This window comes from Cryptomeria japonica, chromosome 6 (assembly GCF_030272615.1).
Source record: "Cryptomeria japonica chromosome 6, Sugi_1.0, whole genome shotgun sequence".
In the NCBI taxonomy this organism is placed as follows: domain Eukaryota; kingdom Viridiplantae; phylum Streptophyta; class Pinopsida; order Cupressales; family Cupressaceae; genus Cryptomeria; species Cryptomeria japonica.
Genome location: NC_081410.1, coordinates 415,885,699 through 415,957,787, shown reverse-complemented (window position 1 = coordinate 415,957,787; position 72,089 = coordinate 415,885,699). Strand labels below are relative to the sequence as shown.

General features: G+C 35.2%; 1 protein-coding gene across 1 annotated transcript; it reads left to right on the top strand.

Annotated features, from left to right (window-relative positions):
- The first annotated feature begins 30,748 nt into the window (after window positions 1-30,748).
- On the top strand, window positions 30,749-65,148 carry LOC131039064 (FHA domain-containing protein FHA2). Its single transcript, XM_057971712.2, has 3 exons — window positions 30,749-31,613; window positions 48,194-48,348; window positions 64,681-65,148. The coding sequence occupies exons 1-3, from the start codon at window positions 31,037-31,039 to the stop codon at window positions 64,888-64,890; spliced, it is 942 nt and encodes a 313-aa protein (XP_057827695.2). The 5' UTR covers window positions 30,749-31,036; the 3' UTR covers window positions 64,891-65,148.
- Window positions 65,149-72,089: the final 6,941 nt, after the last annotated feature.

Here is a 72,089-nt window from a genome sequence, read left to right as displayed (position 1 = left end):
GTGCATCTAAGGGGAAAGGTGTTCGGAGGAAGAAGCAAAAGACTCAAAGAGAATATGTGGTAGTTTCTCTGGTGTAATCTGAGACTGAATCAGATACAGGCATTCCCAAGGCACCGAAGAAAGGAGAATTTGCTAGAGTTATCTGGAAATCCCAATCCGTGGTGAGAAGAAAAGGGAAAAGGAGAAGAAGGCTAAATCAGACCCTACCAAGAGGCCTACAAGAGGAAGGTGGGTTAAGACTCAACTGGAGTTTGGTGATCAAAAAGGTAAATCTGAATCTATTCTCTCATTGATAACAGATCAGTTAATAGATGAAATAATAGTAGATGGCAATTTGAAAAATGTTGAAGTTTTTTATGTAAATTTTGATGATGGTGGCAAGAGAAAAGTAGAGGAAGAAGTTGTACTTTATTTACATAATTTTAGTCAAACATTGATTAAATTAGAAAATTCCATTCCAAAGGACTTGTATAATTTAATAGATGCTAGAAGAATCTATGCAAGCAAAATTGACAAAGAAATGAAGGAAAGAGAGCTTGCAAATGTATGTACCTGTATTACTCATAGTGAAGTTAATAGGTTAATTGAAGAAGCAAATTAAAAAAAAATAGAAGTAAAAACCAGATCAATAGATTAATGATTGGGAATGTAGAGGAGGTGAGGAAAGAGACAAGAAATATGGAGAAAAAATATTTAGAATGATCCTCTAAACAAAGATGCACTTAAGCCATCTCAGTCATAAACTCCTCTGGCAGATGATGTAAATAAGGAGGAGGATACTCAAGATGTTGCGGAGCAACAAGTTTTGGATATTATCAAAGTTGAACCTACTAAAGAAAATGATAAATCAGTAGAGGCAGAGGATGGTACACCAAGTGGTGACATCGGTGCAAAGGAGGCACCTAAAGAAGTCAAATCTAGATCGGTTGAGACTAAGAAGGAGGAGGAAGAGAAATGGGAAGAATTGGATAGAGGAAAGGGTAAGGCAATAGAGACTCCAATACTTGTGGCAATTGACACAACCAAAATTCAAAGCCAAGGGAGTTTTCCGCAGTTCAATATTATTTTTGATAAACCCTTCAATCAGATGTCTCCAGCAAAAAGGATGATTGTTGTTGCTTCTCTTCAGGCACAAGCGAGTCAAGATCTGGTGAAATCGGAGAATGAAGACAAAAAGCTAATTTTGATGTCTATAGATGTTTTGCAGAAGGTGGTTTCCAATGTATAGTTAGATTCTAATAACAACCCCTTTGGTAAATTATTGCAGTTGATTAACAGTGTAAATACCGATTTTGATTCTTTGGAAAAGACAACTACTCATAAATTTTTGGATAGGTTTAAGGAAGTTAGAAAACAAACTTTCCTAAAAATGATTGAAGATGGAAAGGCAACACTAAATAAGAGATTGCAAACTATTTCTGACACATTGTTAGAAGTCGATAGATTGTATAAATCTTGTCTTATTTTGCCTAAGTTCACTATTGATATTGATAATCAGATAGGAGTCAGCTAGGACAAGCTTGCTAGTATTTCTCAATATTTTGACCCCAATGTAACATTGACCAGAAATATTGAAGGATAAATTATAGCCTTAAATGATTAGATCTCAAGCCTTCAAGCAAATAAGGAGAAATTATTAAGGAAAGTGGGTGAACTCTAGAACCTAATTGCCATCTGGTTAGATACTATGCTAAGTAATAAGGTGAACTATATGAAGGAAATGGCTCAGCCTGTACCATCATATTTGAGAGAATTAGAAATTCATGCTACTGTATTTAATGCATTTATCACAGTTTTGGATAACTTGAAGACTGGGTGGGATACTCACCTAGGATTTTTTAAGACTACTTATGCTGAAATATTTAAGTATTTGTAAAATATATATCATATGTATATCAATTTTGGGTAGCACCCCATCTTTGGCATTGTTCTCAAAGGGGAAGAGATAAGGTGAAAAATGTACAAACTGATTGTATGTATGGAGTGTACAGTCCAATGTAATGCAGATTTTTGGATTGTTGATATAAGGGTGAGCTTCAGAATTCTTTATTCTTTTATTCTTTCATCTGGTATATAGGTTTCACAGGCTTCAACACTTAGCCATTTTTCATAGGTGTTTCCATCAATGCCAAAGAGGGAGATTGTTAGTGATTGACACTCATTTGGTGATTTCAAGTGACTTCTGGTAGTTGCTTATTTGTTTAGAATTATCATTGATGGCAACTCTTCTTGATGATTTGATTCGACAGTCGTGATTCATCTTATCTGGAAGAAGGAGGTAACCGGTAGGCAGTTAACCGATAAAATAGGGTATTTCTGTAATGTTTTGATTCAGAATAATTTTTTATGATTGTGGTAATTTTGGTGGCTGAATCCGTGTTCTTGGTGAATGGGAAGATCTTTAGGAAATGTGTGAAAACACTTTTTTGGTCCGGTGCTATGTTGTGTTCTAGATTGAAGCTGACTTGGATCTACACGTTATACTTATTGAAGTTGACTTAAAGGAGATTACTTTTGTGTTCAGACTGGATATATAAGATTGAATTGGCGATTGATTTTGATCATGTTAGTGGTGTGGTGATCAGTTTTGGTGTGATTGAGCACAGTTTCATGTGCCCATTCAATCTGGTAGCTGACTGAGACAAAGACAAAGTATTTACAGAGCAAAGACAGTCAGAGATTCAATGCTTAACCAAAACTCATTTTTGCATTATTAGATGCTACTTGAGAGTTCATTTCATTATATTTCATCATTATTATCAAATTGTAAGTTAGTAAGACTTCCTTGAAGGTTGTAGCCTTTCAGGCAATTGTAACTAAGTAGTGAGCTCTAGACAGTGAGCCTGAATTCAAGTGCATTCCCCATCTATGTAATATTTATGCACTCCTGGACATAGTATATGAATATTGTGGTTTCCAGGCCCACTGTGGTTTTTCCCTTTCTGGGTTTCCACATAAAAAAATTGGTGTTGTGGATTTGTGTTTTCCTTGTTGCATATGCATGTTTCTTTCTGCTATGCATTGCTAACCAGTGGATAAAGAATAAGTTTGTGGATTTAGAATCTGGTAGATCACTGATTCACCCCCCCCCCCCCCCCCCCCCCGCTTAGTGATCGTTGACTCTAACAGATCAAAGCTTGTTCTTTTTCCTTCATAGGATTTTTATCCTTGACTTTGATTTTTGCAGAGTCCAATAACTTTTGATTTTGATTTGGATTGAAGGACTTTTCTTTATTTTTGACTTTCAGACTTTTCTTTTCAAAGCTTGATTTTTGATCCCCAATGAGTAAGGGCTTTTATAATTCTTGTTGATCCAAGCCTAGGAGTGGAGTGGAAATGGAAGGAGTGGTTGAAATGGTAAAGCTATTTAAGTTCCTAAGAGGGCTGGCGATATATTTGATAGATTATTTGTTGGAACCACTCTTAGGACTATTGATATCAAGAGCTTCTTGCACCACTAGAGGATATTTGCATTCAGACTTAGTAGCCACAACATTAGGTGGTTCACACCCAATTCCTTGATATTTTAAATTGTTTGTAGGTTGTTCCTATTGACTAAATGTCTTAGGAGATGGTGGGAGTTGATCAACATGAAATATATACTCACCACATCCCATGTCTTTAACCTTGAATTTTTCTTTGACCTCTGCTTGCTTTGATATAGAATCTTTCAAGGATTGTGGATCTACATATGTTGATGATGGGGTTGCTTCTTTATTGGTTGGTATTATTGTTTCTATTTTTGGCTGCAGGTTATTGCAATATATGAGCGGATTTGGATCACCATTAATGGTCACTTCAACTCTGTTGTGTGGGAACTTGACACATTGATGATATGTTGAAGGAACAACTCTCATTTTATGAATCCATGGATGTCCCAAGAGTATATTATATGTGAGCTCTAAATCAAGGACTTGACAAACCATATCCTTCATAACTGGCCCAAATCTAAGAGGTAAGGTGATCGTGCCCTTGGATGAGCGCTCTTTGTCATCATATGCTTTAGTGGTGATTGTGTGTGTAGAATTCATAGCCTTTTTAGAAAATCCCAATTGCTTAATAGTGTTCAATGTATAAATATTCAGACCTGCTCCTCCATCTATCAAGACTCATTTTATTTGGTTTTTATGGAGAAAGGCTTCAATCTGTAGAGGTGCATTATGAGGTTGGGTTATGGATGCATCATTAGCTTCTGTGAATGTGAGGGTATGCGGAACGGAAAGGTATCCCACCATGGCTTGAAACTGGTCCACGTTCAAATCGGTGGGTATGGAATTTTCTCTCAATATTTGATCAAGGATAGCCTTATGTGAAGGGGATATGCGTAAAAGCTCAAGGATGGAAATGAGGGTGGGTGTTTTCCCTAGCTGATCTACAAGGTCATACTCATTCTTGGTAGATGATGAGGTTATGGTCTTAGATGGAATGCCTTGTAAGGTGACTTTACCTCGACGGGTTGTGACATTACATTCAGAGGTTTCATTTTTGGAAGATGAGGAAGATGGTCCAATGCCTTTTAAAACAACCTTACTCATTTGGGTAGAAGCTTCGGGAGTTTTGTCTTTTATAATGAGAGTAGAAAGTTGATTGTCCATTGAAATGTGATTAATGGTAGAATCATAATCGTAGGGCGTCTTGGTATAATTGGCTTGATTATCTGTAGTTTTGGCTTTTCCTTTGTCATGTTTTGGAAATGGCTCCTTGAACATTGCATGTTCTTCATTGGAGGTATGTCCATCAAATTTTGCCACCTCGATCAATGAGATCCTGTATGATATTCTTCAATATGTGACAATTGCTAGTTAAATGCCCTTTACTCTTGTGATATTCACAATATTCATCATCATTCCACCGATTTGGTTTTACTTTTGGCTCATATGGTGGATTATTTGGTAGTGTTATGAGCTTGTTTGCCACTAACTTCTTAAATGTTGTTTCAATTGGTTCTCCCAACGAAGTGTACTTTCTTCGGGGTTTTGATTGCCTTTGATTGTTTGTATTAGAAGAATTTTCACTGGGGAAAGTAATTTTAGGTTTCACAACATTTGCATTAACTACCCTGTCATTGATTGTGTTCTTATTCTTGTTCCAAAAGCATGGTTTGTCTTTCCCATTTGATTCCTCTTTGTTCTCTTTGAATATCTTAATGACACCTTGTTTGATAAGGACTTTTTTTGTTGCCATTCCTTTCTCAATGACCTCTTTGAAGGTAGACAAACGAGATTTTCTTAGCTCATATCCAATATCCTTGTTGATGTTTTGAGTGAACATTTCTACCATTTGTTTTTGTGCTATATCACAAGAGCGTCGACTAGCAAGACCTCTCCATCACTGTAAAAATGAAGAGAAATATTCCCCATTTTTCTGCCTAGTATTGCATAAGGTAGCCACTAACACATTTGTTTCAATGTTGTATGAGAAGTGTTGTATAAAAGCCTCTGCTAAATCACCCCATGACTTAATTCTAGGTAGAAGTTGGGAAAACCAGTCCATTGCTTGTTCACCTAAGCTTTGTGGAAACCATCTCATCAAATATATTTCTTCTCCTGCTACCTCAATGCAAGTTGTGAAAAACTATCTTATGTGTGCCTTAGGATCCCCTTTGCCTTTGTACTTATCAAATTTTGGTTTCACAAAATGTGGAGGGAATGGAGGCATTGGAATGCTTCTATCAAATGGGTAAGGACATATGTCCTCTATTGTATATTGTTGCTTTGGTGTACTCATGTTCGCCATTTGCTTTTGTAAATCCTTTATCTTTTGTTGCAAGTCATTCTTGGGTGGTGTCTTTTCTCTTTGAGCTACTCCCATGCCTAAGCCACCAAGTGGAGGAGGAGGGATATAATGCATATATGGATGGTATTGATCATATATGTGTTCATATGGATGAGGAACATAGTTGTAGCTTGTATATGGACCACATGGTATGGTGTTGTAATGAGGAGCACTAGGTCTAGGTTGATACATGTCATGACCATAAGGATAGGAGGTATCATAAGAGTGATCTTGAGTATTGCCCCCAAATTTAGCATAGGGTCTCCTCATGTCACGATTTTGAATATTTGCTTGGGTGTAATTGTATGCATTGGTATGATCATGGGTATTATCATGGTCATGTATAGTGGTAGTTCTTCTCCATGAGAAAGGTCGACTATGGGGTTGTTCATGAGAGGTTATATCATACCTGGCATGAGAATGAGTGTATGTGTTTGGAATTTCAGGTTTTTTAAATAGGGAGTAAGTTGGCTCAAGCACGAGACACTTTCTCCTATTACCACCATTATTAGGCCTCCTATGCCTTGTATTAACTTGATTTGTTTGATTTGGATCATCCTCCAAAATTTGTGATATATCAAAATCATGGGGTAATCTTGTTCCACTTTGTGCCATGACTTGGAAGAAATATTGTCTATCCCTTTTCATTATTTCTTGAACTAATTTATTAAAATGGGGATCCATGATAGTTTTCTCAACTTCTATAGAATCCATAGATGCATTGTCATTGTCATTATCATTTCCATTTTTGTTCTCGTTGTTGTCATTGTCATGGTCTGCTATATTACTGCGATTGTCAAATGGATTGTAAAATTCATCTCCATCAAACTCATAAGTACTCATGTTTAAAGACCTTAAAGCTTCTTCGACTTCCCTTCTAGACCTTTGTGAATGGGTTTCAACCATAGACTAAAGCCTTGACCAAAATGAAAGGTAGTATGAAAATGCAAAGACTATGGAAGACCAAGAGGTGTATGAAGTGTAGATGAATCCAGGGTAAACTTTCAATGTCCAAGAGTGTAAGACCAAAGTATGTATGTTTGAGAGTAAGGTGTGCCTTCCAAAGAGATGATGGGTCTCTTGATGATGTAAGTTGACCTTGACTCAAGAAGACCAAATGAGACCCTAAGATGATAGATATTGATACGGGAATCACCTAGTGTTGTGTTGTAGTATGTTTGCAAAGTTTGATGAGGACAAGCAAATTAACCTTTTGACTCAACTTTGGAAAATATGTATGAGGGAAATGAAAGTGAAGGAAAATGATTGACTATATGTGACCAAGACAGGTTGACTGAAGAATGAAGCCCTATAGGAAGCAGGCTTAGAAGCTCTTTGAATTTGAAAACTTAAGTCCTTTTTCTCTTAACAAATCTTTTGCAATTTCTTAGTTTTGAACACAAATGCAGTTTAAGTAAACCCAAACATGATTTTGAAAATGATTGGCAATTATGTCCAATTGTGAAGTTGAATGTGACCAAATCTCAATATTTTGACTCTTTTTGTGGCAAGAGGACACAATAACAATGAAGACCCGATGTGTGAAGGTGTTTTTGTCCAAAAATGATAAAGTGTTTCAATTTCAAGTGTGATTGTAAAATTTCCTTGTTCATTTTGCATACACTTGGAAGGCACAACAGACACAATGTTTCTTTGTTTTGCTTGAGAATGTTTAAGTGTTTTGATCATGTAAGCACAAATCCTAGGGCTGGTTGGGACAATAGTTGTCGAATCTCACTTGGGGGGTTACCTCTAGCTACATAATTAAGAGAAGATACTTAGATGCTTGACCCCACTGGCTCCACCCTTGGCACTCACTTCTCCAGGGCAACCAAGCATCAGTCCCCATGAAAACTCCCTATGGCAAAATTTGTATCTCTACTAAGAACTGTAAGAATGTGAGCCACTTCAGAGGTTCAACCTCCTGCACCAACAACTAGGAGGTTTTTTGGCTTCTAACACAAAATGGTGTTTATTAAGGGCATCTGTTCGGGTGGCTATAATCAGCAGTGTGTTACACTCCATTAAATGGAAGGCCTCCTAGCCTATAGAGGTTGCACTCTATAGGGTTTATGGGGAGTCATAACATCGTTATAACAACATGTAACACTCGTTGCTTGCAACTTTCATCACAAACACTTTTATTTATAGTGGCTTGGAAGAGCTTGGCTTTATCCTGTTACCACTTGGGTCGTTCCCTCTCACTTGGCCTTATGGGATACTCGAGGAGGCAGGACCTCTAAAAGGTAAAACAAAAAGAGCCTATCAAGACACAAAAGGCACTTGTTAATTTTCAAGCACTAATTGAAGTGTTTTGCTAAACTAAAGAAGACAAAGCAAGCAATTTCAAAATCAAATCTTTGCCAAGGGTCCTGCACCAAACTTGTTAGTAGTTGTGAAATAATACCCCTCCTGCAAGCACACAAGTTAGGTAAATTTTTAAAAATCCCAAATGACTTTGTGAAATAGGGGCCTTCAACAATACGTCTTTTTTGACAAATCCAAAGATCTAATTTTCCACAAGATCCTTTGCATAAAAAATAATTCATAAAGAACAGACTACTTATAGAATTTCAAGACATTTCCAAAAATGTAAGAAAATCCAAAAAAAATGCTAATTTGCTCCCAAAATTAATTTTTTAATGAAAAAACATAAAAAATTAAAAATTGATCCAAAAAATATGAATTCTGTACTAGAAACTCTTGATACCATTCCCAACCTGCAAAAAAAAATTCTTGCAAAAATTCCAAGAAGTTTGTGAGATATGATCAAAACATTGCAAAACCCTAAGTTTTAAAGATCTAATTTTTCATGAATTATTTTGCATCAAAATTAAAATCACAAAGAACATATCCCCTATAGAATTCTGAGAACTTTTCAGAAATGTAAGAAAAATATGAAAAGTTTGCTAATTTTCTCCCAAAATTAATTTTTTTTATGAAAAATCATAAAAAAATTTAAATATTCTCTAAAAAATCTTTATTTTGCACTGAACACTCATGATATTGTCCCCAACCTGCAAAAAAAAATTGACGTAAAAATTCCAAGCTATTTGTGAGATCTGATCAAAATATTGCAAAACCCTAATTTTAAAGATTTGATTTTTCACAAATTATTTTGCACCCAAATTGAAATCACAAAAATAGACCCCTTGTATAATTCTGAGACCTTTCCATAAATTTAAGAAAATCTAAAAAATTCGCTAATTTGCTCCCCAAATTAATTTTTTTATGAAAAATCATTAAAAAAATCATATAAAATTCAAATATGATTTGAAAAATCTAAATTTTGGACTAAACCCTCCTTATATTGTCCCCAACCTACAAAAACAATTTGGTGCAAAAATTCCAATTCGTTTGTGAGATATGATCAAATCTCTCCAAAACCTTAATCTTGTGTCCAAAACCCTAACTGCACAAGGTTATTCTCCGAATTGTTTTAGAAAACAACAATATAGGATTAGAAAAACCTGCAAGAAAAAACATAGATCTAACAAAAATCCATGTCCCACCGGGAGTGCCAAAATGTATATGGTCAAAAGTGATGATGATAAACTATTGTAAAACCATAAAGATTCAACCACAAACAATCTAGGTCCTACAATGAAACATTCACCAATACCAATACAGATACCTAATATCATGCAAATAAACAACAACAAAACAAGATATACCATTCACATGTCAAGTAGGGTTTCAATCTCCATTGTCCCATATCTCCATTGATCTTGTTTGATATATTTGCTCTCAGATTTTATGTGTGCACAAGAGCTCAACAAAGAACTAATTGTGGTTGATAGCTTGATCGCAAAAAGGCTTGATTGATGCAATCATTAGGTGATTAGATGATTATGGTTGATAATGAAGGAGAATATGTTAAGTACAGATGCTAATAGCAAAGCTCTAAGTCAACAAATAATAAGATGAGAGGGGGGGGGTGAATCATACAAACTTAATCTTCAATGTATTCAACAGATTCAACCTCGGTAGCATATACTACAGAAAACTATAAAACATTTAAACTCATGAATATATAACATCACAACACATATAACACCAGATTTAACATGGAAACCCAAATAGGGAAAAACCACTGTGAGATTTTAGACCCACTAAGAAATATACTCTTCTAGAGTATGCTCGGTTAAAAGCAAATCCTGTTAAAGATTACAAACACATTGCTAGATGTCACCCGGTTAAGGGATTTCCCTCATATCTGTTAGGATCTTGCACTTTGTTAGAAGTGACCTTGTCAAAGGATTTCAAACACTCATTTAGAATGTTACCTTGCTAGAGGATTTACAAATAATACTATTAAGTCCACTCGGTTAAGAGATTTTATGTCACTTACAACATAAACAACAGTAATAAAATATATCTGCAACTTCACATCTAAAATGCTAAAGCAGATCCTATTTGCTCAAAGCAATCTTGTCATAAAACTTATCTTGTCCCTTCTTGGGCTTGCTGGGCTTCTCAATCTGTTCTTCAATTAGATCTCCAAGCTTTTGTGCTTGGTAACCATTACTGTAGCATCAATGTGCTTACACTTGCCTGCATCCATTGTTCATCAATAATTCCTTATTTATAAACAATTCTAACCGCTTAATCTCCTTGATCACATTTCCCATGATCAATCTTAGCCATTAGATCTTCAAACTTGACCAGGTTCAATGCATCCTTCGATCTGAAAATGTTTTACCTTGCCTTGGGACTTGCATTCCTTTCTTGGAACTTGCACAAGGTTATTACAGTTCAATCTGAACTGTAGATCTTCTTGTCGATCTTCCATTGCCATAGATCCTTAACAAACTTCATGCACAACATACCAATCATTTAATCAACTCCAACTCATCATTGTCCTTCATTAAATAATGCTTGTATTCATCCAATGCGATCTGTTATAACTCGATTGTTACTCAGTTAACACTGAACTTCACTCGGTAGACATTCTGCCTTCTTTAACTGATATCCATAACCTTAGGGTTTACCGACTAGGTACTTTGCTCGGTGACATAGTACAGTATTAAACATCATATTTAGGATATCAAAACAATCAAAACAACATGATCTCATCAATGTCTAACTCGGTAATAGTTGCACATTGAATAACTCATTTCTCCCCTTTATTCTCACATTCTTTCTGTGTCACTTTACTGACTTCCTAATACTCATCAAAACATACTTCTCAAGATATGGCAACATCATACTGAATTAGAAAATCAATTTCTTGACATCAATGACAAAATAATATTATTAAGATAGTAATCATCCTTCTTCAGTTATATCAATAATCTTCAACAACCTTCTCAATATCCTTATTGAAATGCTAACAATCTTTCTTTCTACTGAAATGCCAACAGAATATCCTCTTATATAGAAGACGCTTTAAGAAATGGAGGGATAAGATTTAGAGGTGTAAAGATAAATGGTCGGCTAGGATTAAAGGGTAGGTAGAGGAAATAATTAAATGATAAAGGGGGTAGGTAAGAGAAGAATTAAGAGATGAGTGAAACGTGTCATGCGTAGAAAAGGCTAATGAATTAATTAAATAAATAAAGATTTATTTAATTAATAGAGGAAGTGGGATCGATTAAATAAATAAAATATTTATTTAATTTAGGAAAAGGACAATTTAAATAAATAAAAGTATTTATTTAAATGAGGAAAGACTTAGAAGAGGATTAATGAATTAATAAATAAATAAGAATTTATTTAATTAATAGAAGACAGGATAAAATAATTAAATAAATAAAATTATTTATTTAATTAGACAGGACAATTTTAGGTGTCTACAATATCTACTCAAAATCCTCTTTCCATTGGGAGGTACTCGTTGACAACCTTTGCCAAGGCCAAAGCTATGGAAATAGAGCTTCAGGAGGTCAAATTGAAGAAGTTCAAAATTGAAATGATTTTGATTACAAGGGTTTGAAGGAGAAAATGAAGAGAGCTTTCACTCATGTGCATCATGTTGAAGATATTTGGATTGACCTTCATTCAAAAGAAGATACCAGGAGGATGTATTATAGCCAACTCACATTGGAGAAAATTATCAATCTAGATTTGGTTGATATCCCTGAAGGTATGGAAGATGATTAAGAGGTAGTTGATCCAATCAATTAACAACAAAAGATTGTAGAAACTTATCTTCCTCCCACTCACTGGTCCCAAAAGGAATGTATATCTATCAAAGAAAGGTTTCAACCCATCTCGACAAATAAAAATGCTTGGTTGAAAAGTAAAGGAATCAAATTGAAGAAGTTCAAAATTGTGTTAGAGGATGATACAACAAGAGTAGTTGGTCGAAAACCCGAATTGAGAACAAAGAATAAGAAAGATGTTTCTTCTTCCAAGGGGACCATAATCAAGATAAATATTAGGAGGGCCAAGAGTAAGTCTCAAGAAGGAATACCTGTTAAAAGAAAAGAGCAGATTGATGAATAAGGTGATGATCAAGGCGAGAAGGACCGAGAAGAAGGAATACAATAATCTCCTATTGTCTTGGATTCAGAAACTCCCTTTGTTAATGTTTCTCAGGTATCCACTCTTGTTAGTATTCATGAATTATCTTTGAACACCAATGTTGATTAGTTCTCTGCAATAATGTTAACCCTAGTAGCTCCCATGGTTCCTTCCAGGAATATCACTACCCTAGCCACTAAGTTTGTCCTAGATGCTCCACAAGATAATCAAGACAATATTTTTTATTCCTTCACCTCCTATCCAAACTTTTCAGACGTGCCTAATTCCACCATTATTAACTTTGACAAGTTTATGTCTAGGTTCGTGTCCCATATAGTGACCAAGAATATTCCTCCTGCAATACAAACTGATGCCCCATCTATAGTGTCAATTATAGTACAAACATTATTTGTCCCTTCACAAGTTGTAGTTGAAGCTACTCAACTCGATGCTTCTGATCTTCCTACATGGTTGAGAATAATCACTCCTAAATCGAAGAAATAAGAAATATCTCCAAATGATTTTGACTTCAAGAAGCTTGTTCCTACAAAGCCTAAAACCACCAAGAGGGCTAAGATTGCTTCAAGAGTGATGGTGGGTAAGGAAAAGATGAAGTATGTTGAGGTAGCAAAGCCTATTTTAGATAAGCTCGACGAGGAGATGAAACTTTTAGATTACATAATTACAAGGGTTGAACTTGGAAAATAGACACATGATAGTACCAAGCATGACACACAAGAATCTACAACGTCATTGATTTAAAGATATGATGAGCTCAAAGAGAAGAAAGAATAGTTGAAACAATAGAATGAGCAACCCATTTCAGTACACTTGAAGATCACCAAGACCACTGAAATAGTTGACTTGGTATCATCTTCCATTGTTGAAGAATCTATCAAGAAGGCTAAGAAGGCCAGAGAGAAAGCAACTGCAATAGATTCTTGGGTAGACAGGTTGTTGCGACAAGGTACTAAATTGGTGAGGACAATTCTTCGAATGCTAAAGGATTTGGAAGAATTCAAGTTTGGATTGAAGCATGCTCTTGAGGTTTTGTCCTAGGATTTGTAATCTTAGCAAACAAACCTAAAAACTTCACTCAAGTTTACAGACTACCAGTTGTAAGCACTATGTGAATATGGTATTTTGTCTTCTAAAAGGCAATACATTGAATTCAAGGAGCTTATGACCAATAGAGTTGAGGTTACAAAATATTTGATGCATGATTTAGAATCATCCTTGAAATCATGTGTTGAAGATGAGCAAGAAATACTTGCCCAATTTGAGAAGGTCTCTTGTGGATTAGTAAATGAAGATAAGAAGTTGTTGCTAGAAGACACAATGCTTTCATAATTCAGTTCATTAATTCATGTGAAAATGGAAACTAATGATTTCACCTTAACTTCCATTGGTAAGGTGACAAATCTTCAAGCATTCCTAAGCAAAATGCAAGGTGTTTTGAAGAGGTATCGAGCTTCTTTCACCAGTTATTTAGATTCTATTTCTAGAATCACAGTAGTAGCCAGTCACACTTCTGGGTTGAGTGATGAAGTACAAGATCCATTGCACAAGTTTGCAGAATTCATGGCCTATGATGAAGATCAAGAAGAAGTACCCAAAAACATTCAGTCATTTTTTATATGTTTTCTAGGAAGTAATTTTGTAATTTTGTTTAGACATATCACATGTAAAGTCAGAATATGTAATTACATGTGATCATATTCCAAATCGAAATAGTTTTAAGACTTATGATGTTGAATAAGTCAAAGTTAGTTAGAATTTTCTCAACTTTTTCTCAAAGCCCTTCACCTATATATAGGAGGGAGCTCAAGGTAAATATTTATCTTTTACACATGCAAGAAAACTCTGTCAAAATTATGCAAGCAATATAGACTTTGATTTATACATTGCAATTTTGTATCTTTGTTTAATAAGAGAGCTATTGAGTTTCAATATTTGAGTTGAATCTTGTTCTATGTAGCCATTGTGTTCTTATGTCGAAGTGGTGATATTATCTTGAGCTAATCAAAGTATATGTGAAAACATTATTGTGATGTGAAGAGGGTTTTGAATATGATTTCTTGCAAAATTTGAGCTGCAAACTTCAAATTTGAATATAGTTAATATTTGTGTTGGAAAGAACTCATCATCTTTAATTCTTCCTGTAGTTTTAACTGGAAATTACATTATACAGAGAGTCTTTGAGTTGTCATTTGTTGCACTTTCATTGTTTTATCTAATAACAATTTGAGGTCTTTGAGCCATATTTTTGTTATATTTTATAAAGGTTAGATTGGGTTACAAAATTCATTACAAAATATTGATAGGATTATATTACGTGTTAAAGTCTTTGATTTTTAAATTAATGCATTCTCATCCCGGAAGCAACGGAAGCCTTTGAGATTTCATAGAAACTTTGCTTCTTTTTCCCTAAATTTCATTGGTACACTTCTTAGTTGAATTTTAATAACTAAGTGGTTTATTGATTATTATTGCTCTTAGTGGAAATATCCCTTCTGAATATAAGAGAAGACGATAAACATATTTCTTGAAAGAAGAGGAAAAGGTGGTGTAATATCTAAGAATTAGATTAGTGCAAATAGTTATAGAATTTGTTGGTAAACTATTTACAGTGATAAGAAGGCAACCTCCCCTCTATGAGGAGAGATATTATCTCGCATTGCATTCCTTAACAGTTTACAAAATTTTCAACCAATAGAACCAAGATCTTGGTTCCACTTTAGCATGTAGTGCAACCTTCTCTCTTGCTAACTTCTTGTTATTTTCCTCTCCTTTTGAAATTTCAAAACTATCCCTATTCTTCTCCTCTATGGCCAAGAATATAGATTCTTCATTCGAGTCATCACCATATTCATCCTCAGATGAATGTGTCTCCATATAACATAGGCTCCTTTTCCCTTTATCTCTACCATCAATCATCTTTTTAAATTCATGTCTTTTATATCTACTTTTTTTTTCATCATCATCAGATTTTTTTTAATCATTTTTATACATATATTTAGAAGCATAATGACCAATTCTACCACAATTAAAGCATTTCAAAGGTAACTCACCTTTGTACTTTCAAGTTCCTATCTTCAATCTTCTTACATAGTTTGCTTCAATCTCATCCAGATTCTCACTTGCTTCCTATTCATCTTCCACTAGCTTTGAAATATTAAATGTGGCCTCTTTCTTTTGTCTTTTTATTTTCTTCATCTCTCCAATTTTAAAAGTAGGTAATATCCCACTAAGTTGATCAATTGAGTAATTATTCAGATCATGACATTCTTCAATTACATTCTTAGGTTTGTAGGGTTTAGTCAGTGTCAACAAGATCTTTCTTATTACATTACCTTCCTCTAATGTTCCACCAACACCTTTGATACCTTTTGTAATATCATTCACTCTATGTATGTAGTTCTCAACACCTTCATTATCAACCATCCTTAAAAAACCATGTTTATGTTCCATATTCATTAACCTGGCTTGCTTTGTCTTAGGATTACCCTCATGTGCATAACATAATTTGTTCAAAATTTCCTTAGCTTCCTTCAATCGCTTGACCTTACCAAATAATGCATCAATTGAGCTACTAAATAGTATTGTCCTAGCTTTTGCATTAGTCTCATGGTTCTTTACTTCATCTGAATTCTGTGGTCCATTCTATGGAGGTGTATATTTAATCTTGAAAATATCCTAGATTCCATTATGCAAAGTTTCTAAATAGGATTCCATCTTATCCTTCCAATAAGAGAAGTTTTTTCCATCAAACAAAAATCCTTTAAGATGAAGTTCCTACATCATTCCAGATCTACCTTAAGTGATTAAGCTTTCCAACGAATAACTTTGCTTTGATACCAATTGTTGAACCCAAGGTAGGACTAAGAGGGGGGTGAATTAGTCTAAAATTTTAAAATAGATTAATTATAAACAATAGTTAACTACACTACAACAACATTGAAAGCACAACAACCAAAAATACATGAACACCATATTTATATGGAAAACCAAGACAGAGAAAAACCACAATGAGAATCAAACTCACAATATGATAAATTTGATTACAAAGTTTTAGGATTATTTATGAGGAGAAATATGCACATGGTGTACTTGCAAAACTAAGCCACACTACCTTAGGTCAAGATACAAGGACTTGCACAACTGACACACACTACTTCAGGGAAAGATACAAAATGTTGCTAAAAGACCCACTGTCATTCAACAATAGAAGAAATAGTAGAATTAAAATGAGAAGGATCTCTTGATCGTAAAATTATCCTTGAACATCTGTATCAAGTGACCAACATCATGGCAGACATTTCCGATAACAATTATCATCTTAGTACAGTATCTCACAGAATATATTACCTTAAAAGCTCTTCACAAACTGACTTTCACACATCTAAAATCTCAAATATAATTGCACGTCATTCAAATTTTATTCTCATAAATTCACACACTATCCCATACTCAACTCATAGATCCATACTCCTTAAATATAAGACAGATCATCAAAAACCTAGCTGAGGGTTGACCACAATCAAAATAAACATTATTACACAAAATAAGCCACTCAAACCAAAAATACTCAAGGCGGTCCACTCTAGGAGAAAGAAAGGACCTAAATACATCACAACACATTATTCCAAGACAAATCCAACAATCCACACATGCTAACACATCCTCCAAAGACACTATCAAACATAATGTGTAGATGGGCAATAAAGCTTAACAAACAATCGACCAAAAGATATCTTTCGATGCAAAATACACCATGTGGATCTCCACACACAAAGGTGAGACCCATAACAACATTCTAACTCATTCTCCAATGCATATCCAAACCAAAGAACACAATCCAAACAATATAACTCAACCAGACACATCAAACCATAACATAACTAAATATTCCAAAAATAAATCAACATAACTCTCTTGCGGAACATAAACACCTTTAAAGAAACAAACTAAGAATACTACATGAGACACATAATCACATCCACTAAACCACAACACAAACTAAAACATATCTAGATGCCACTGAAGACTTTCTGGACTAGTTTGACAAACACCCTTATTGTCAAAGGACAGTAACAACTCAATTCTGCAATCAAAACTCTTTCCTACATTTTCACAACCAATACCAAAATATATCAAACTCAACTGCAACACCAAACACAAAAAATAACATATTTGGACCATAATCAATCCAGACAACCAAGTTTGACATCAATGAAAACCACAAATCAATGACAAGCTCATATTTCCAACAAAACTAAACTTGCAGTGTGAAAATCAACTCCATCCTTATCATATTGCATGGTTTAAAAGGAGAAATGAAGTTGTTAATAAGAGGTGTTTGGTCAAGTTCTCTATAGGAAAGACTTATAAAGATGAGGTATGGTGTGATGTCATTCCAATGGATGCATACCATGTGTTGTTGGGAAGACCAAAGCAATATGATCAGAAGGCATTGCATGATGGCAAAAAGAATACATATATTATACTTTTTGAAGGATGGTTCTACTTGGTGACCTTATTGCCTCTCGAGGATAAACCAGAAATTAAAAGTTTGATGTCTACAAGAGAACCAACCAAAGAAATAAAGTTTGCATGTTTTTGCTATGCCCTGATGATGTGGAGAGAAGAAGATGAAGAAATACTAGAAGGAGTTCCTTTAGAGGATGTTCAAGATTTGAAATATCATGGTGCAACTAGAAATAAATATGAGGATGGTGTAGTAGTAGTGGAGGAGAATGAGGTAAAATTTAATTTTTCCAATTTTATTAAAGATGAAATGCATGTGGAAGAAGAGACAAAAGGAAAAATAGTGGATAACAAGGCAATTTGAATTTTGCAAGGTCAACATAATATATATTTGGTACAATGGGAAGGATTATCACCAACGAATAGCACCTGAATTATAGAGTGAGAGTTGAAGAATTTGGATCAAGGCAAGTGACAATAGTTTGAGGATAACAACTTGCATGAGCTACATTCTTTTCAACAAGAGGTGAACTATGAAGGGACTTCAAAAAGAGAATTTTCTATTTTTTCCTAGATTTTTAGAAAGTTGATTTTTCAATTATTTTAGATTTTAGAAACTTGTTGTTTTAGTTATTTTTGAACATATGACTGTTATTAGTTTTGAAAGTTGGCAATTTCTATCAAAGTTATGATTAGTAGATATTTAGAATTTTTCATGATTTTTCAAATAAGTTTGGAAATTACCAAAAAAAAGGGAAAAGTTCTGGAAGTTGTCAAAAATTGCCAAAAAGGGTAATTTTGGATTACTTGATATTGTAATTTTTTTGGGTTGTAGAAATATATTGCAGGAGAAGAATAGTAAAGGAAAAATTGATCCATTTTGGTGTCTCTTTGTGTCTTTATTAATGATGTCATTTATGCTTAGAATCGGCTACATCAATTAGTATGCTTATCCACCTTAGTACTTTCTCAGATAGAAATTTTTTCCTTTTTTCTCCATACACCTCAAGTTTGTATGTCTATCCACTTCTACATCTCTCTTTTAGCAGTACTACTATCCTTGTTTGAACTCAAACCCTTTCTCTTAGGGGTTTGAGGCTCATGAGACATTTCTCCATTACAAATATCCTTAGCAAGCTCTACCTTTGAGTTGTTGTCATGATCCATCATGTCCTTCTCCACCAAATAATGAGTGGGAGAGACCTCTTTCCACCAATATGCCTTTTTATTAAAATTTCTGCTTGGCACAGACATCGGCAACATGTCCTATTTGAAAGCATCTTTGACATAAAAACAAGATCCCTTCATAATACAAAGGTTGAATCCAACATCCTTTAGTCGATTTCAATGAGACTTCCTCTGGTAATTATCTAGTCAAATCTATTTCCGCCAAAATATGGGCATACGTAGTGTGTAAGAAATTTGAAGATTCCTCATTAATTGCCAGGAATCTACCCAAAGAACTACCTACAACAACAAAGCAAGAATCAAACCAATATTACAAAGGGAGATTAGGGAGTATTTTCCAAATTCAAATATTATCAAAAGATTCAGTGGTAGGGTTGAAATTCAAGTGCCATTATTTTAGCATCAATTGGTACTTATTCTCCTAGCTCCACTAGTAGTCACATAAAATCTTGTCTCTATCCTGAAAATTCTAAAAAACAACCATGAAGAACTCAAGTGCGCACTAGGATAGATTTGCACATCCCCATTCATAAAGGGCCCTAGATTTATAAAAACTATTTATTTAAATCATTAAGGCTTGGCCAAAATTCTTTGAATCTCCTTATCAAACCCAATTCTACAAAATGACTCTCATTTCCAACCATTTCATTCTCCATCTCCTCGTGTAAATTATCACTATAAAACTAACATTTTGGTTTGGCATAAAAAAATCACCATCCTTAGGATCACAATCTTTACTACATCCTTTTTCCCTATAAAACCCTTGTCTCTTCACATATTTCGCTTGCACTTTTTCTCTCTCTCCCCTTGTGCTAGTTTGACCTAGCCTTCATGTGGCCCCTAAAACATTCCACTTTGGCACTCAAACTTCCCCATTGCATGCCCTTTTCCAGTTGCATACAAGAATCTCGCCTATGCATTATCCCCGTGAAGGATTCACTCCTTTCCCATCATTAGATGGTAGAGAAACAAAAAACCCCCAAGTCCAAACTTCACATTCTTACCAAATGAAAGAGTGGTAGCAAAAGAAAGTCGCCCAACCTGGGCAGAAGATGAAAATCCAATCTAATGACGCCCATGATACAAATATGCACCCAGGAATCTTAGGTTCTCAGGAAACCTTGTAGCCAAAGTAAACCAAAATGGCTCCATTTGAGAAAGTGGTATATCTATAAGACCTCTACAATTAGATTTACTATTCTACATATCACCACCATTCTTATTTGAATGGTAGTTTAAGATAAAATTAAATATGTAATGTCCCATTTTAGGATAACTTAGTATCATGGAACAATTACTTCAATTTCTTATACTTACTATAGATTACAATTGTAGACATATAAAATTAATATTTAATTAATTCTCTTGCATCACATAATTAATTTAACTAATCATGTTATCCCTTTAGTATCCCTAAATTAATTAAATTATATTTAATAAATTACCCCCTTTCATCCATATAATTAATTTACTAATTAATTATATCTATCTCATTTCCTCTAAAGTTTGATTTATTTCAATAAATCAAACTCAACTTTAGGGAATATTCCAAACCTCCTCCTAATCCCAATTAATTAAATTTTTTTAATATGGTGATTCCTACAAACCCACCTTTTAACCCCCTTAATTAAGCTAATTAACCTAAGCCCGGTCACTATTAACATTTATCCTATTTTTAAAAGTTACACACCTACCTAAGTCCACATGTGGCTCCCCTCATAAATGACTTGCATGCACAAGTCATTTCACCTATCCTCCTCACCTTTGACCAAGGGGTGCTCACACATGTGTAAGAATTCTCTTCCCCATGGAACCACCCTACACCTTTCCCTTTTATTCTACATGTCATAACCCCCCTTTCCATAGCCCTTACACTTTGCTAAAAGTATTTCCACTTGTTAGCCTCATGGTCTTCCCAAGATTTGCTCACACATGTGTGGGAAAATCTTATCCTCTTCCCCATGACAAGTGTTCTTCCCAAGATGTGCTCACACATGTGTGAGCACACCTTTCCCTCTTCCCTATGCCAAGTGTTCTTCCCAGGGATTGACATTTGGTCCACATGTCAAAAGGCTAAGTACCTTATCCACTTCATCTCCTCTCTTTCAATATGAGCCCTTCATCATACTTCCAATCTTGACCGTCCATTTCAGATCTCTAAAGCCTATAAATTGGAGCCTTCATTCATCACAAATCATCCACTTTTCATCCCATCCTTATGTTGGCCATTTATTCATAAATCCATCCCATTAGCAAATTTATGTTTTCATTGTGAAAGAATAATCATCTCCATAGCACATTCATTGTGTTCACATCTTCATCCACCCATCCTTATTTTGTTATGCAAATGTGAGAAATCCACATTTCACCCTCCATCCAATCTCCCACTCTTCATTCGTCAATCTTGGAGCAACAAGATCGTGGATACGAGGAGGACAAGGAAGAATAAAGTTACATGGGAGTGTCATAAGGGAAGTGTATTTCATGTATTTGCCTATTTTTCGTATATGCTAACCCTCTTCCTTGGTATGCTTTAAAATGGTTTGGTTTATATTGATTACTAACTTTCCATTTTGATGGTAATACAACAATATTTGATTTTGATTATGAATTTATATAATTGATAGTATAAAGATAAATATATAAATAATGAAACTTATCAATGTCACTTGCTCTCTCACATAAATGCAATAATGTATATTCTAAGTGAATGATAGGCTAATAAACTTCCCTTTCACTAGTATTGATGAGAGATACAGACTAAGTACAATGTTGTCTCTGATCTAATCATTTGTATTATGCCACTATGATATTCTAATCTACAACTACTATAAAATTCTGCTTGACATGTTGATAGGTTTTTGCAATGATCTTTGTTGCTATGTTTGATATAAACAATACTGTATGCAGATATGAAGTTATTGCTTCTAATGTGAAGAGATATGCTTGCAAAAAAAAAATGATTATTGCTCTAGATATATCATTTGATTCATGCAATGTCTTGGTGCCTTTCCTGATTTGAGCACTTTCTCCTTATGCAACCAGTGGGGTGCCTTAAATGCAATTTCTCTCAAAGAGAAAACTTGAACTAGATATAGAAAAGAAAAATAAATTTACTCAATGTTGTATTGAGAGATTGTGAATAACCTATTATATCATGCGCTTGGGATGATGAGTCACATGGATAAGACAAGCCTCATGCCCCTTTATGATCTCCTTCCTTCATAAAACTTACTAATTGTACTACTCCCTTATAATTACATCTTTTCATTATTATTAATCTCCAAACTAATAGTATGCTAGATTAGTGGGGTCAGTTAATCAATTAGAAAAATAAGAAACTAACATACCAATGAAATTGTAGACACTTAAATTTGGCTAATCAATTTAGTCAAATTTATTTCCTTTGGCCATTTAATTAATTAAATATCTGGATTAATTAAGCCCATCCCTTGAATTAATTAATCTAATTAATTAATTCTCCCCTTCCAATCCCTTGAATTAATTAATCTATTTAATTAATTCCCACCTTTCCGATGCCTTGAATTAATTAATTCCCCCATTTCCAATCCATGAATTCATTAATTCCACTTTTTATCCCTTTTATTTGAATTAATAAAATTCAAATATTCCCTTTTGATCGCATGTCTCCTAACTTCTAACTACCTAACTAACCCCTTCTAACCTAACCTCCAATCTAAACCTTTGGGTTCTAACCAACCTTATCTTCCCAAACTAACCTTATCCTAACCTCCCCTCACATGTGTGTGTACACACACATTCCCTGATTTCTTTAATATTAGGAAATTAAAGCCTATTTTGGGTGGCTCCCTCCCAAAATAAACATGTGTCCTCAAGGACACATGTCAAACCCCTTTTGACATTTGTCCCTCTAAGGGACACATGTCCTCCCTTGTTGAGCCAGGACAAGTGTGGAATCTTATTCCACTTGTCACTCCTGGAATTGCCACTTGTCTTCCTTGAGGACAAGTGTTGCATTTTCCCAATCCCTTTCTCTCCTTCCTCTCCCATTTAATCCCCTCATTTTGGAGCAAAGGATCCACTTTCTCACTACCATATCATTATCATGTAGAACTCTATCCACTTCATTTGCATTGCATCGCTATAATGCAACTTTTCACCCACACTTAGCATATCCATACTATCATAATTCCAAAATCCATCTTAATAATCCATCATCCTATCCTCGTATCTTGAATCCAATCAGCCTATCAACATTATGGAGCACAATCAAGCACAAGCTATGTCTTGAACACACATCTGAACATGGGAAAATCAAATCAAAGTTGGTAAATGAGGTTTGCATTCACTTGTTTTATGCTTTAATGCCTCATTTCTTTCTTTTTAAATATCCCAATCTTGAGATGTTTGAGTTAATGGCTTGCTTGGTTGTTTTCCTTGTTGTTTCAATCGTTTATTCTTAGCACGCATATTTACCTCACACAGAAAAATTAGATATAAAGACTAACTTGGTAAACTAATTAAACAAGCCAACCTTTCAAAAGAGTCCCATTGTTCTCTATCTCATAGGATTCCTCAAGTCATGGTTTCTCTTAGATCATTGAGCAATTGACCTTTGATATGACAACTCCAAGAACGAGTGATATGTGATGAAAATGATCTATATGCAAATGCAACTAAGATCTATATGGATTATAACAATATTTCTAAGATAAAGATTTATGCTATGATAATGAAACTAAACATGCTAAGATGTGGATGCTAACATGATATATGCTATGCTAATGATAAAAATGCTTCTAAATACTTAAGATTGTGATTGAAACAAAGATAGGCAAAATTAAGACTTGATGACCTTGACAAACAATAAACTGGATGCATAAAACTTGGGATCTTGATAATGAGGGAATGAGGTCTATTTATAGAGGAAATGGGTAATTGGATGGTCAATATTGAATAATCTTAACAAGGGTTAGGATTGCTTGAGAATTTGGTGCTCTTTCATCCATGTTTAAAATTTTCACCAATGAAATGGTGACAATTGTCAACATGATAAGGCTTGAGAGGAAAGAGAAGAGGCATTAAATGCCTAAGAAGACATGATGGTTACCCTAGGGGGTTTGGTTAGGGTTATGTTAATGGACAAAGCCTTTATTCAAAGGACAAATTATTGTGCAAGGGTTAAAGGGATAACCATGGTCAAAGCAATAAATGCTTGAAGAGACCCATGGGTTAAAAGGATGGTTAAGTTAGAGAGATAGTCTCTAACCAAGGGTCAAGATTGAGTTAACCATTAATGGTTATGTAACAACCTTACATGATTTGGGAGACCTTAGATATTAATTTGTTGAAGATATAAAGCCTTTAATGCTTTATGAAGACTTTACATGTTTTTGAGAAGTGACCCCTTCTTAAGGAATGTGAAAATGTTCAAGAGGAAATTAGGCTAATTGGAATGTATTAGAATATTCTAGAAGAAGGGATTAGTGATCAAGTGGATTTGTAGGAGAATGCAAGTGGGAGGGATTTTAGGTTTTTAATTGGAATAAAATTAATTTATTTCTGTTAGAGTTATCATGTATTAGCTAATAATAATTTATTTAATTATTAGTCTATTATCCTCTACACTTAAGCTAAACTTAGGTATTTAATAATTATTCTAATTATTAAATACACATTATCCCTTTAGGGTGTCTTTAGGGTTGCATAATCTCCTTTTATAAGGACTGTATGGCATTTCATTTATTCATTCCCTCTGAATGATAATCTTTTTCTTCAAAGCCATTATTGATTTTTTGCCTCCATTCTTCTCTTGTGACAGGTATTTTGCTTGCAGGTCTTCTTGGGATCTCTGAATTTTTATTTCTCAACTTCTTCATGGTATCAGAGCCTACATCTGCTGCTACTTGTTCTTGATTTTTCAGAAGAATTTTTTGGAGGCTAGGGTTTCAAGATTTTTAGAGTTTTTTAATTTGAATCTGGGGTCCTTCTTTGTTTCTGGGCATTTTGGGCTCAAACGGACTTCATTGTTGAGTTCAGAACACCCCAAAACCCCCATTTTCATATAAAATTTGTCCAATTTGGACAACTTTGGCTCTGAATTATTTTTTTGTTTTTTGCCCTTTTGGGCACGCATTTCGAGAAAATCCAAAAAAATATATTTCTTTTTTAATTTTTGGGTAGTTTAACGGTGTGCCCAAGCCGCTATCGTCTCTAAAACGACTTGTTGTCACTGACGGTTTACTAACCACTGCAGCTAGCCTCCTGCTGTCTACTTCTCGTTGTTGGTGGCGGTAACCGTAGACAGTTTGTTCATCGCCATCGCTGCCGGTAGTGGTAACCTCCATCTTTGCAACAACCGTCACACTACCGCCTGACCGCCACCACCACCCAACCAACACCGCCGCCGGACTGCCACCGCTGCACTGTGCCACCTTCGTCGCTGCTCCGCCTGACCCACCTACCATCTCCGCCCAGTCACCACTCCTGGCCCTTCTTTTCATGCTTTTTGATAGGGGGGTCATTTTTTTGCCATAAATTAAGCAAATAGAGTTGGATTTTGGCAAACGAATAAGCGTCAAAAAGCTCTTTCCGAGCTCTCTTCAGATCTGGAGGTTTGATCTTTTGTTTTTGCTGTTTTGGTATCTTTTTTTGATGTCAAAGCTAGAAGTTCTTTTTTGCACTCTGGGAGGCATATCTTGAGCATTCAGACTCTATTTTTGGCACATGAGATATCATTGGAATGTTGGTTCTGTGCATTTTCCAGTGTATGGGTCTTCTTTTCAGATTCTTCTCTAGGTACATTTTATTTAGTGTTTTACATTTATGCACTTTGGTGAATATCTTGGATGTTTCAGCTCCTGAGATCCTTTTATTTGTGTGGGATGACTCATATTTGGTTATTATTTTTGTATTTCTAGCCTTTCATCTTCTTTGAGCATTGTATACATCATTTTATAAACATTTTACTTATTGCAAATGCATTGAGATAAAGTGCCACTATGTCTTGCATGCATGGGATCTTGTAGATCTTGTGCCTTATTGTACTCACACTCCATTATAAAGTGCCATGGGGGGTTTGATGTTTGCCTTTGTTTACTATCTACCTTTGTAAAGCGATTGTTCCTTCCATGACATTAGCCTCATGATGTGTGTCAAGTGAGTGTTCCTTCCATGACACTAGCCTTTATATATGTTTGTACTTTTTGCTGCACTCTCGATGTTCCTGGTTCTTCGTCATGCAGTTTTTCTTAGCATTTAGTTTCAGTGTACCTGTCACCTCTCCCTTGTCAACATTATGGGGGGGGTTTCTCCTATTGGTTGTTGGTTCTAATGCTTCCTTGGTTCATTGGAGTGAGTTATGTATTCAGTATTTGTTCCTATGTACTAGGCGGATGTAGTGGCTGGTTACCTATGCATTTAGGTGAGATGGATCATTCACCATATAGACACTCTTTCATTCTTATTTTTGGAGGCAACCTTCCATCTTCGATTGATCAGCTCTTCAGACTTTGGTGTTTTTGCCACCTGTATCTTCGAGTTCAATTGTTTGCCTTTGTTTGCCATCTGATTCGAGTAGTGTTATTTGAGGGCACTCATGCAGATTACAATCTTATCTACCTGACCATCTTCTATTTCAATGGAGGTTCTTCAGATCGACAATTATTCTTCGACAGTGTTTGCAACTTCATGCTTCAGTGGTGTTCTTCATGTTCATCCTTTATTCCTTGTTTCTAGGACATTCTCTTGTTTGGAGGCTTCTTTAGTCCTTCACTTGTATTTCTCTCTTTAGGAGACAAATTTTCCCCATGAGGTTTTCTCCTTTTCTCCAGTTGCGAGAGATCTTTTGTACTTGGGTACCTAATCAGACCTAGTTGTCAGGACCCATTGTTACTTTCATGCATTTTGTTTACATGCATTTTTAATCCTTAGTTGTTTTTAGCTACTTCCTAAGTTCATCTTACGGGGGGTGTTAGAGTTATCACGTATTAGCTAATAATTATTTATTTAATTATTAGTATATTATCCTCTACACTTAAGCTAAACTTAGGTATTTAATAATATTGTAGGTATTTAATAATTATTCTAATTATTAAATACACATTGTCCCTTTAGGGTTTCTTTAGGGTTGCACAACTTTAGGGTTGCATAATCTCCTTTTATAAGGATTGTATTGTATTTCATTTATTTATTCCCTCTCTAAATGATAATCTTTTTCTTCAGAGCCATTATTGCTTTTTTGCCTCCATTCTTCTCTCGTGACATGTATTTTGCTTGCAGGTGTTCTTGGGATCTCTAAAGTTGTATTTCTCAACTTCTTCAATTTCAATTGATTGGTTGCAACTTGTACTGGATAGATTTAAATGAATATTGATTTATTTAAATGCCAAAAGGGGGTTTTAATTAAATGTGAAAGGTGGACTCAATTAAATAAATATGATTTATTTAATTAAAAGCTAGACTTTGACTAAATGAATTAAATTAAATAAATTGAATAAGTTATTTAATCAATAGAGGAAGGTGGTTAGGATTAATTAATTAAATATCAATTTAATTAATAGTTGAATTGTTAGTGAGTTAAATAAAAAATAAATATTTATTTAATTTGGTGGTCAGATATATGTGTCTACACTAGTGATCAATGGTTATAAGGTTGTCATTGTGTCTCTTCATTGAGATTAGTCTCTGACTTGTAACTATTTATTATTGTGTAACTTAATCATAATCATCTAATAGATTATCTAGTCATCCATATGGTAGCACTATTGTGTATTTTGATCATTGTTTATTCTATGTCGATATCGACAATAGATGAATAATGCTATTTAGATATCGATCCAAACATTCTTCCATGCCTTAGTTGGTCATGATGATGTGCAATCCTTGGAATGTTGATGACTAATGCTAACCATCACCATTAATTTTGTTATCAATTATATCCCCTGATACTATGTTTTATCTTTTCCTCTGTTGAGTGTCGATATGGATCCTTAATTACTTAATCTTTATATAGTAATTGCAAAACTTAATTGATCTATTATTGGTTGACGACCCTCACACCATTCATATTAGTCATTTTATGCATGAGACTTCACATTGTATGTATGGTGATCAAGGTGCAATATTTAATAATTCCTTAAGGTCTCTCCCTTGGTATATGTGGTCGGTATTCATATTAGTAGAGCTCATAAGTATTATTGCTCTTCGTACCTTGATTAATTTGAAGTAGTTGATAAGTTTGATACTTGACTTCATGCTTATGACCAATCAACTCCTTGTAATTATCGATTTATCTTTCACAAATGGTCCTTGATGCAAATTTGGTCTTCCTATCATTATGAGCTTGGATGCTTGCAAGTCTTTATTCTTTGATGGATGAATAACATATCAATTCCTCATTTGTCTTTACCTTATTGGGATAAGATGATCTCCTCAATGCTTTACCATTTTACAACCTAATATTGGTACTATGTACACTTATTACTTTCTAATTCTTAAATGCTTAGATTGATCAAGGCTACCAACCTTGAACAGACAAATGTTTTGTTCTTTACTTGCTAGGTCAAGGACAGTGACATTACAAAATAATAGGAAAAATGAAGAACATTGATTATGATCTTTTTTCCTAAGTTGATCATTAAGGGAAACATTCAATATTTTTTCAATTTGCTAGTACTTCATTGTGCAAACACCTGAAATTGTCCTATTCTAATTAAATAAATATTTCATCCTAAGCCTTCTATTCATTAAATAGATTTTTACATATTTAATTAATTCATTTATCCTCTTTTAGTATTTCCTTATTTAAATAAATATTTTTATTTATTTAAATTGTCTGATCCTTAAATTAAATAAATAAAATATTTATTTAATTGGTCCCACTTCCTCTATTAATTAAATAGATCTTCATTTATTTAATTAATTCATTAGCTTTTTCTCTCTATGACACTTGTCATTTATCTCTTAATTATTCTACCTACCCCTTTATATTTTATTATTTTCCCTACCTACCCTTTAATCCTAGCCGACCATTTATTTTTTCATCTCTTAATCCCATCCCTCCATTTTCTAAGGTGTATTCTATATAAGAGGATTCCTTCATTCTTTCACAATCCTAATCAACTATCTAATCAATCATTTATGCAATCAAGTCTTCTTGCAATCAAGTGACTTTACAACCACAATCAGTTCTTTGTTGAGCTCTTGTGCACATACAAAATCTAAGATCAAATATATCAAACACGATCAATAGAGATAAGAAACAATAAAGATCAAACTCTACTTGGCATGTGAATGGTATTATTGTTTCATTTGTTGATTTACATGTTCGTAGGTTTCTTCATTAGTGTATGGTGAATGCTTTATTGTAAAACTAGGGTTTATTTGTGGTTGGATCTTTTGTGGTTTTGCAATAGTTTATCATCACCATTTTTCACCGTATACAGATTGACATAACGTTGTTAAAACGATGTTACGATCTTTGTACTTGCAACAATAAATTTTCTTTTAATTGTGTCCATGTAATTGTGGAATTTGTGATATTTCATATAGGTTTTAATCCCCTACATAATTTGAGATACATCTTGAAATATTAGATTTCTTAAACATTCAATTCCTTTGATAAATGTTTCAAATAGACAAATAAACCTCAAGTTAACTAACAATTATCTTTAAATTGTTTATACCATATAAATAATGTTATGTATCTTAAATAATCAATATCATGCAAGAATTATGTTTCATCTTCAACTCATTTTCTTCAAGGATGGGGTCTCTTGATTTCCTTGTTAGAATTAAGTATAAGAAACATGTTCACCTAACACAAGTTAAATAGTTAGTTTTATGGAGAAATCAAACCAAATTTTCTTTTAACATTTTGTTAATAACTTACAATATCTCTTCAAACATCAAACAATCTACTTGTACAAAAAATATCAAAATTCCAATTGATTTTCATAGAAACTGAAGTTTCGAATTCAAAAATTTGAATCAAGATATATAATTTTGTTTATCAAAAATTACATTTACACTAATAAATTTGAAAATTTTATATATTTTTGCTTTCGTATATAAAAATAGATTTTTTTTTTAACATGGATGAAAATAAAAAAATCTTTAAAATTATTGCACCTTATTAACTATTTATTTCCTATTAAATCATTGAGAATATCAAATTCTTTGAAGCTAGTACCTCACCTAAAAGTATCCATAGACATAAATAGTTAAAATATTGTTTATTTCTTATCCTCAAATTCTTCAAACCTAATACACCACTAAAAGTATGGACAAATGGGAGGCCTCATTTCCATTTTAAACATTCAACAAAATACCATCCCAATGAGATTTTGAACCTTGATGGCAAGAACAACAATACCACAACTTAACCATCTCACGATGCCACTATTGACAAATGTACACTATTTGACTTATAAAAAAGTTTGCTATTACTATTGAATTACCACCGTTTACAACTACAAATATAGACAAATTACCACCATTTACAGCTACAAATATAGACATAACCATTTATAACATTATTATACTACTATTAACAAATATGCACTATTTGACTTATAAAAGACTAGCTATTACTATTAAATTACCACCATTTTAAAGCTACAAATATAGACATAACCATCTATAGCATTATTCAAGAATTAAATGTGCACTATTTTACTTTAAAAAACCTAACTATTACTTTTAAATTTCCACCATTTGAAAGTTCACAATAAAATTTCATATAATGATGAATAAAAAATAAAGTAAACGAAGAGCCAATCAATAACTAGTCATACGTCATTTTGCGTTGAAAGAGAGTCGAAGATATTTTAGGTAAGTTAAAACGACAGTTTAATTTTCCAAACAGTTAGGGCGCCTCCGCCCGCGGTCACATGGGCGAGGTGCTCCAGGGGCTTAAACAACAGGGAGGTCTCGTAATCGAACCCCTCTGCGAACTTGCGAGATCGCCCGAGTAAATAAAACCCTGGTTCAAACCATAAAAACGTTTTCTTAATTTACTAGGGTTTAAGACATCCCACGTTGCAATCCGAGGCCAACAATTAACGCAAGATAGTTCAGAAGATCAGTTATTTTATTTATTGACGAGGATTTTAAGAAAGTTCTTTAATTCGCCGTCGTCATGGGAGACGTGGAAGCAGGGTTTGCAAAGCTACAGGGAGAGGATTTTGAGTACTACATGCAGAATTATTCGATTATACTGGGGCGCAACAGTAAGAAGTCGGAGGTGGACATAGATTTATCCGACTTGGGTGGTGGCATGAACATTTCACGTCAGCACGCTAGAATTTTCTATGATTTTGACAGGAAAAGATTTGCGCTGGAAGTCATGGGTAAGAACGGCTGTGATGTTAGGGGCACGCACTACATCCCTGGAGATCCTCCCGTCAAATTAGGGTCACAGGATTTGGTTCAGATGGGCGAATTGCAGTTCTATTTTCTGTTGCCTTCAAGAAGTATTGCTAAACAGGGCGTCCCCCTTCTTCCTCAGGCACCGCCCGTGTTGCCCAGGAAAAGGAGTGGGAGGAAAGAGGATGATTATGGTGTTGATAATTGGCCGGACCAGCCATCTTCTATGAAGAAGGGGAGGTTCCAGGGCAATCAGGATGGTCTGCGTTCCAGTCGCAAACCTTCTTGGTCTGTTCATGAATTGCCGAATCCTTACTTGCTGCCCAAGCAAGGCTTCCCTTACCGTTCAGGTTTGTTTGCTTGATTTTGCACACTCTTTTTTGGTTCTCAGGCATCAGGAAGCTTTTTCGTTGAGAAAACTCTTGCTTTCTGTATTGGGCTTCTGTTGTGCAATAATTTGACTATAGTTTTGTACCCAGCCTTGTTCAAGTGTAGCTCACATTAGGGCAATTGATTAACAGAAGGTCCATGGTTATCAGGTTTGTATTGTCTATGTATCGATTTTGAAGGACCGGACAAAATAACAATAAGCTCCCTTTTTTGTTCAGAGATGAAACTAAATACCTAATTGTTCACTTAGATTTACAATCTTGATAAACATTAAACCAAAATAGAACATTAGAATTTCCTATAGGTGGCCTTTTGTACAAGTCATTAGGAGTTCGATGTCCTCCTAAGAAATTTCCAAGCAGTTACGAATTAAATCTACTGAAGGTGTTGGTGCTTTTCATCGAAATTTAAATGTTTACTGAAATATCGTGAGACTGCCTCATACAGTTTTTCAGGTTCTATTAATTTCAAAGGGATTTAAATGTTATGCCAAAAAATCAAGGTGCTGGAAAGAACGAAACAGTACTTGGACTGTACAATTTCTTGGAGAGTGTCAGTTAGATGCTCTCTGTAAAAATCATTAAATCAAATGTGCCTGTACTTGTATAAAAAGTAAGAATTTTGAGCAAAGATTGCAGAAAGTAAAAGAGGCATTATGTTTTGTCTTCTATTTCTGGCAACTCTAGAATTTTTCAAATCTTTTATGACAGAGTGTTGCCTTAGGTGCTTGATTAGTAGTAGCAACGGTGCAAGGATACCTATTGCATCTTAAAGCTTCGAGAAAAAATGGGGATAGTGTTTAATGGAAAGCAACAAAGAATTGCTTGTAATAATACAGTTTTGGAAAAATGGAAAGAGTGTTTGTTTTGAAGCAAGTTTTTGGTAAAAGCATAAAGAAATGCTTGTTATCATACAAATATTGGAAAAATGGAAATAGCTTTTCATTGGGCTGCAATTTTTTTAGGTAAAGTTAAAACCTACCATGATAATCTCAAATGATCTTCCATGAAAAGATGTTGTTGAGAAAGTGGGTAGGGATGACACAAACATTTGTTTTTGAAAGCTTACATAAATAGGAAAAGAGAAAATAATGCTTTGTCTTGGAGATATGAGGATATTTCGACCTATTCTGTATCAATAATAATTGCAGAGTGGAGAAAGCATATAGAGGTCAATTATGTGAAACGTAGCGATTGCTAAATTCATTTTGAAGTTTTTACAGTCGAGAAACTTACGCTTTGCTGGAAATGACATTTCAACCTATTCTATTCTAGAGTGCATGGAACATATTGAAGCCAAATATGTGAAAAATAATGCTTGTCAAAAAATTATCTGCAATATCAACAAATATATACAAAAAGGATTGAAAGTTTATATAGAATTTTTTTGAGGAAAATCGTGATTTTAGCTATAGGATGTCAGTCACATCTTTTAAAATCCTTTACAATGTGCAACAATTGTTCTTTTAAAGGCATTGTTCTTTTAGGCTTAACAACAAAAAACATGCATTCAGCAAGCTCCAAATGTTTTTGTATTTCATTTTATTTTCATAGGCTTTTAACATATACTCTTTGCTCGTGGCTGTAATTAAAGAAATTAAAAATTCTAAAAAAATTGGCTAGTAGGCTAATTGAAAAAATATGAAATAAAATAAAAAGTTGAATTCAGTGTTTTAAAAAAATTAATGTTAAAAAAAAACATAAAAATAATCATGTTAGATATTTTCATTTTGTGGAATTTTTTATTACATGGAGCATTTAAGGTTTAAATATTGGGAAAATTTTAAATAGGAAGTAAAGAAAAAAAATCACGTTGTTGGTTAAAAAACCTATTATTTTTAGAATTAAATAAAATCTATATCTAAGGAAAATTTATCATAGATCACACATCAAGGAAACTACCATCAATCATTTCTCAACCAAGTAAAATGTTTTAAAATCAAAATGACAAATTTTTAGAAACAAGATCCGACTTAGGTTGACAGTAAAATTTTAACTGATATTATTTAAATTTCATGAAGTAAATTCAAACAGTAAAATTTTAGCCGACTTAGGTTGACAGTAAATTTTAGCCGACTTAGGTTGACAGTAAAATTTTAACTGATATTATTTTAATTTCATGAAGTAAATTCAAAGAATAGAACATCAATTGACCATTGAAATTCAAATTCCTGTTTATCTGTTAGTTGGAAAATGAATTTAAGTCACAGTGAGTCATTAAATAACAATACCATTGAAGTTCAAGTATGTTCATGCTTCTTTCAAAAGGCAATTTCAATCAAAGAGAATATAAATAATGACACTACTAATTTGACAACAATTGCGAAGGTTGAGAATGTCAACCAACATTATTTGTAGGAATCTATGAAAGTCCTATGGACATCTTAGCTATCTAAACACAAAGTAGCTGTTGAATATTTTGGACAACTGAGAGGGGGGGTAAATCAGTTGTATATTAAAATTATATCACTTTTCCCATAGAAACACATTCGGTAACAATCATATTCTGATTACTTAACCAGGACAAGATAAGAGCATAAAACAACGCACACATGAAACACCAGATATGATGTGGAAAACCCAAGCAGGGAAAAACCATGGAGAATATTAGTTCTCACTTCTCAAAATAAAAACACATGTTAGGGTGACACTGGTTAAGGTGATTTTTCCAAGATGGCTCACTACCTGAATTGCTCATTGCAGGTGGGCTCACTGCCTAGCTAAAATCGCCAAAAAAAGGAGGGCTCACTGCTTGGAGGAACAAAGAAAGAATCCACTACAAAGGCACAACTGTTACTCTGCTACAATGCCGGAAGAAACCTTAGGCTCACTGCCACCTGGTACTAAACAGCATCAGCAAACAACCACACTGATCAACCACTTCGCATAACCAAGATAGATCTTCCTTTTACAATCAACTTCCTTCTATGAATTCTTCTATCTTTCTATATGATATTGCATTACAACCATTCTTTATATATGTACTGATCTACAAAATAGATTTTCCAAGTCAGCCAAGGAGATAATAAACCATAATTCAAAATAGGTCTTCACTAAGCATTCCTGTAGTGGAGAGTAATGAGAAGTGGACCATACCACAATGCAACAACATGCTATCCAAATGCTGTAATCATCCGACCAAGAAGGTAGAGCATCTGAGGTTAACTAGACCAGGTAAGAACAATTTTGGAGCACAACACATGCCGAATTAGAATAACAAAGATACATGCATTAGAAGCATAAATCCAGAAATGCAACAAGAGAACTAAAGATGCGGAGCTTTGTAAAGTCTGTCAGGCAAACATCATCAGCACATCATAGACTTCTGGAGAACACTTTCCGGACCACCAAAACATAAGAGAAGAATCTCAAGACAATATCCAACAACGTGCCAACATATCATGAATACATCTGCAATAAGTTAGAACATCCAGAGCAAAAACCAAACACAGAAATAGAATGAGTACATTGACAGCAATGACAACCATACTGAAACATCAATCAACTTCACATTTGCAACAGTAGCCATGTTCATTAAAAAAACAAATTCCGAGACATTCAAAAAGATGTGTAATGCCATAGAGATTTTTTTTTTGTGGGTGGAGAGCAGGGCATGGGGGAATGACATAGAATTTGTTCTTGGAAAATATTCCAAAGCATGCAGAGCTTCATATACAGTTTTCACTTTAGTGCCGTTTAGAGAGAGAGAGAGAGAGAGAGAGAGGGGTTCAATGCTGATCCACTCTCCATAAAAGTAACCACAAACAAGAAAATGTGGTTTTTTTAGATGGGAATTTTTGGTACAATGCTAGAAACATTCATCTTAACACTAAATCTCAAATGATTATGATTGGAGATTATAGAAAATATATAGGGACTCCTAGTCAAATACAATAGTCAACAAAATTTACTTGTCAAGTTACATAACACATGCCTCTGAAAGCTCTTTTTAAGCTGATCTTTGGTGGCTTAATAATGGGTCAATCTAGACACAATGCACTATCTTTGTAGAAATTTATTAAGGCCTTATTGTTTCTTATATTCTATCCATGGCTTTGTAATTTCATTTTTGGTGGTATTGATCTAGAAGCAATGCATTGTCTTCATATAAACTTATTAAGACCTTCTTTATCTCTCATTGTCTATACATGTATTGAGGTTGAATCTATTTCAACATGTGAGGGCATGCACTATACCTAATTAAGTATCCAAGTATTAAGTGTCACTATGAAGTGACATGACTTGTCACCTTTTAAGGATATAATCTATTTGACATGTCAGTTGACTAATGTATATTCTACCCACCTATTCATAGTGTTTACCACTTTTTTCTCGTTTTTCTTCTCATTTTTTACATTTTTTAATATCCAGTTCCTAAATGTTTCTCAACATGGCTACTTGGTATGCATTAGTCCATGTGTTCTCACAAGAAAAAGGACATTAGTTTAATGTGTTATTTTATGATATCTTAAAAGGGTAATAAATGTACCCAAGTGATAGATCTTTTCCCGATGAAGGTTACCACAATCTTTTTCTTAAGCAAGCGAACTCCTATTCCCAACAAGCAATTTTTGGTTTTCTGCAATCTGGCAAATCACTAAGGGAACTAAGCAGCCTAATTGGTGGTCTTTGAATCAGAAGTTCATAAAAAGGCTCAAGGAGGCATTCTCATGGGTGGTTGACAGAAATACTCAAAAAACTTTTTACTTAATTCAGCCAAAGAGGAATCTCCTAATTCTTAGCTTGCCCTAGGATAACGTCCAATTCAAGAAATGAGGCATGCATGATGCGTTGCTAGGGGAAAACCATCTAAGCCACACCCTCAATTGTGTCCAATGCAATGAACTCACACACGTGACAAGGAAAGATGTGGGGGGTTTTCCTAACATTGAGGATACAAATGAACTTTCATCCACATTCAATTTTGAGATGAGATGGAGCTACAACTCCTATCACTCACTCTTCCAACCTTAAGGGACTCATTCTTGTTTTCCATTAATCTTCCAAGGCCCAAGAGCAACATAACATAAAATAGAAATGCATAATGATTGTTGTATTCAAACTAAAAGCATGGGAAGGATGATAAATTAAGGACATCAAGGGGTCTTACATCCCATTTGAGAGACAATGATTGGCATTCACATACGCAGTCAAAGTCAACCCTAGAAGATGTCGGAGTTAATATTGAAGATTGTTGTGGATCCCCAATCCTATCAATTAGGGTTCAAACGTTGCAACCTTCAGAACCTTTCAAAAGCTAAATTTTTCATTTAAGAGAAAGCTTTATGTTATTGCATTCTTCATAACCCATTTGTACCTTAGTTCAATTCTTGTTCTGGTCCTTGATCTGATTTCCCTTGGAAGCATACTAGGTCCTTAAAATTGCCTTGCCCTTCCTAGAAAGGAATTGGAAATGTCGATGTTTTTTGAGTTGGTCCCAAGAAGAGACCAATTTTTTTCTAGAGGAACACACATAAAGATTTTGTTCCAACCTTAAGAAAAAGACAAACAAAACAAAACAGATACTCTTTTTCTTTATATTGGTTTTTTCTTATTGACTTCCTTTTCGTCTTATTTATTTATTATTATAATTTGTTTCTTAAATGCTTCTTCTCTTCTCATCACCCTTTTCCTTTCTTCCCCTTCACTAGATCCTCCTTTCTCTACTATCTTATCTAGTGCATAGGTTCTTGTGCCACTTGGCCTTGGGCCCCAACTTCCCCCATCCATTTAACAGCTTGGCCTACTAAACCATCACTTTTCTCTCTTCTAATGCTTTCATTCCCTGATGATGGATCATAGATTTTGTTCTGAAACTTTGGCATTAAAAATCTACATGGTCAACTCCAGAAAAATTCAGCTAGAACATTATGGACTGGAGAAATCTCATGATTCAAATTTACCTTCCTGCCATACAAATTTTAAGGGGAAAGGCATCTACTCTTCTCATTGGCTCTAATTTAGCTTCCAGTTTCTCTACAGGAGTTAAAATCACTAAATCAGCCAGTAATAAATACTGTCCAGGCATGCAAATGTAAAGGGATAAAGCTTCTATAGTTCCTATTATTCTGAATGTCATACAATAGTGAGGTGTAAGGCTACTATCTATACCATTGCATCCTATGAAGCCTCCTTTACCCCCTTTGAGTTTCACCATGCATCATCATCTTTTTATAAGAGAAAATCACCAGATAAACTTGTTTTCAGGGCTAGTAGCGGCAAAAATCATTTGGGGAAAAATCGGCAAGCCAAATGTGTAAGTTTTTTTGAAAAAATCTGGGAAAATCGGATTTTAAAAAAATGTAAAAAAATATAGAAAAAGACAAAATATTTTTGAAAAAAATTTAAGGGCATTTCCATAGCATAGAGATATAGAGAGCAAATAAAATAGAGAGTTAAACCAATGAATTGTAGAAAATAGGATTTTGTTGCTTATATTCATATTGTTGATTACATTACATTGCACAAAGCATACTGTATGGTGCATAAATAATAACTAGATGATTACAGTTGAAAAAATTTGAATTACAATATAGGTTGTACAAAGCCAACCTATAAACTAAGTACAATTTTCCAAAAAATCAAATGTAGCCAATGACTCTTGCTACTACGAATGGAGCTATGCTAGAGGGCTGCAGGTCATCATGATGAAGCTCCTAGGTCAGAGCCTCTCCTAAGTCGTTGAAACTTGTGACTATCCACGTTGGTCTTGAGGGTCTTAAAATCCTCAAATTCAATAAGTCATTAACCAGTTTTCATTTGCTGAGAAGACATAATAAATTACAAAACAGGAATTACTGATTCATATTTATGATTTAATAGTACTTGCATTTTCTAGAGCAATGTGAAAAAGAACTATATTAAGAGTGTGGAAGGGAAATTATATGAGAAAGGAAGCAATTGCAAAGTTCAACTTAATAGGTTTTGAAACAAATAGCTCAAGATAGAGTAATAGAAATTACTTTTGAAACAAAATATTACATCTCAAAAGATCATAAAGGGAGTGTTAAATATTCTGGCAGATTTGTAAAACAGTAAAGGGAGTGTTAAATATTTATCCATTGGATAATAAAGACCTGCTATACAAAAGAAGAGAGCAACTATTTGGGCCACAATTTTAGCTATTATCATTCAAGTAAATTTATCTTGATTTTGCATATAAGTGGATGATGGAGTTAAAAAATTGATGGACTTTGAGTTGAGAATTTGAGAGATTATATGTACAAGTTTCAATGAAAAATCAAAGCACAAGGAGCATTCCCTTTCAATGGGACAGTTGCTGCTGAAATCTATCTGGATCGTTAAAGAGATTATATGAGGCCTGCCTCAAGAGGGATTAAGATAAGCCCACAAGAATAGGGCATGACTTCTCTCAAGGCATGTATTAGTTTTTTTGGTACCTATTTATCATGCATAGAATGCTACACTATATGTCTAAACAATTCATGTACTGCTATTGTACTCCTTGCAGGCCTTCTGGTCCTCCATGTATATGACGAGCCTAAATGGAATGTAGTTCCCTAACAATTGCAGGGCATGCAGTTAAGCAACAAATTTCACCAATTAACAAAGCATTAAGCCTATAGCCTATAGTGGAAAATTATAGATATAACCAAAATAATCCTTCATTTTGATATCAATATTGCTACAGTTTATTTTTTTGAGCACTACAAGCTGATTTTTATCTTTCTGATAGGAACCATTCTGCTTCTAGCTCCACAATATCCAAATTATCACACTTTGTTAGTATCTGAAAAGGAAATTTGTCCCAACCTAACATTGATAATTGAAACACCCACCGTGATATTATTGTTGACAATTGAAATGTTAAAACTCTTTTGAATAGTCAAAATCACTAGAATTCCAAGAAAACAAACCTCTTTAGGTTGATATCAAGCCGATAGAATTTCGTTTCAGTTTGGTCTGACTTTCTCTATTTACTTTTGGGAAGTGCTCTATATTTACTTTTGGCAAGTACTCTTATAAGGCTTAGATATGTTAAAAAAGTCAAATAGAAGCCTTACTTAGTATTTATGATATTGTCTATTAGTAGTGTGGAATACTGAGAAGAAAACATCACATCTCTTAACCATTTCATGTTAATGTCCTTAACATCACACCTAGGAGCATACGGAAGAATGTGCCTCTGTTTTGATGACCTTAACATCTATTAGAAATATACATCTATTCAAGGTTACTACTTGCAATTTGACTCATCAACCTGATGGAATATGGTGAATATTTGATGGTGAACCACATCTCAGTGGCTAGCACTTAGTTATGTGCTAAAAATCAACGAAAAGCTTGAGTAAATAGCAATTTTGTGCAGTTAGGGTATCACGACATGTTGGTAAATAGTAGATGCATTTCTTCAGACCTTTAAAAATTGTTGAACATCATGAAAATCACAGCTGATTAAATTGGGATTTTTTGGGAAAAAGTCGTTTCAGCCGAAGATTTCTCAAAAATCATGAAAATTGGGATTTTTTGAGGATTTATGCGTCTCTGGTTTTAATCAACTTCAAATTATTATTTGGATTCAATTATATAATAACACACTATTAGTTGAATGTTAGAAGTTTGGTTTTCATGATATTTCTCCTCAATATAACATCTGTAGCCAATACTCTTATATAACATATGAATGTTTCTCTTCAATGAGGTTGTTCCAGAATGCAGAAACATAATATCAATTTTGGAATGAAAAGAAAATCTATCACCTCTGATACAAGCGGAATCAAAACTGGATTTTGTTTGAGTCACACTTGAAAACAGCAGTTTTTGATCCTTTTCATTAACAGCTCCTTGAATTTCTTTTCTACCATGCCAGAACTTTGTCAGGGGACATAGTTATATTCACCTTTCTTTCCAACCTTCTTGGCCTTATGAGATCCACCCTGATCTTTCATAAAGTTGAACTTTAAGACACTTGCTCCCTTTAAGAGAGTCTCCAGCAATGTCTTTACTTTGGGCATTGGAGAAGACTCCACAAAAATGCCTTTGGCTTTTGCCTCTTCAATTCTTCAAGAGGACCTGATCTAGGGAAATATATGTCTTTCAAGCCATTGTCTTAAATTCTGAGTTTTTCAAGTCATAGCTACTTTGTAGCTCCTGGATGTATTCTTCATGAGATTGAAGGACAGAATCTTCACTGTCCTCTGACATCCCCTACATAGAAGAGAAGAAAAAGAAATTGACTATACAGACCCAACCCAATTTTAAACAGCAAAGCCTCACTACGAGAAACTGCTTTGAACCTTTGCTACTTTAGGAATCCCCCTGTTTAGAGCTGAGAAGAACAGAGCCAAAGGAAAGAACAAGCAGGCAGGTAATCAAGACACGAGTCTCAGCAAGAAAATTGGTCTTCAGATTTGCCTGTAGTAGGATTCTCCTATAAGATTACATGATTGTGAGTTCCAAATCTTTACTAGAGAACTGAGTTCCTGGTATGGATACTGGTATATACTTACATGGTAAATTTTTTAGGGTTGGGTACGTCTGTATGATATACATGTAAAAATGATAAATAAATACATAGTTTAGCCTAAAATAGGAATTAAGTTCAGATAACCACATAACATGCATTTTTAAACAAAACAACCATAAAATACTTCAGTGAAAACATAAGTTAAAAAAATAGTACTACAATGTCAATTTTTCAAACTCAATGGCATGATAGATATTCATGGTTCAATATCAAAATAGTAAAATCTGCAATCATTGTCATATTGCTCTTCATAAAGAGCATCATCATCATCATAGACATGAGATGATGCAGGTAGAATAGAAGAATCACAAGGAGTGCCAGGGGCATTGACACTAAAACTATGATAGCTATTCGGATCTTCATAAATGAAGATTGTTGTGCAGCAAGAACATACAAGTCAGGTTGCCTTTGTTCCACATCCCACAAGTTCCGTGCCCCTACCTTGTAGTTAGTTTGTTTGTGCTAAAGAAGACAAAAATTGGAATGCACATAAAGTTAAACTGTCTTATTTTATGCTAGTAGGTTCTGCTTTATGGAATGGATGGAGCGCGTATTCCAACACTTTTCAACTACAAACAAATTTGCCACCCATCGAGTCAAAGTTAGAGTTAAATATCTTGACCATTGGAGTGTACAAAATCAGCAATTACTTTGACTATTGAAGTGTACATAACTAACAAACTCATTTATAACCCATGTTACGAGGTTCAAGTTCGAGTCAGTGTTTAAAAAATTTAATTTAAATATTAAATGTATTTAATTCAGTTTACTAACAATTAATCATCTAAATTGAATATTAAATAAGTAACACAATAATCACAATTTAATAAGGACTCTATTATTAATTTCAAATTGACAGAAAATTATATTGTATACCAATTTTAATAATGATCATACAATTGTTGACTTTATTATTAATAGTAATAATTTATTTAAATACTTAATATATTTTTTTAATATATTGATAATTAATAATCTAAATTAAATATTTTGAGATATAAAATTTTAATATCCTAAAAATTCAACAATGTTGCTTCATTTTTAATATGTTAAATTTAATTGAAAAAACAAAAAACAGAAGTAAAGAGAAAAAGCAAATCATAAAAACAAATGATGTGCTTCAAATAGTGCCTTCACTATGGCTAAATCGCAACTTTCGTAGGCTTTGACCAGATCCGTTATTAAGGTTGTTACAAACTTCCAAACCACTTTTTTCCTACATTACCCCAAGTTTCCGGGATGGGGGGAGGGGGGGACAGGGGGACAGGTTTCCGAGACGACAAATTTTTTTGCCAAATTTGGGGACGGGGGGGGATGGCAAAGGGGACGGCTATATAAAATATAGGAAAAATTTAAAATATATAAGAAAATTCTAAATGTTCATATGAAAACATGGATAAAGCATGCATCTATACATTATATTCATATGAAAACATGGATATAGCATGTGTATGATACTATGAAAACATTTTAGAATGCAAACATCGAACATACAACATTATCAATAGACTCAATACTCAATATGCACTCATAATTCAGAATTTCAATTCATTCACATTGTCAATATGCATATCATAATAGATATTAAAGAAATAACATACATAATGGAGCCTAATTAGACTCGGAGGTTAAATTTTCACTACTTCCATCAGCGCAGTTTCCCCCTATATTTTTTGACGGGGGTTTGGGGGCAGCGCCCTTTGCGCTCTCCCTGTCCCGATATAGGGCGGGGTTGAGGGGCAGTGCCCTACAAGGCCAAAAATACTTTTATTATTTTATATAGGTGTCGGGTGTTATTTTTCTATTGGCAAAAAACCATTCATGAGATATTTCACTCCCTCAATTACACAAAAAACATCATTAAAAAAAAAATGAAAATAAGATTTTTTATTTTAATATTTTTCCCTAGCCCTAGATGTGGGGGATGTCTAGCCGTCCCCGGGATGGCTGGGACGTCCCCAATCCGTCCCCAGCCGTCCCCGGGACGTACGGACGTCCCCCACAGCTAGGGAAGCCGTCCCCCCGTTTTGGGGACGTCCCCTCAAAATTCTGACAATTTGGGGAAGGGGGGGGACGTCCCCTGGCCATCCCCAAGTCCCCGAAACGTCCCTGGGATTGGGACGGGGGTTTTCAGGTAGGGGACGCATCCCTGGGTTTCGTAGCTTTTTTCTTGTTAGAGTAGAGGCTCCATGACATTGAAGAAACCTACCTTACCAGCCTAGTGCAATGTAGTATCCTTTTCGGCATTGGTAGCCTTCACAAGCTGTAATGCCCCCTTTTGGGATCAACCTAAATTTTGCCCTAGAATAACAAATTCAATAAAAACAAGAAATGTAATAGTTAGAGATATGACTTTACCCCAAAAAGAAATGTTAAGCAAGATAGATCCTGCAATCATGTTAGATAATTATTGAAAAATAAAATTCATAGAATTAATCATTTCTACTATTGTTAAAGAATTTGATGACATATTCATAACCATCTTAAATTAAATGAATCATACAATATCTATAATTCATTATTGGAGTTCAACCATAACAGGGCTTGGATAAGGAGACATGATAGGGTGCTCAAAGCAATCCTCACACAGCCCAATAGCGGATATACCATCTCTCTTGGCCTCATGTGGCCTTCCGCCATCCATCCCTCACAAGGTGGTGTACTTACTGGAGGAAGCTTGTATCTGCCCTCCCTATTCGTGCCACCTTATTCACCTTCCTATGACTGAGACTTCTTTGAATCTATTCCAACAATCAACCATTGTAGAGGTTGGAGGGGAAACCACAATAGGGTGCCCGGAGCATCCTTCCCATCTATAAGCCCAAGGGTGAGATACACCTTGGCCCCATGTGGCAGGCCAACAGCCATCCACCATGAGGTGGTGTACTTAGAAGAGGACATCATAGCAGTTCTCCCTCCTTGTATTCCTTTACTAACCTCGTCATGATTGATTGCAGCAATTTGATGAATATATTAGGAATGTAGATATTCCACATTGTTGCCTATATTCAATATTTGAAATGTTATTTATCAATTACATTATTATGCTGCATACATATTATGGCCTATATCAATATGTGAGGAATTATGCATAAAAAAATATTATCATGCTGCATACATTAAGCATGCATATCAAGCATATATCCATGCACGCTACAATATTTACTAGATCAAGTATGGTTGTATTCTGAATTGCAGATTTCTTTTCTTAATTTATCAATCTGTTTTTATCTTCCTGTTATTCGATCCACTTGCTTCATTGTTCCTCCTCCTTGAATGCCGATCTTCCATATATACCTCTTCCTTGGGATGGAAGAGTTATGTTCTTCCATAATCCATGCTCCTTCCTCTAAGGTGGCGTCTCTCTCTTGGTGACTGTTACCTCTTACCACCGCTGATTGTTATTAACTTAATAAATTCCTTTCCTCAGTCATGTCTCTTTAGGTAAGACTTGCAGCTGTTTATATGTAATCACACCTTCTTTATTTATGCATATTTTGATAAAACCTACACCTGTATATTACACTGATGCAGAATTAGTCTCTTGGATCAATAGTCTCTGAAAATTGTGAAGTCTTATCAATAAGACTATTTTCTGATCAGCAGTGTCTCCATCTGTCCTCCTTAGGATTGCTGCTTTGGTACCATTTGTAATGTCCTATTGTAGAATATTTCTTATTTTCTTTTAATATGATAATCTTCACACTAAAAATTGCAATATAAATCATAAATATTAATTTATTCAGAAATTGTAATTTTAGTAATATAATTTGCCTCAAAAACTAATAATTCATCTCTTGAAAAATATAGCACTTACCCTTTATTTTGCTATTTTATCTTCTTCAAACTGTGATGATTATTAGAGTTCCACCAATAATGAGTAAATAATGAGCAAATGATATTATGCAAGAGCTGAATGTATGGACATGGAAGGCTTGCTTGTATGGAAAAGCAAGTGAAGTGAGAAGGTAGGTAATGATCACTAACCACCCCTCCAGATGTGGGCACCTATGAGTCAACTTAACAAGTGTATAGGCAAGTGTCATAGGTGTATGCAACGGGTGTCTCATTACGTGAATACACATATCTCAACCACATGAGGTGAGACAAATCTTTAAATATCCTCCAGGTAAACTTAAGTTAATATGAATAGGTCATTTTAGGAAGTGGTCAACTATTAACTAATTATGAAATGACACCATTTACATCAACAATGATTTCCTCTTGTATGTCCACTTTGAAACTGTTTTCAGATCTGCATGAATTAGAGGTTTTCATCCCTAACTCAGCAATGGCAATTAAGGGTTTTCATCCTTAATTGTATAATCATGAGAGGTTTTGCCCTCAGACTGTAAGTGTAATGGTTTATACTCAAAGAAGTAATAAATAAATATCTAATAACCTTTCAATGATCTCCTTTTGCCTAGCTTGCTCTTCATTAAATGCCTTCTTCCCTCCAATAGTTATGACTTTTCATTGCCCCCTGTTGTTAATTATAACTTAGTCTTTGCTTTCTTTGTTTTTAAATGAGTCGCTGGGTTGGGAATGAATCCCATGACCTGGCTTCCATCCTTTATTTTTAAATATAAAATGTTTGAATTACTGTCACCTCTCTAATATCTTCAATTTACTACTTGCAAGGGAATTGATGGCATAATATTAATGAAAATGTTTAGACAAGGATATGATACTCTTGCCCTTCACATGTTTTCTCAAGACAATTGTGTTGGAGATGAATTGGGTACGAGTAACCTATATGAAAATAAAGATGAAAAAAATAAAAAATAAAGATAAACAAAACATGTGTAAATTTCTAATTATAAATTTACTAAAGGTGAAACATAAATTGTACTCTTTCACTGACCTTTAGTAGCCTCCAATTTTGAGAATAATTTGAGTTTGTCTTGCAACATATGGTGATTGGTGATGAACATGGGAATCTCTTTGGCTTCAGGATATACTTGTTTGATCCAATCAACTTTGTGGCCTAACTTTTGTAGCATTAGGTTGAGCTAGTGGACAACACATGGTATCCAAAAAATGTGTAATAGTGCGTTTCAACCAACAAACTAACCACTTTGTAATTTTTTTGTTGTTGTTTGTTTTGACTTGGACAACATTTTTAAGCCCTACTTCCTCAATAGCCTGCACAAGGATGTCAACAGTAAATTTTGTATCATTAAGCTGCCCCTCAAAATCTGTGATTTTCAAAAGCACTACCCCTTTCGGAGGCATTGCAATAACATTGCTCAAGGGTCAATTTTTGGCATCCTTCTATCCATCTTACGTGATAGACACCCTTGTCTTGATTCACAAATCCCTAATGGGTTGCAAGGAATTTTCTACAAATTTCACCTCCCTTCCAATAAGGTGCTTCTCACATAAAAATTCTTGGCTTTAGTACCTTTTCAGAACCTCATTAATTTTTTCACCATTTCCTGTGAATAAGTTGACTGAATAATGTTGAAAGACAACCCATTTGCATAGACAAATCTTGGAATGTATTTACTGACAATCTTTTGGGATTTATTTTAAAATGCCTTTCCCATGTTGTTCTCTTATGTTTAGTGGGCTCCTCTTCATGGGTGGTAAAAAATGGGTGGCTATTTATTGCAATTTTAGGATGCTCAGAGATGGAGGAAGAGGGGTCTCCTTGATTGAGATCCTCTCTTTACCAAAGGATGGCCTGCTCCAAGGGCAATTACCTTTTTTACTTGCTCTCGCTCTTGCAAATATTTCAACACTCTAATTGTTGGCTTAAGTGCATCATTCTTGCCTAGGCAAGGTATGATGTCCATGCCTAGAATACCACATAAATCGGCTTCCACCCAATTGTTAGAGCTTTTGTATATCATGCCACTCTCACTGCAAACCTAAACATATGCCCTACCACCTAGAACCTATTTTATCATCTCAACATACTTCCACAAGTTTGAATTTGGGTATATTTTGAAGTGGGATTGGCCCTTGGAGTTGGAATTAGTTGCCATTTAAATTCCTATGACAAGTTTGAAAATTAACACATTGCAATCAAATGAAACCAAAAAAAAAGTGTCCAACTCACTTAAACACAGAAGAACGAAAAACAAAATTAGAGAGTTTGTTTATACAACAAACAATGAAGGAAAAAAACAAAAAAACTTACCTTCAATCCAAGAAATTTTTCTCCATAATCTCTTTGGCAGTGAATGGGCTATTGTACATGCATAGGAATAGCAATCGAACATTTTTGTAGCCTTCAATGATCAACATCAGCTCTATATATGTGCAATGACAAGCAAGATTGAAAGTGAGAAAGTATATTTGGTTTGTGTGTTTTGTTTTCATAATGAGGTAAATGTGTTTGTTTTTGCGTTTTAAGTTGTATTGAGGTTCAATTTAGGGTTCAGGGTTAGGTTTTCAGGTTGACTGGTCAAACATGAGGACCAAAAAACAAACAAAATAAAGAAAGTAAAAATATAAAAATGTTGACAGATTTGTTGTGGCTACATATTAGGTTCTGCATTTGCAGGACAGATTTTTCTGGGTACATCCATGGATGAATCCAAACTTAAAATTCATAACTCTGTCTGCACCCACAAAGATCTGAACCCCGAATTGGATCCAAAACCGGGACTATAGGGGACTGAATTGGTAGTGCGGTTCAAAAATGAAGCCTGCTTGCTGACCAGGCTTTTAAATGAACTTCGATTATATTATATAGTCCTGAAAATATTAGTGGTGTAAGATGTTCTACTAACCGAGACTTAATTTGGGGGAGTAATTTCTGTATGGCTAGCTATTGCCACGTGCTAGTCCCAAGTCATTTTTATGTTAATACTGGAGGAACATTATATCCCCTAATAGTCATCATTGTCAGGTTGTAAACTTATATCTTAGCCCAAATAGGATGTTAATGAGAAATGGCTTGGTAATGGGAGATAGCAAATTTTCACGATATTTGCTTCAAATGCTGCAGCTTACCAGATTTCAGTATTTTGTTTGAGTTGGTAATTGATAAATTTTTACATCCACCATGGCAATGCATCTTTTCTAATATTATTTTACTGATCAGATCAAAAGGGTGATTCAAGAAGGAGAGACCATGAAGCAGATATGTTTCAGCAGATGCAATCAGAAGAAAAAGATGTAGTTTCGGCTGTTGCAACTGTACTTTCAGATCTTTGTGGTCCAGGGGAATGGATGCCAATGGAAAAACTTCATTCCGAGGTTGGTGGTTTTTTCCTTGAAATGTCTGCAAAATCGTAGATTGTAAACCTTCACTTCCGTTTAGGGTGCGTGCGATTTGTCCCTTCAGTGTTCATTAATTAAGCAGGACTAAATCTGCTTGACTTTCACCAGGATCTGACAAATTTAGGGATTGCATCAGCTTGTCAAGTAAGAATGGAAACTGACATTTGTAGGCATTGCTGTGCAACTTGGTGACCAAATTTCCTTTGAGAAATAGAAATAGATTATGTTGATGTGTTTTTAATGCACTTCATACATAGAATAAAATACCAAGGTATCTTATCCTCTCTTGAACAAAATCTCCTCAAATGCTGAACTAAGTGATCACTTGAGATGACTCCAAGGTTCCAATTGTCAGGTCTTGATGTGTGGATAAGCTTAATGGTTGATATAATATTGCTGGAATCACAAGGGGGACCTACATTTTGCATGAACTTGCTGGAATGCGGCTAGAACGTGGAAATTCACTTGATTTGAAAAAAAGAATAAAAAAGGATTGAGGGTTTAGAGAGACTACACTACTCCTAAGATTAATGATAGCACTGGATCATGCTTGGATGGACACATTCCTTAAACCGAGCTTTGCTTTGCCATGTTGCCAACAACTACACAAAACCGATGCAATCTTCCACGGGAAATGAAAGGTTTTCATATCATGAATCATTCACCCAAATACCTAATACAATGACACAACTTAAATAAACATATCCACAATTGAACTTAGCACATTGTAATGTTCAAATTGACTATGCACTATAATTGAAAATTATCTAACCACAAATAGTATGAACTAAGGAATTATCAACATCCACACATTACTCCGTTACAGTCAATGAACTTCATCTAACATGAGGGTACAACAAGAAACCATGCAATATGTAGAAGAAACACCACTATCCACCATGAATTCAATGAAAAGGATGTTTATTTACAAGCTTGGCAACAAATTCTGCCTTCTCCTTCTACTCTACTCTACTTCTAACTGTTTGCTATCTAAACTCTATTGATCAACTATTATCCTTTACAAATGAGGAGAGCAAGCCTTATATAGTGCTATCAATACAATTGAATGGCCTGGATCAAATCCAAATTAATGGTCAAGACTAAAAGATAGAAGCCCTAATTAAGGTTTGTTACACCCATCACATAACATTTAATGCTTGACCAATGATAAAATTACATTTTAAGACCCATGTCCTTTGAATGTTGACCAATGAATGATGAGGTTAGGTACATCAAACTTTGTGCCTCCACATGTGGTAGTTATCCTTGTTGGTTGAGTCAAGTGCAATGAATTTGGATGCATTGACTTGGAATGATGTGATTGGGTTGTGTTGTGAGGTATTCACACATCGCCCCATTGCAAATGGGGACCCCCACTTTTTTTTGCTTTCGAGGGTAGTAGTTTGAGGCTTTTGCTATTAACCTTTGCTTTAGAAAGGTATAGTTGGTCAAGAGGTTAGGAGTCAGGTGAATAGCCCTTTTGTAAAATGAAGTGTTATAAGATGAGCGAGTGGTCATGAACTCGATTGGTCAAGGCTTGCAATGGTAAGATGGTGAAGAGGATAAGTCAAATTGAGCATAGAGAGAAAGAGGTTTGATGTAGGAACCTGTTACACCAATCCTAGTCAACTTTGCAAGTGTTTCCTGTTGATTGTAACCAAGTAGAATGCGGATTCCAATTGCCTTAAGGCAACATTGGAATCCGCCAAGGGCTGGGCCCTTCTCTCCCTTCTCACACGCCACTCTTAGGGCTGGGCCCTTCTCCTTCACGGCACTTCCTAAAACCCCACGCTACATTCAAGATAACGTGCTCACATGAATAGGGCTGACCCTATCTAATAAAGCATTTCGGTAAAAGAGATATAAATAAATTAAAGGTTATTAATTTATTATAGGCCGACATAAATGGATTTTGCATCACATATAAATAAAGACATCTTCACATCATTCAATTCATCAATATATATCCTAATGATGCGAAATATACATCTGCCTAATGATGTGAAACATACATCTGCCTAATGTGAAGGCTGAAGAAGGAACTTATGCGAATCATTCCTGCCATTGAAGGAGCCAATATCAAGTACATGCTGTCATAAAGGAGTGCAAACTGTTCCAGAATTAAGGCGTTAGGGTTACTGATCAGTTTCAAGCATAAGTGCAGATCCAGTGTATGAACCTGATTGCTGATTGGTGCGTTAAAGGGGCAGATCTAATGCTTGTGAAAGTGCAGACTTGTTGAAGATTTCATCAGCCCTAAGAGTGAACATCTCAGACCTCTACAAGTACTTGAGATAAGTATTGTAATCAGAATATTGAATCTAAACCATAATCAGATCTGAGGATCTTTTCTGGCTGGGTTTTTCCTCCTAGGAGGTTTTCCCAGGGTAATTGTGTCTTGTTCTTATTTGTTCATTTCTATGTTATGCCTAAATCTAGAAGTCTCTAAATTCTACAACAAACAACTAATTAGAAACTAAATTCTGATTTCTGAGTTCTACATTAATCTGAAAGTGTAAAAAATAACATTTCCTTCATCATTCAAAGTAATCCAATTGCTCTTTAGTGAGAGGTGAGGCCAGGGAGCAAAATTTGACTAAGTATGCCAAAATTTCTGTTGCTCTAGTCTAGGAGCGAATTTTGCTTCCATTGCTCCCTTTTAGGAACGAAATCCCTCTCTAGCCCTTCAAATCACCTAAAATGGCCCCCAGCTATCATGAGATGTCTTGGCTTGAGTAAAGGATTCAATTTTTGATCAAAGGCCTTGAATTAGGTTGAGTTTTGGGGTGACTTCCTTTGCTCCCCGGTTGGAGTGAAATGGACTTCCTTTGCTCCTTCTTAGGAACGAAATCCTCTTCCATTGCCTCTATTTTGGAGCGATTTGAACCTCTTAGGCATATTTGAGGATGTTGAAATAGTCTAGTGCTTCCACAATCGCTTTGATCATGCAAATTCATCCAATGCATCATGATTTTGACTAAGTAATGGAGGGAAGAAGGTAGATCTGAGTCACTTCCTTTGCTCCTCTCTAGGAGCGAAAAACACTTCCTTTGCTCTCCTTTGAGAGCGAATTTCCCTTCCATTGCCTTGGGGTGATAGCGAAATCCTATCCAAAGCAAGCATTGAGGTCCTTTGATGAATGAAAGCTAAACCTAAGGTGTGAGTTTGATAAGACCAAGCTGGAGGATGAATTTGAAGATTATTTCCATTGCTCCCTAGTTGGAGCGAAATGGACTTCCTTTGCTCCTTCTCAGGAGTGAAATCCTCTTCCTTTGCCCCAAGTTAAGAGTGAAATTCCTCCTAAGACCCCACATTGAGCATGGTTTGACGCCTTCAAGTTGATGGAATGAAAATTGATGGGTGAAAGTGAGTTAAACTTCAACTTGAGAGCTATTTCCATTGCTTCTCAGTGAGAGCGAATTTCACTTCCTTTGCTCTCTTCCAGGAGCAAAATTCTCTCTAGAGCTTTCTTTAAGGCTAATTTGATTTATCTACACACTAAGAAAGCAAAATCATGAGGTCTAAGTTGATGCAAAGGCAAGGAATTGATTAAACTTGGCTAAGAGTTGATTTTGAGGCCTACTTCCTTTGCTCCCCTTTGGGAGCGAAGGAACTTCTAGAGCCTCACTTGAGCATGATTCAATGTATTTAAGTTGATGGAATGGGTAAAAAGGAGATAAGTTACAAATTGTAATTCATTTCCTTTGCTCCTCATTAGGATCGAAATTTTGTTCCATTGCTTCTTGTTAGGAGCGAATTTGTGTTCCTTTGCTCCTCAGTAGGATCAAAATTGCTTATAAAGCCTTCTTCTAGGTTGGTTTGATGCATTTGAAGTGAAGGAAGGCAAAAGTTGGTTAAGTGTGAGATTATTTCCTTTGCTCCCTGATTGGAGCGAAATCTATTTCCTTTGCTCCTCAGTGGGAGCGAAAAACACTTCCATTGCCCTGGTTTAGGAGCGAAATCCCTTCCAAGGCCTCCTTTGGGGTCAATTTGACATGTTTCCACGTGAGGGTGGCTGAAGACTAAAAGGTTTGAGTCAAGGAAATGAAGTTAAGTGAATGATATTGAGCTAAGTATGCAAATTGCAACGACTTCCTTTGCTCCTTGATTGGAGAGAAATATCCTTCCTTTGCTCCTCATTGGGAGCGAAATTTACTTCTGTTGCCTCCACCTTGGAGCAAAATCATCTACAAGAAGTTTGGTGAAGAGAATTTGATAACTATTGCATGTGAAGACTTAAATTGAAGAGATGACTTGAGTAAATGGAGAGCAAAATTTGACTAAGTACCCAAAAATTTCCTTTGCTCCTTGTTAGGAGCGAATTCTTCTTCCATTGCTCTCCTTTGAGAGCGAAATTGCCTTCCATTGCCCTTCTTTGAGACCGAAAATCACCCCAAGGCAATTTTAATGACAATTTTGAGCATTTCATATAAAAGAGGTGATGATTTGAGGTATAAGAGGGCAAGATTGGTGAAATTTAGCTGAAAGAAGTGAGTCTCTTACCATTTCCATTGCTCTCATCTTGGAGCGAAAACTACTTCCTTTGCTCCCTGAGAGGAGCGAAATCACTTGCCTTTGCTCTCCCATGAGAGCGAATTCACTCCTAAGGCACTCATTGAGGGTAATTTGATGGTTTTTGCACAAGGAGACTAAAAAACTTAATAAATGAATGAGCTGCAAGAGATCAATTGATGAAGAGTTGATGGAATTGTTCCGACTTCCATTGCCTATCCTTAGGAGCGACCTTCTCTCTAAATGCTCTTATCAAACCTGCAAATCACATAAAATTAGAGATTATGTCAAATTAGAAGGTATTTATCATGTGTGTTTGATGCTCATTTGTTTGTTTTGCAGAACATAAAGAAAGAAAACAAAGGGACCAGGTTGGAGGGAGATTGGAACACGTGTCCTAAGGAGGAAATTTCAAAGATAGAAGGAAGATGTCTTCAAGAGGAAAACTTCATTTGCAAGCACAAAGATATCCAGGAAGGTGATCTCGTAAGAAGGACTTCAAGACATTCAAGGGATTTCATAAAAAGGAAAAGTCGTACAGTCACTTCAAGGCAGATCAAGAGTTCATTCCAAGGTGCTATCAAGATCAACACGAGGAAGTCAAGACCTTGGAGCATGGAGGAGACAACTTATTTGACAAAGAAATGTTTTACAATCTTGAATTCCCTTCGGGAATCCAAGAATCAAAGTCAGTACATTGAGGAGTTAAACTAGATCAGGTGTACCATTAGTCAAGTGTATCATGAACAAGGGAGGATCAACCAAGGTCATCACACAGTCTATATCAAGCATAATCAAGGAAGCATATAGTTTCAGAAGAGTTAATCAAAGTTAGAAGATCATCATCATCACCGTTGAAACTGGATAATGTTGAGTATCAAGAGATATTGCTCAATATTCATTCATGATGATCTACCAAGTCTACAAGTGCAAGATGAGGTGGCGTCCTAGTCACCACTCCACCAATCAGCGAAGTTCCACATCAGCATGTCTGGATTCAATGAACCAAGATCATCATATGGAGGCACAAAATTCAAGGCACCTACCCCTGTTTCCTATTGGTTCACATTTAGTATTGAACCAAAATGTAATTATCTCATTGGCCAGAGTTGAGTTTGTTGCAACAAACCCTAATTAGGGTTTCATTCGTAAAATCTGGGCCATTGATGGAGAATCAATCTAGGCCACTCATTGTAATGAGCTCTCTATATAAAGCTCAAGCTCTTCATTTGTAAAGGGGAAGATAATTAAGAGTTAATAGTGAATAGCAAATAGTCAGTAGTAGAGAATTAGTAGTAGATTAGCAGTTAGAGTAGATTAGGAGAAGTCAAAGATTGTTGCCAAAATCTTGTTGTAAATAGCCTATGATTTCATTGAAGTTATGGTGAATTAATGTGTCATTTCAACAAGCTGCATGGTCTCTACTTCTCAACTCATTTGCTTTCATGTTGATTAGATTGAATGGAGGAATTTGTTGAATGTTTTTTGTGGAATCTGTTTAGTCCATAACATTAACCTCTTATTGATTGTAAGTGTGCCTTGCGTGGTCAACTGGAATGATATGAGCTTAAGTTCAAATTGTTATATATCCATTGTTTATGCATTAACTTGAATGGTAATCAATGTTTGGTGATAATGATTTGAACATCTTTGAATTGCACCTTAGAAGATTGCACCAAGCTTGTGTCAAATTGTTCAGTTTGATGGTGAGACCTTGCCCTGTAGGATTCCATTGAATCATTTACTCTTCTCTTGCATTCTTAGGATTAGAATAGACTCCCTAACCCCATGCCTTTTGCTCTTTCTTTATTCTCCAAGCAAGTATTTAGGATCTAAGTTCCAGTGATTCAAGCATTCAACAATTCAACATAAGTCCCTTTGTGATTATAGCATAATCACATCAAACCAACGAGCTTATCCACACGTCGTGACCCAACATTGAAGAACCTTGGAGTTATCTCTCAAGTGATCCTCATGCAAATCTTCAGCATTTGAGAGACTTTGATCAAGAGAGGATAAGATACTTTTGGGTATTTTATTCTGTGTTTGCATGTGCTTGAAAAACACATCAATAGGTTGAAGATGACTAAGCGCCACCTCAGCTTGTTCCTCTTGTAGATCATCACAAGTGTTTGTGATTCGGGCAATATCTCTTGATATTCAACATTTCTAAGCCCGCGATGAATGAGATGATGGTGGGAGATATTCTCAAATTGCATCATCTTCTAGCTTTGATTAACTCTTCTAAAACTATTTGCTCAGGAGATGCATTCCTTCATTTTGTTTTTCATCTCATCATGTTTGGGAATCTTGAACTAGTTTTCTCCTTTGTATTGCAATGTTGAAAATGCAAGGTGCAAGTGTAACCCCGTTTTCTTCTTCTTGATGATACTTGATCTTTTCCTTATGATGTCAATGCTTGGTGTAGAACTCCCTTAATGTAGCATGCAACTTTGGTTGATCTTCTTTTGTTCACAATGGGCTTGATCATGATCCCCTCCTTGTAGCTTTAACTTGAATACTTCGTGTATTGGCAATGATTCTTGGATTTCCAGAGGAAATTTAAGATTGCTTTAACATCTTTTCATGTCTTAGTGCTTGATTTTGCTGCTTTGTGTAACTTGATCTTCTATGTGGTTGAACTATTCTTCATTGCACTACAGAGTCCTTCTTCTATGCTTGTCTTTGTATGTTTTGATGTCTTTGTGGAATCCCTCATTGGAAAGCAACTCTTTGCATTATTGGATTCTCTCTCATGATGATTGCAATCCTTGTAATGTAATGCCCTAAGTCTGCATCAAAACTCGATGTTGACGTATTCCACTTGCTAGGTTGAGGGGTTGTATTTTTTTGATTCGCCATCGTTCCTTTTTTGGATCTTCTTGTTATACATGTGTAGACACCAAAAAGTTGCACAATGAATTAAGTGAATTTTATTCATTTAATTACCCTAATTCTTCCAATTAATTAAATTAAGATTTACTTAATATCCCTATTCTTCTAATTAGCCTATTAATCAAATTAAAGATTTGATTAAATCCATTTCCTCTAGCCTAACCTATTAATTAAACTAAGGTTTGATTAAGTACCCTTAGCCATTTAATTGAATAAATCTTATTTATTTAATTAAAACCTCCATTTATCCCCTTTCCCATTTTATTTAAATCTACATTTAATTAAAATCCCCTTTTGCATTTAAATAAATCAAAATTTATTTAAAAATCCCCCCACTTGCAAAATCCTACAAATGCAAGTTGCATCCCTTTTGGCTAAATTAAATTATTTTAATTTAACTAAAAATCCTATTTTCCCTCACCCACTTGCAAAATCCTACATTCCCCTAATCATTCTTCTAGAACCCTTCTAATCCTATCCTAATCATGTCCTATTCTCCTAATTATGCCCCATCCCTAAAATTGGGGGAGTCACTTCTCCAAATTTGGGGAAAGTCTTCAAAACGTGTTGAAGACTCTTACCTTATTCAACAAGCTAACTTGTTGAGTTCACCAAATTTGTAAGAGCCTTACAAATTAGCCTCAAAAGTCTTCTAAGGCATTTAATGCCTCTTACAAGCCCACACCCCTTAGCCATGATGGTTGTCCCTTAACCATTTTCCCATGTTGCGCAAGAGTTTACCTCTTGGGTAATAGCATGCCTCCTTGGTTAATGACATTATCCATGATGTCACTCCTTGAGGTTATCCCTGGTTGCTTGATTAGCATCTAATGCTTGTTTAGCATCCCCTCAAGCCCTCTCAAGGTGACATTTGTCAATTTGGGATTGGATTGAGTCTCTCCCATGGATTGATAACTTTCAATCCTAGCCCTTGTTGAGATTACTCAATCTCAACCATCTATTTCTCTATTTTCCGTATAAATAGAGCCCATTCCTTCTTCAATTTATCAAGTCTTTTGTGCATCAAAATTATAGTCACATTGCAGGTTAAGGAGCTCTTTTTGTTATCACCAAGCATCAACATCATCCTCAAGCATCCATAGCACATAGTTTAGCTTCATTTAGTTGTATTTTAATCTTCCATCCTAGCTTAATTTCACTTCTTTTATAAGTTTTGCATTCTCATCTTAGTTTAATTAACTCACATAGTATACTTAGCTTTCAATTTGGAATATACTTTGCCTCCTAATCACCTAGCTTGCATCCTTCATCTTCATCTTCATCTCTTAGCACTCACTAGAATCCTAGTTGCATCCATTTTGATTCTAGTGGCATTTTTCATATAACTCGTTCTCTAGGTTGTCGTCTTGAGGATCAAGTGCTCTTCCAAGTGAGGGCCACCTTGAATCTTAGAGATCTTTAGAGATAGAGGACAATGAGGCGATTTTAGAGTTTCTAATCTATTCATGTGTTTTGATTTCTAACATCTAATGCAATGCGTCATTGGTGTGTTTGAAGTGTTTTCCCTCTTGATTTCCAGCATACAACTTGAATTCCTTCTCATTGCATTGTTGCCTTCTTTGATGTTGCAAGTGTGATCTCTCCATGTGATTGAATCTCCTCGACCCCTTCATTGCTGTAGAATCGTCACTTGCTCTCTTTCAATTGCTTTACTTCTGGCTTCAACATGAAAAGAGCACAAATATAAATCAAGAACTATGCCAACAAAGTGCTCCATACTGTCCTAAATCTTGCCTTCAAACCTTCACTTAGATCTGGAAATGACTGATTTTCACTTGGGAAATGATGTTCTCAGTTCTGATCTCATGTCTGATTTTACTGATTTCAGGTCTGATTGAGGTTTCTACCAAGTGATAGACAAATTGCTGCCCTTCACCAAGAGGTCGTGGATCTTGACCAGCCAAGGAAGAACTTGCTGATGACTTCTGTGGATTTGAGCATTCAAAGGAAAGAATACTCCTTGGCCATGGATTTGGAGGGGTCAAGGGTTTTCTTCCTTGGCCGTGGATTTCATCATGCAAGAGAAACAAGTCATCATGGCCGTGGATTTTGGTGGGCAAAGGAATGTTGCAAGGATGGCTGGGGATTTGAGGGGGTAAGAGAATTTGCTTAGGATGGCTGAGGATTTGGAGGGGTGAGGGAATTGTTTCATTAGGGCCGGGGAATTCAGCATGCAAGGGAGGATTGCTTCTTAGGCTGTGGATTTGAGAGAGGGAAGGAAGTTTCCTTCCTTGGCCGTGGATTTGGAGGTGCCAAGGAAGGGTTCCACCTAGGCCGTGGGTTTGGGGATATCAAGGAAAGTTCCTTGCTTCCACCTTGAGTTGACCACTTCACTGCATGCCTAAGTTGATCACTTCAATGCTTTCACCAAGTGTAGAATGATTTTCTCATAGGGTTGACTTGGTGTTTTCTTCCTCTTTTATCATCACTTAGACCTTGGTTGATCCTCATCAAGCACATCATCTCAGTTGATTGATCATCTCTCTTCTTGATCGTTCCTTGCCTCTATGCTCCAACCTAAGGATGTCTACTTGCTTGCTTGACTACTCATCATACTTAGGACTCATACCTTGACCTAAACTTGAAGTTGCACCGCAACCCCTCACATGCAAGAGGTTAAAGACACTAAAACTACTGCCTAGCTAGACGACTAAGCTAAGACAACTACGTTAGAAAGCAAAAAGTGGGGGTCCCCATTTGCAATGGGGCACTGTGTGAAAATGTCACAACAGATTAGAAGTTAGTTGAGTTCTCACCAGTGCCTTGTTTGTTGTACTGCTTGTTGGATTCTTGCTTCTGCTTACAAAGGGCATCATGGAGTTGGCCAAAAGGAATTTTAAGGTCATATGAGCAATGATGTTAAAGATGGTTGGGGCATACAACGGTGATGTCAATAATTAGTAGGAAATGCTTGGTTCAAAGCCTCCATAGAGCTGAAAGGTTTTTAATGGAGATTCAGGTGACCTGAATACATTATTGGTTTATGTCTTATTGTAGAGCTCAAATTGGTCTCTCCCCTTATGTAGGAACGAGGTGAGAGCAGGCATCTAATAAGAATTTGAAGGCAGTGAGCTGATTAATTAACAAAGAAAATCGGCCACAGAATTCCAACATTGTTGTTGGAGAACATTAAAGAGGCTACCCACTGTGAATAACAATGAACTAAATATGGGCTTCTTTCTCTACGTCAAGCTGAATCACCAAGGAATGTGAGTTTGTAAGATAAAGAGGCTGCACACCAAATTCAGCTTGGACACCACTTGGGGGATCATTTGATGCAAAAGCATCTCATTGGTAAAGCAATCTTGCATCACCCAAAAGTTTATCTTTATGTTTGTTTTTCTTTTTCAAGTTTTATTTGGTACTACAAGCGTTTGATTTTTGCCACAAATTAATTTTCTGACTACAGTGTGCTGACTGTGCATGTTGAGTTATAGATAGTGTTTCTCTTGTGCAATATCACTTCTTAATCATAGTTTTCCCAAATTGTAATCATAATACTGTATTAGGACCTTGAACATGTCCACGTGTCAATTATTGAATTTGGTTTCCTTATTTGTTAGTTATGTCATGTTCTTTTGCCAAATAGAATCTAATTTAGACTGTGCTAACACATTGAATTGTGTGCCAATTATGGGGCAATGTAATTAAGTATTGGTCTTAGGTAGGTTTTTGGTGGAAAGCACAAGACGTTTCAAAGTTTATATCTCGCCGCACTTATCAAGGGAATGCATCCACTCATAAGGAAGGAGAGATTTGAATCATTTCATTTTTGCCCCATAGTTACCATCACATGTGCATAGGGCATTGTACCATGCTTTGGTCATTATTGCCTTACTAGAACAAGGGATCTCTATAAGAAGGTGAGAACAAATTGAGAGAAAGCAAGGGGGGGCAAAATGAAGGGTTAGTGGTATAACTTATAACATAATTTTTGTACATTGTTGCATTGTAGGTAATCCATAATAGAAAAGCCTCATAGAAGAAAATGTGGCAAAAAACAAGGAGGACATGATCTTGAGTTGGTTGACATGATGAGACCTATACAACTGAGGCTTGATGCCCTAGAGACTAGAACAATTGTCCCTGAAGATGTTAGTTATGATGAAAGACCTTGATTAGGAACCACATGCAAAGGATGCTTCAAATTGTGGCGAGGAACTAATTGCAAAGGATAATTTTGCTATGGCATTGTTAAGAGCAGGAAGTAAGCCAAGATTTGATCTCCTTTGTTATGTAGGAGATTTGAATCTTGAAGATTTGTTGGATTAGATTAGTGATCTAGATAACTATTGAGTTTGAGTCCATTGCACATTTTAAGAGTCAAGTATGCGACCACTAAGCTAAGCCCAGAGGTTTGAATCTTGAAGATTTGTTAGATTAGATTAGTGATCTAGAGAAGTATGTTGAGTTCTAATCTGCTGAAGACCCTAAGAGAGTCAAGAATGCAACCACTAAGCTAAAGGGGCATGTGGCCTTATGGTGGGAGAAAGACCAGGTTAAGAATGAGTTGATGTGGATAAAGCATTTCAATACGTGAATGGTTTGCATACTGCAAATCCAAGATGAGATCTATTTGTTTTGGATTCTTTTTGTCAAGGATGCCTAACAGTTCACACCAAGGCTGAGAATGCAAGCCAAGGGCAAGAGTGGAATGACAAGCATGACAATACATGAAAGTATGTGTAGAGGGTGACGGCAACATCCAATGGTCGTGCATGAGACTCCAAAGAAGAGCAGACTTCCAAGAAGAGGGAAGGTACAAGTTGAGGAGTTTGTGTAAAGACTTTCAATGGAACATATAATAAATGTAGAGAAGCAGGGCACAAGGCATTTGAGTGTCTAGAGGTGGCACAAGAACAAGGATGAGTGGAGAAAAGAGTGTATATTGCACAAGGTAGTGAAGTAGAGAATGCTGCCTCAGAAGTTGGAGAGAACTCGGTGTTGCTTTAGCCTCTAAGGAAGACAAAGAACCATGGTTGAGGAAGGGTATCTTCTGCACCATGTGTAAGTTTGGAGGAAGGTGTTGTAAGGTGTTTATAGGTGGAGGAAGGACTAACAATTTAGTGTACACAAAAATGGTAGAGAAATTGGGCATGAAATTGGTATTGCATTCTAATCCTCACTGTATTACATGGTTACATGGTTACATAAGGATCAACAGATGATTGTGAAGGAATAGTAATTTGTTGCATTTCACATTGGAGGTTGTTATTGACGAAATTTGGTGTAATTTGATTCCAATGGATTCTTCTCATGTGTTATTGGGTAGACCATGCCAATATGATGTTTGTGGCTTGTGCCATCCATAATGGGACGAAGAACACTTTCATCATCACCAAGGGTAGAAAGAAGTTTTAATTGTTGCCATTGAAGGCTGAAAACGTTGTAGACAACAAGATAATGTATAGGAGTGCTGAAAATTTTCTCTATGAAGTTGGAAACTTGCAGGGATACTGTGTGTTGGTGGCTAAAGTCTCTGATAGTAGAAGAAAGTAATCTGCACAACTCTTGAGGAGCTAGAAGTGGAAGTACTGTTGAAGGAATTTTAAGATAGTACGGATAGTGGAATACCGAAGAATTGCCACTATTGCACAGTAGTATATGGATTTAATTCTAGGATTGAGTTTAACAAATATGCACCACATAGAATGAGTTATGATGTGAGTGTTTATTTGAATGGACAAGTTCAATAATAGTTGAAGAGAGGTTGATTAGGGAAAGTATGAACCTTTGTGCTGTACCTACAGTATATCCGTAATACCACATAAAATGAGTCATGACGTGAGTGTTTAGTTGAACAGACAAGCTCAATAATAGGTGAAGAGAGTTTGATTAGGGAAAGTATGAACATTTGTGCTGTACCTACAGTATATCTGTAATACTTGTGCTGAAGAATGGAGGAGAATGGAGGGCATGTATGGATTCTTGTACTTTAAACAAGACAACTATAACTATAGGTTTCCATAATTGTGCATGTTACCTTTTCCAAAACTGATGTCAAGGGTAGTTACCATCAAATTAGAATCCATGAAGGGAATGAATGGAAGACAACTTTCGGAAATGATGACGGACTGTATGAGTGGCTGATCATGCCATATGGGCTGACTAATGTGCCAAGTACCTTCATGAGGCTGATGAATGAAGGCTTGAAGCCATTCTTGGGTAAGCTTGTTGTTGACAAGAAGGTGGTGTTTTTGTAGTTTGTCAAATAATGATGTTTTATTAGGATTCAACTTCATAGTTTTTGAGTCAAACACATTGATACATATTTCATGACTAGTTGTTTACATGAACCCATCTCTCATGAGCATGAATGGTTCACTTAGCATCATTGCATCTAGGTGATGCTCACAGGAAAATCATTAGGTGTTCTTGGGAGGTTGTACTGGTATGCTCCAACTCAAGCATGCTTAACCATGGAGTTTCCACCAAGACTAAGCCCACTTAGGTTGCTACCACATTTGCTGATAGATGTGAAGCATTAAATTTTCCCGAGGGGTCACCCATACCAATACTATTTTGACTCAAGCATGCTTGACCGTGGAGTCTCTCCCAAGATCAAGCTTACTTCACTTGCAAAAGTGAAGCATTGGGACTTCATAGGAGGTAGTTAGCTTGATCTTGGTGGAAACTTTATGGTTAAGTGCATTTGAGTTGGAGTAGTAATGGGATTGTTGATTCTCCTAGAAAGTACTATTGCTTTATCCCTATGAGCATCACTTAGATGCGGTGAGTGCTAACTGGACCATTTATGCTTATAAGAGATGGCTATATGTGAAACATAGGTAATGGAATATAAAACTATGTAGAGTAGTGATGGGATTGTTGATCCTCTTGGAAAGTACTAATGCTTTATCCCTGTGAGCATCACTAAGATGCAGTGAGTGCTAAGTGGACCATTTATGCTTATGAGAGATTGGTACATGTGAAACACAGCTAATGGAATATAAAACTATGCAGTTGAATCCTAATAAAACATCATAAGTTTGTTGTTTATTTGGATGACATTTTGGTGTTTAGCAAGACAAAATAGGAACATCTTGTACATCTGCAGCATGATTTAACACAACTGAAGAAGAAGTTGTTGGTGAACCTGAAGAAAGGCAGTCTCATGTAGGAGCATGGAAATCTTTTCTGAAGCCTGGCCATGTTCTAACTAATGACATGGTAACCTCATTTTGCTTTCAGTAAAGGATATAAATGTAGTCTTTGCAAGTGGAAGAGATGGAAAAAAAATCATTGACAAGGACAAAATGAATCCCTTGTACAGGATTTTACAATCCTTATCATACTAATAATTAATGGGGCAAGTGTCACAGGGACAAATTGTTTTGGAACAGTGAATTATGTGAATGAATGAGTCACATTTTGTTGGCTTTTTACCTTTGGCCACCTGCATCCCCAAACTATGTTCTTCAATTTGCTTTTGAATATGCTGCTGGCAACCACAGTTTCGTTTTTCAGATTAACATTTGGATGAGAATTTCTGTATGCTTGTTTTATATCTTGAAGGTTATGCATGCCATCTGTTGGTGTTATCTGTTGCCGCTTGATTTATTGGCCAGTTTGCAAAACTGCACCAGTTAAGTTCAACTATAATAAAAGCGTCGACCTCCATTGTAATCAACATTTTGAGAACAAAAAATTCCATTCTTTTGTCATAATGATTTTTGATACAATATGATTGTTATGCTCCTGGTCTTTCCTACCCTTATTTTGCATAATTTTGGGGGATGAAATCTTACTTGCCGCATTGCATGATTGAGTAGACTCTACAATCATGTGAACTTAACTTTATCCTCCGTAAAGTGTGGTATCCTTGGTATGAGTGAATTATCTGTTGTTTTTCATGTGATGTCCTTACATCTCAGATTTGTCTTTTTTGATGATATTCTTTTAGCTCTTTACTTATTAAAGTACTAGTTTCCTCCTTGTATATGGTCTTCAATTGCTAGCATTTATGTCAATTTGAATTGACTGCTCCTTATTCTGATGCTAGGTTTTCTTCCCACTTCTTGGTAAAATCATTGTTCGACTTATTACCATTTGTCATTGAAAACTAATTTTTATCATCATTAAAAATTATTTGTAGTATTTTTTATCCTTTACATTGATATTTTTAATAAGCATATTTTCTCCTGTTCATTGACATTAGAGTTTTATGACAAGCATCAAGTTGCCATGGTATAAACAAACACTTGCACGTGTTAAAAAATATTAAGCTCAGAGACTGAACAATATTCAGACATTATCTATACAGGATCACTGGCAAATTCAATTTGTTATAAGATTATAGTCTGTTGTCATTTGCATTTTGATGTTTGCGGGTTTTTCACGTCTGTGGACCTCTGACCTGATTATTTGTTTAGTGCACCTACCAGCACACAAGAACTGTACTGTGACAGCCATCTATAGGTGTGTTACAATAGTGTGCAATTCTCTCAGCAATGATTGTTTAAGATAGTGCTCTGTTGTGCATGGAACAAAATTGCCCCTAGAGTAAATCAATTATATTTAGTTATATTCACCTCCCTTTGTTTCTAATATCTATAACAAGCATGCCATACCTGTTCTATGAGTAGATTTGTTCTCTGACCAATGATCACAAAGTTTGTGATTTATTTGATAAGCTACTAATCAAATCCCAGAGAAAAAGACATTAGCTGATCTGTTTGCTTCTTGGAGGACATTCTCGTTCAAAGAAGCTGTATTGAGTTTTAATTAGAGTCTAAAGACTCTAAAGGTAATGCTTGCACTTCTGACTGGAATGTTCACTACATCTAGAGCTTGTTACTAGTACATCATGTTATTGCTTCATAACAAGATTTCATTGGTGCTGTTAGCAATGTGGACTTATTTGTGCTTTTAATGGTGCAGCTTCTTGATCATTACAGTGGAGTTTGGCATCAGAGTAGAATACGAAGATTTTTGTCAGCAGAGGACTGGAATGATTCTGAGAGTAAGGGTAGGCCTTGGTTTGGGCTTCTTTCACTTCTTAGAAGATACCCGGAGCATTTTGTCATTAATACAAAGTCTAAAGGACGAGCAACTGCAGAATTTGTATCATTGGTCTCTCTTCTCTCTTGATCCAGAAACTTATTGAGCCTAGCAGTACGTATAATTGTAACTTGTATGGGTTTCTGGTTGTGATGAGTTGAATCAGACAAATTCAGAACCTTTGCTAATCTTTCTAGTACAAAATCTTTGTTTGTATTTTACTCAGTTGATTGTTACAACTTTTCTTTGATATGCCTAATTGTGTATAAATCTGTCGCTGCATTTATGTAGACATTGCATTAAATTCATAACACATTTAATAGTTGAAGCGATGTTGAGTAAATTGGTTCAGGGGTATGCTTGTAACTCTGTATATAAGGAAGTCAGGATTTGAAGAGATGAAAATCTACCGTCTTTTTTGTCATGCATTGCATATTTGTATCTGCATGATCCTCAGATTGTGTTTGCTCAATGCTATATGCATTCCACAAAATTATATAAAATCTTGTCCTTCTTGATCCCTTTAATGCAAATTTCTACAGGGAGTGTTTAGAAATGCTTGAATTAGAATGCAAAGCAAGAGGTTTTGATCAATGAGCTCTGTTAGTAAAGTGAGGAAAGAGGGGACCTTGAAGCAAGGATTCGTCATCTGGTTATCACAAGTGATGAGAAAATTGCAGAGTATCTATTTAAGTAGCAGTTTTGACTATGGGTAACTGTATTCTCATAGTGATTAGGGAGTAACATTATTTTGAGCTTTTATTATTAGTTCCTGCCATGGCAAGGAAACTATAGCAATCATTATGTTTTTAAATGGCTTAAATAGTTATTAATCATTGTCCTTCCCAACCAATCAATTTTTAAAAAAATTCAAACTAAAATTAAGTTTATACAAAATTTTTAGTAAAAGTTATTTGAAAACTGATTTATTTGTCATATGATTGGTCTATATTATTTTCAATAGACATAAAATTCATTTTTTGTCAACAAAAAATACAAAATAATTACATCAGCAAATGTCAAATCATCTTTTAACTTCAATTTATTTTACTATTATGCATAGAATATAAAGTACATCATTTATTATTACTAGTGACATCATGTCACATTAACAATATATTTTTATAAAAAAACATATTTTTATACATTGTCACATCTAGAATTTATTTTTCCATTTTTTTTAAAATTGAAATTTACATATTGATGTTTGTGGTGGGCTCTACAAATGATTTAGCTTTATTTTTTTATTATAACTTTCATATACAATTATTAAAACTTTAATTTTTAATCTTGTCTCCAAAAAAAAAAGAAAAACTTTAATTTTTAATCAATAAATAAAATTGACACTCAATTTTTTAATAAATGAACAATTTTTTTTCTTTACACTTTTTACACTAATAGTAATTGATCACCTTTTTGAAAGTTTAAATTAGATAAATTTATTGTATTATATTAATGTAATATATATTTTATAAATTAATATAATATACATTCATTCATATAATTAAATTTAATTGATAGACTATAATGAGATTTTGGATGTATAATGTCAAAAAATCAAGCTTGATAAAATCAGTTTTTAAGATAGGAGATTATAGTAATATAATATGCATTCATTCATTATAAATAGCATTTTTACTTAATTTAATGTCTTTCAATCAACCGTCAAATCAAATTTATTGTATATTATCTAGTAGCAAAATTATTATTTTCTATATGAATGGTTTAATAAATTTAAATTATTTTTATTTTAAACTTAGATAAGTGTAAGCTAATACTCTTTGATTAAGAATTTGAGATTTAGAAAATTTTATTCAATGAACATCATTTGAGCTATGATTCTAGCCTCATCTCTTATAGGAATAGATGTAAAATTTAATTCTTAGTAGGCTCTTTTAAAACCATTGGACTTTATTAAAATTTTAAAGACTTTTTTTTTACTTATCTAATTACCAAATCTATAAATTACAAAATTCCTATTTTAAAAATCAAAGAAACTTATTTATAAATTCATAACTAAAATTGGATTATAAATTTAAAATCACTTTAAAGTGAAAGTTAGCAAATAAATTATCAAAATTTATGGTACTGATTTTTTTAGAGAATCCTCCTTTTCATTATTTTTATCTTTGAAATAAAAAAAATAAAATATATTTGTAGAATTAACAAATTTCAAACTTTGAATTATTAATATCAAATTCTTTTAATAGGATTATAATTTAAAATGTATACAATAATGTCCTCACCTATCATTAACTATGCTTCCATTTTCACTTTGAAAAACTAAATATTTAAAATTTATAAATAAACTAAATATTTATATTTTAGAATAAATCTATTATAATCATGCTTCAATGATATGTCTTTTTTATTGAATCAAGCAAAGAAAAAAATTACATTATGGGAGGCAATCAAACAACTACCAATATGAACGAATAAAACAATAGTCTAAATATCCCAGAGGATTAACAAATTCTAGTTCATATAATAACATATATACTTATCTCTACCTCTCTATCCCTCTATGATAGTATCACATATCTCTCTCTCCATCTACCTCTTTCTCTCTATCTATCAATCTTCTTGTCTGTATCTCTCTATTTTTATATTTAACTCTCCCTCTACCTCTCTATCTATGATACTTTGCGTCTCTTGTTTTAAATTGCAGAATAACTATTTAACCAGCAGTATTGAGTATTGACTATGGTTAACTGTATTTTCATATTGATTAGAGAGTAACATTATTTCGATCATTTATTATTGAAAATACCATAATCATTGTCGGTAAATTGGTTAAGGGAGTGAGGAAATCAATTTATTGCCAAACAGGATATCTATCTATTGCTGAAGAAGAAAAATACTGCTAATAAATCAAGAAATCAATGTATCATCAAATATATATGATATCTATCAATTCCTGAAAAAATCTTAGAACTATTCGATCTATTTCCTTGAACAAATTGGACATTAATAAGGTTCGATGTGGTAGAGAACCGAAGAAATATGTATTAAATTACTGAGCGTCGACAAGATGATCCTAATAAGGTGTCAATTATATGATGCAATGGCTATTTAATAATTAATAATATAATGAGTACTCACTTACAGTATTTGCCCACAAATTATAGGCACAGAGATACATTTTGATGGACTATTGTTTTTGGCAAAATACATTTTTTAGACTTTTTCCCGTATTCCCATTAAAAGACTGCACGTTAGCAAGACTTTAATCTGTGTTAGAGAAACAGAGATGTGTATTGACGATAAATAATTGTAGACCAGCTGACCACAATGAGAGGAGGTCAATTATATATATGAAGTGGATATCAATGAATTAATATTAAGTCTGGCCCATTGCTTGGGACGCTTTGCCACAAAACATAGGCAGAGGAAGCTACATTTCGATAGAATGATTTTTCACAAAATCAATGTTTATTGATGTTTTGCACTATTTGTTTGAAAAACAATAACATGAATAAGACATTGATCTTGGTAGAGAGAGCAAGGTGAATAGAGGGGGTCACTTATTTCTACTTGATAATATATTTATTTCATAATAAGTCCTTATTGCGGGAGATGCTATGCCCACAAGAATATAGGCACATAAAGATGCATATTGGTAGAGGATTGATATTTGCAAGATACAAGCATGTAGATATATGTTCTTTTTATGTGAAGCGATTAGGCAGAAACTGTAGTGTTTTCCACAAGGGACAATTAGCTCTGTCATAACACAGTTAAATAACCATCACCATGTTGATTTCTATAATCCAGTTACAGATTATGCTCAACAAATATCACAGAAGAGAAAAAAGAATAATGTGTACCTATTTGATTTGTAACAGCTAATATTCTGGGTTATTTAACCAACTGAACAGAAGAAACAAATTCACACGAAACCAAACACATTGACAAAAAAACACAAATATACCCAAGAAACCCCAATGTGGGAAAAAACTTGCAAATGTTGGATCTTCTATTCAACCTCAAGAGCAAACTTACTTTTCCAAATACTATCCTAGTTGCTACAACGATCTTGCATATACAACCCTCTTGATGAAACATTAATATGCAAGAGAAGATAAATCTTCCTCACATGATGCAAGAGAAAAGAAACCGGAACTTTCCTTGCATGATACAAGAGAAAATGAATTCGCCTTACATAATTCTGACCAACTCACATATAAAACCACTCTTGGTGTTAACCTTACAACTCTAGGAAATTTTCTATTTATAGAATAGAAAATATGCTAATGCCAAACCTTCAACCTCAGCTGCACTTAAGCAACTTCCACATTCCAAACCTTTCGAGTTACAGAAAACTCAACACTCCCTCTTAGCAAGGAAGGTGTTCTGCACAACACCTAGCTTATCCCCGAAAAATACAAACTTACTCTTCATCAAGGCCTTGGTTCGAATGTTTGCTATCTGTTTGTTTGTAGGAATGTACTGTAACTTCATTGTTCCCTTCTCCACAAAATCTATGATGAAGTGGTACTTGATCTCAATGTGATTTGACTTGTCATGAAACATTGGATTCTCAGAGAGTTTAATACAACTTCGATTATCACAATAAATGACTGTCAGATCTAGCTCTTGATAAGAAAGTCCAACTAAATGTTTTCGAAGCTAGATAGCCTCACATGTAGCCATACTGGTTTCCATATACTTGGTCTTAACATAACTCAATACAACTGACTTTTGTTTCCTACTATACCAAGAGACTGCTCCTAATCCCAAGTTGAAACAACACCCCAAAGCGCTCTTCCTATTAGTTGCACTACTTGTTGATTCTGCATCGGTGAACCCCTTGAGCTTCACTCCATCCTGTTGACTATACTTCAACCCATAATCAATTGTGCCTCAAAAATACCTCAAAACATGCTTCACAATTATTCGATGCAAATGTTTAGGCTCCATCATAAACTGACTGAGTGAATTCACTACAAAACAAATGTTTGGCCTTGTGTTGACTAGATACATAAGAGAGCCTATCAACTATCTATATAAAGTTGAGTCCACTACCTCTGATTTGGAAGCATCAATCTTCTTCCAGTTGGTCACAAGTGGCGTGGACATGGACTTACAATTCTCCATCCCGAATCACTTCAGGATATCAATTATGTACTTCCCTTGTCCAAGGAAGATCTCCCCCTCTTTCTGCCACAACTCCAATCCTAAAAAAGTAGTGCATCAATCCCAAATCCATCTCAAACTCTCCTACAAGATCCCACTTGCAATGTGCTATGAGCTCTTTTGACCCTGTAAGAAACAAGTCGTCAGCATATAACACCAATATGAGAAGTTCACCCTTAACCTGAACATAGTATAGGTTTGGATCAGCCTCACTTTTGGTGAAGCCCACACTCTACCAATAACCATCAATACTTGCATATCATGCCCTGGGAGCCTTCTTGAGCCCATACAATGTTTACTTCAACCTACATACATGAGAATCCTTCCCATGCACCTCAAAACCCTTTGGTTTTGGTTGTTCTATGTAAATCTCTTCCTCAATCACTCCATTGAGGAAGGTTGTCTTCACATCCATCTGGTGAATCCTCCAACCCATTTGTGTTGTTACAGAAATGATAGCCCTTATGGATGAGTACCTGGCTACTAGAGAAAAGGTCTCATTATAGTTGATCCCTTTCTTATGAGAAAACCCCTTAGCCACAAATTAGGCTTTGAACTTTTCCGCACTACCATCTGCAACATGCTTGATCTTATACAACCATCTCGACTCCACCACTTGTTTTCTAGTCGTGGAACTACCACTCACACGCTATTCTTCATGATGGAAGAATACTCTTCCACCATGGCATCCCTCCATACCTGGTGCTTGGACGCCTCTTGAAAGTTGGAAGGCTCCTCAATCAATTCACTCATAAGTGCCATATAATCAAAATAACATTTGGGAGCCTTTCTTTGTTTGATTGGATCCCAAGGATCACCAACATACTCCCAGGCCTCTCTTAGTGTCTACTCAACCACCCTATTTCTCCTCTTCCTAGTGATAGGAGTCTGAGACCGCAAAATCCTCCGTTCCTCCTCTTGATCAACTTGCTCGATCTGCTTGCTTTGCTTTCTAGCTTGGGCAACTGGAGTTTGAGGAATTTGTGCAGCCTCATCCTTGGGTTCCTGCCCTTCCTCTTGAACCTCTATCAAACTGTTAGACCTCTGAAGAGTTGTTCCCTCCTCAAACTTTATGTCTTTGCAAACAAATGTTTTCTTGAGTGCAAGAATGTAAACCCGACATGCCTTAGAAGTTTCACTGTACCCAACTAGGATACCCTTCCAACTTGGTTCTCTTCTCCACGGAAATATGACAATACACAAGGCATCCAAAAGATGCAAATGTGCTCCAAATCTGGTTTCTTCCCAGTGAACACCTCTCCTGGAGTCAATTTCCCCAACACTTTGTGTGGGATCCTTTTCTATAAATATGTAGCTATATTGCAAGATTCTGCCAATAAAAACCAAGGCAATTTTGATCATGAAGCATGGCCTTGGCTGCTCCAACTATAGCCCTGTTTTTTCGTTCAGCGACCCCATTCTGTTGAGGGTTGTATGGAGTTGTCAACTCTTTCTTGATACCTTCTCGAGCACAAAAATCTTTGAAGACATTCGAGGTATGCTTGCTCCATTATTAGACCTCAATATCTTGATCTTCCTCCTTGTTTGGTTCTCCACGAGAGCCTTAAACTCTTTGAACCTACTGAAGACCTCATCTTTATTCTTCAGAAAATATATCTACATCTTCTTGGAGAAATTATCAATGAAAGTAACATAATATTCAATACCCATTCAAGGATCCTATTGACATGGGCCCACACACATATGAGTGATTGCGATCCAAGATACTTTTGGATCTAGTGTCATTGCTTGGAAAATTGGTCTTGGCATATTTCTTAAGAGAACAACCCTTGCAGACCTCATGCTTTTTGACCTTCATATTAGGGAGACCCGCCACTATTTTCTTGAGCACATTAAGTGCTCCATGGTAAAGATGAGCCATCCTCCTGTGCCACAATTCTCCTATCCCTCTATTGCTACTAACAACTCATTTGCTGGCTCAAACTTTAACTCAAACAAGCTACCATGCCTAACTCCAATTACTTTTGCTACCTTGGAATTCTTAGGATGGATAGACTCTGCCCCCTTCAAAGGTCACGATGTAACCCTTGTCCTCCAAAGTAGAAACAAAGTTTAAACTCTTCATTATGCCAGGGACATACAACACATCCTCCACCAATAGAGGTTGGCTAGACTCCCTCTGAAACTTGACT

Bases quoted from the DNA above. Each gene is read 5' to 3' on its own strand.
- LOC131039064 (XM_057971712.2), top strand. From the start codon at position 31,037: ATGGGAGACGTGGAAGCAGGGTTTGCAAAGCTACAGGGAGAGGATTTT. The intron at 31,614-48,193 runs GTTTGTTTGCTT...TTTACTGATCAG, and splicing joins AGGCTTCCCTTACCGTTCAG to ATCAAAAGGGTGATTCAAGA. The intron at 48,349-64,680 runs GTTGGTGGTTTT...TTAATGGTGCAG, and splicing joins TGGAAAAACTTCATTCCGAG to CTTCTTGATCATTACAGTGG.